General features: G+C 36.7%; 4 protein-coding genes and 1 pseudogene across 4 annotated transcripts; 1 reads left to right on the forward strand and 4 right to left on the reverse strand.

The window, feature by feature from the left end:
- Nucleotides 1-9,295: 9,295 nt before the first annotated feature.
- On the reverse strand, nucleotides 9,296-13,633 carry LOC107759016 (ras-related protein RABA5c). Its single transcript, XM_016576876.2, has 2 exons — nucleotides 13,162-13,633; nucleotides 9,296-9,816 (listed from the first exon to the last, which is right to left on the reverse strand). The coding sequence occupies exons 1-2, from the start codon at nucleotides 13,496-13,498 to the stop codon at nucleotides 9,497-9,499; spliced, it is 657 nt and encodes a 218-aa protein (XP_016432362.1). The 5' UTR covers nucleotides 13,499-13,633; the 3' UTR covers nucleotides 9,296-9,496.
- A 3,402-nt stretch (nucleotides 13,634-17,035) lies between these two features.
- On the reverse strand, nucleotides 17,036-19,489 carry LOC107759024 (pirin-like protein). Its single transcript, NM_001324629.1, has 6 exons — nucleotides 19,383-19,489; nucleotides 18,633-18,682; nucleotides 18,465-18,532; nucleotides 18,314-18,376; nucleotides 18,016-18,119; nucleotides 17,036-17,519 (listed from the first exon to the last, which is right to left on the reverse strand). Exons 1-6 carry the CDS (start codon nucleotides 19,487-19,489, stop codon nucleotides 17,036-17,038), a joined length of 876 nt encoding a protein of 291 aa, NP_001311558.1.
- Nucleotides 19,490-41,119: 21,630 nt separating this feature from the next.
- On the forward strand, nucleotides 41,120-44,273 carry LOC107824366 (metacaspase-4). Its single transcript, XM_075256902.1, has 2 exons — nucleotides 41,120-41,534; nucleotides 43,076-44,273. Exons 1-2 carry the CDS (start codon nucleotides 41,189-41,191, stop codon nucleotides 43,981-43,983), a joined length of 1,254 nt encoding a protein of 417 aa, XP_075113003.1. The 5' UTR covers nucleotides 41,120-41,188; the 3' UTR covers nucleotides 43,984-44,273.
- Nucleotides 44,274-44,944: 671 nt separating this feature from the next.
- Nucleotides 44,945-47,600, reverse strand: LOC107824376 (uncharacterized). Its single transcript, XM_016651123.2, has 2 exons — nucleotides 47,318-47,600; nucleotides 44,945-45,289 (listed from the first exon to the last, which is right to left on the reverse strand). Exons 1-2 carry the CDS (start codon nucleotides 47,516-47,518, stop codon nucleotides 45,107-45,109), a joined length of 384 nt encoding a protein of 127 aa, XP_016506609.1. The 5' UTR covers nucleotides 47,519-47,600; the 3' UTR covers nucleotides 44,945-45,106.
- An 8,617-nt stretch (nucleotides 47,601-56,217) lies between these two features.
- On the reverse strand, nucleotides 56,218-58,457 carry LOC107782097 (organic cation/carnitine transporter 3-like; annotated as a pseudogene).
- Between the last annotated feature and the right edge of the window lie 13,632 nt (nucleotides 58,458-72,089).

Genomic DNA, 72,089 nt, shown 5'->3' on the forward strand with positions numbered 1-72,089 from the left:
TTCTATGGGATACTTCCAGAAAATCCAAGGAGAAGGACTGAAATCCGTCGTCATGCACCTCGCTTCCTTTACTATAAGGATACTCTATACAGAAGGTCATTCGAGGGAGTACTCTTGCGATGCCTAGGAGAAGAAGAAGCTCTCCAAGCTTTGCAAGAGGCACATTCTGGGGTATGTGGGTCACACCAGTCCAGACCAAAGTTCCACTTCCATATAAAAAGGATGGGATATTATTGGCCAACGATGGTAAAAGATTGCTTGGACTACGCTCGAAGATGCAAGGCTTGTCAATTCCATGCAAATTTTATTCATCAACCTCCTGAAATGTTGCACCCGACTATTGCATCCTGGTCATTTGAAGTTTGGGGATTGGATGTTGTTGGCCACTACCAAAGTCCTCTGGTGGGAACCTATACATCTTGGCTGCAACTAACTACTTCTCAAAATGGGCTAAAGTTGTTGCTCTTAAGGAAGTAAAAAAGGAAAATGTTGCAAGTTTCATCCGAGTAAACATTATTTATCACTTTGGCATTCCTCGTTACATAATAACGGATAATGGAAAGTCATTCGATAATAGGTTGATGAACAGGATTTGTGATCTCTTTGGCTTCAAGCAACGTAACTCTTCGATGTACAATGCTGCCGCCAATGGTCTAGCTGAGGCATTCAACAAGACTCTATGCAACTTGTTAAAGAAAGTTGTCTCCAAGTCCAAACGAGATTGGAATGACCGTATGGAAGAAGCTCTATGGGCATATAGAACGACTCATCGCACGCCAACACAGGCGACTCCTTATTCACTCGTTTATGGAGTCGAAGCCGTCTTGCCACTTGAGCATCAAATACCTTCGTTACGACTGGCTATTCAAGAAGGGATCACTGATGAAGAAAATGCTCGACTTCAATTAGCAGAGTTGGAATCTCTTGATGAAAAGAGATTGGAAGCTCAACAGAGTCTTGAATGTTATCAAGCTCGATTGTCTCGCGCCTTCAATAAAAGAGTTCGTCCGAGATCCTTTCAAGTACGAGATCATGTCCTTGCCGTACAAAGACCTATAATTACTTCCCATAAACCTGTAGGGAAGTTCACTTCAAAATGGAATGGGCCATATGTCGTATAAGAAGCTTATTAAAGTGGGGCTTACAAGCTGGTTGATGCAGATGGTATGAGGATCGGCCCTATCAACGGCAAGTTTTTGAAGAAGTATTATCCAAGAAGTTGCAAGTCATAATGCTCCTCGACGTACGAGCCTAAACTGCAAGTCATGACGCTCCTCGACGTATGAGCCTAAACTACAAGTCATGATGCTCCTTGACGCATGAGCCTAAACTGCATGTTGCTACACTCCTGGCCCGCAAGAGTATAAACTGTGTACGGCCCAAAAAAAAAAGTCTGCTAGGTTGAAAATCTCAAAAGAAGCGGCCTAGGCAAAAGTTAGGACGTAAAAAAAAAAAAGAGTCCGCGAGGTTGAAAACTTCGAAAGAGGCGGTCTAGGCAAAAGTAAGGACATAAAAAAAATCACCCTGTCTGAACTACAGTATGACTTGATCCTCTTCACCGGGGTACGTAGGCAGCTTAGAGTTTCATTCTAAGTTCAGTCGCATAAGTTCAAAAGATACATATCGCCCCAATTGTTGTTCGAGTGAAGTATGGAGGAATGCAAAATCAAGCTGAAATGTCATTCTCCTGTTGAACTTTGATCTCATTTGATTTAAAGGGGCAACCCTCCTTGGTAAATTGATATCTTCAATGGGCCGATTTTAGAAGGATGTCAATTATTTACATTGAAGTCCAGGGATTCTTTATATCTTCAGGTTCACCAAACTTTCAAGTTTGTTGACCTCCAAGTCCGCCCTCTGCATAAAAAAAAGGGAAGAGAAGCGAGGCAACAAAAGGAAACACAAGTATAAGGAAATGATTGTTTGGCACAACGTTTCAAATTCAGTGAGATTTGAACCCCAAGATATTTGTGAGAATATGGCTCTTAAATTTTGATTTTTGGCAAGTAATACGTCTTCCGATCTCGAGGTTTCCATATCAAGATACAAAATATTTGGTGAAGTCGCGCAAATCTGAAATTGTCGGTATATCAGAATTTAGTGTTGACTTCGAAATATTATCTAAATGTATCCGTAAGGCATTAAATCTTGAATTTTAGATATGTTATATATTTGGAAGTTAAGTTTCTAGTAGATAAAACGGTTCATGATTTCGATGTTCCTACTTCAAGATATAAAACTTTTTGCGAAGTCGCGCAAATCTGAAATTTTCAATGTGGTGGAACCTAAAGTTGATTTCAAAATATTATTTGGGATGATTCTGAAGTTATTTGATTGAGAATTTTGGATATGTTCTAGATTTTGAAGTCTAATTTTCAAGGAATCAAACAGTTCGTAATTTTAATGTTTCTACACGAAATATAATTTTTTTTGTGAGACTGCGCAAATCTGGAATTGATAGCGAAGTGCAATATAAAGTTGGTTTCAAAATATTATTTGGGATGATTATGAAGTTGTTTGATTTAGAATTTTGGATATGCTCTAGATCTTGAAGTCTAGTTTTCTTGAAATCAAACGGTTTGCAATTTCAATATTTTTACACCTAGATATGAATTTTTTTGGTAAGACTATGCAAATCTGAAATTTTCAACGTGATGGGATCTAAAGTTGGTAAGACTGCACATTGAGAGTAATCTCTCCAGTAGTCGGGCCACTTTGAGAGTAATCTCTCCAAGAATTGGGCCACATTGAGAGTAATCTCTCCAAGAATCGGGCCATTTTGAGAGTCATCTCTCCAAGAATTGCGCCACATTGAGAGTAATCTCTCCAAGAATCGAGCCATTTTGAGAGTAATCTCTCCAAGAATTGGGCCACATTGAGAGTAAAAGAAAAGAGGGGTCATCAAAGTCCAAATCAAGAATATTAGAATGGGTACAAAGGTCTAAATGGATGAAATGCTCTCCAAGAATCGGGCCATTTTGAGAGTAATCTCTCCAAGAATTGGACCACATTGAGAGTAATCTCTCCGGTAGTCGGGCCACTTTGAGAGTAATCTCTCCAAGAATCGGGCCACATTGAGAGTAATCTCTCCAAGAATCGGGCCATTTTGAGAGTCATCTCTCCAAGAATTGGGCCACATTGAGAGTAATCTCTCCAAGAATCGGGTCATTTTGAGAGTAATCTCTCCAACAATTGGGCCACATTAAGAGTAATCTCTCCAAGAATTGGGCCATTTTGAGAGTAATCTCTCCGGTAGTCGGGCCATGAAAGTAATCCCTCCGATATTCGGGCAAGGATGAATACTCATCCCCTCACACCCCAAGATTGTTTTCTTCATGCGTGGATCATCTTATTGAAGAAGAACAAATCCTTCTCGTTTGACCTACAAAAGAAAAAGAACAACAAAACAAGAAAAACACAAAAAAGAAGAAGAAATTACCTTCGTATCAATACTTCCGAGTCCACAAAAATAGACTCAAGTGGCTTGCGAAAACTGCAAATTGATGCTCAACAAGTACGAGCACACGGGTTTATATAGATGGCAAAAGAGAACATTGGGAAGTCTGTTTCTCGATGTGGGAATGAGTACTAGGCAGACTTTGAAACGGATTCAAATAGGAATGATAAGCTTCAAAACAACAACAACAACAACAACAACCCAGTGTAATCCCACAAGTGGGGTCTGGGGAGGGTAATATGTACGCAGACCTTACCTCTACCCCGAGGGGCAGAGAGGCTGTTTTCAGGAGACCCTCGGCTCGAAAAGGCAACAAGGGACACTATATTAGTACTATCAATATACTCATAATAAAACAACATAAAATACCATAAAATCCATAACATAACATAAATACCATAAAAAATAAAGTAACAGCAATATAAGAGATATAGGAAATACGAGAAAGATGTAAGGTATTAATACACAGAAGATAAAGCCCATCATCAGTAGTTGATCAATGGCATTCTAAGACTAATTCCTAACTGGATAGTCTCACTCTAGTGCGCTGTAAAAAGACATCACAATTTCCCCTAACCTACAACCTTAATGCTCAATCTCCACAATTCCCTGTTTAGGGCCATGTCCCCAGTCGTTCACACCTTCTCACCGGTGCATCAGTGTTCCTCCTCTGAATGTGCCCGAACCATCTGAGTCTTGCTTCCCGCATCTTGTCCTCCATGGGGTCCACCCCCACCTTCTCTCGAATATCTTCATTTCTAATCTTATCCTTCCTTGTATGCCCGCACATCCACCTCAATATCCTCATCTCCGCAACTTTCATCCTCTGGATGTGTGAGATCTTCACTGGCCAACACTCAGTCCCATACAACATAGCAGGCCTAACCACTGCCCTATAAAATTTACCTTTCAGTAACAGTGGCACTTTCTTGTCACACAGGACTCCCATCGCTAACCTCCATTTCATCCACCCCACCCCTATACGGTGTGTGACATCCTTGTCGATCTCCCCGGACCCCTGAATAAATGACCCCAGGTACTTGAAACTACCCCTCTTAGGGATGACTTGAGAATCAAGCCTCACTTCCACTCCTGCTTCCGTCGGCTCTTCCCCAAATTTGCACTCAAGGTATTCCGTCTTCGTCCTGCTCAACCTGAAACCTTTGGACTCAAGGGTATGTCTCCAAACCTCTAACCTCTCGCCGACGTCGCGTCGTGTCTCGTCGATTAGGACTATGTCATCAGCAAATAGCATGCACCATGACACCTCCCCCTAAATATGATGCGTTATAGCATCCATCACCAGGGCAAATAGGAAAGGGCTGAATGCAGACCCTTGGTGCAACCCCATAATAACCGGAAAATAATCTGAATCGCCTCCTGCTATCCTAACCCGAGTCTTAGCTCCATCATACATGTCCTTAATCGCCCTAATGTAGGCAACCGGGACCCCTTTAGCCTCTAAGCATCTCCATAAGACCTCCCTAGGAACCCTGTCGTACGCTTTCTCTAGATCGATAAACACCATGTGGAGATCCTTCTTCTTATCCCTGTATTGTTCCACCACCCTCCTAATAAGGTGGATAGCTTCCGTGGTAGATCGCCCCGGCATGAACCCGAACTGGTTGTCTGAAATAGATACCATCCTTCGCACTCTCATTTCTACCACTCTCTCCCAGACTTTCATGGTATGACTTAGTAATTTAATACCCCTATAGTTGTTACAGATCTGGATATCGCCTTTGTTCTTATACAACGGGACCATTGTACTCCACCTCCACTCTTCGGGCATCCTATTAGTCTTGAATATAACATTAAGCAACTTAGTAAGCCATTCCAAGCCTGCTCTACCCACACACCTCCAAAGCTCTACCGGAATTTCATCTGGTCCGGTAGCTCTGCCCCTTCTCATCTTACGCATTGCCTCCATGACCTCATCGACCTCAATGATAAGCTTCAAATCTGTACAAAAAATATGGAATCTGTTTTTTTTTTTGAAAAGTGTCCAATTCCAGGGAATCTGTACGAGTTCAAGGGAAAGTGTCCAAGTCCTACATGTACTGTGATAAAGGAATTGAGTACTTTGATTTTTTGAAAAATACTAGGAAGTGCTATGAAGTCCAATTCCTACGTGTACTGCGATGAAGTGTCCAATAACAACTCTAAGACTATTTTGAATTCCAAGTGAAATATGTGTTACTGAATAGCCTTCTTCAACCTCTACAAATTATGCCTTCCTTGAAAGTGGCATATCGATTGCCATTGAAGTAATTTCTTACCATTACTTCAAATCTAGTCTTCAAAAGTTTAAAGACGTTGACAAGTCTTGAAGTAAGGGGCATTTGTAGGCATATAAAATTTATTAAAATTAAATCCGTAAAATAATCGGGATTATATTTTAAAATTCAAGATATATTAGTTCAAATAAATTTATTGGGCTAATATAATTGGATTAATTATAAGTCCAATATATATAGATTAAATAAATAAATCTTAATCCATTGGGCTATCCCATTTAATTGGACTAGAGCCCACTCCATTAAGCCCAAGATGTCATTTTCCTAGAGACCCAGTTTGGTGCCACGTGTCAAATGTCGTGGCGCGCCAAGTCAAACGGAAGAGCCAATAGGATCATGCCACGTGTCAAAATGACAAGGCATACCAAGTCACACTACAAGGCCAATGAAATCGCACCACGTGTGCAAGTGACATGTTCTGGCCAATCAAATACGGCCATGTCACATTGCAATTTTATTGGTCGGAAAGAGTTTGTTCTTATCATAACTCCTCCCTTCCACAACTATAAATAGGGGTCTTCATAACTTAGAAAAGACACCAGAAGTTATAACAAGAAGTAAGAGAGAGCTCGTAGATCAAACGTCGCAAATTTCTCTACAAGTTTCAAGCTTCAAGCAATCAAGTTCAAGTTCAAGAAATCAAGTTCAAGCTCAAGAACGAAGAACAAATCAAGTTCAAGCTCAAGAACGAAGAACAATTCAAGTATTCAAGATCAAGAACGAAGTCAAATCAAATACAAGGCGTTCAAGATCAAGGCTACTTGTTTGTGATAAAATTTGTGGCAACAATCACAGTGTTCACGACGGATAAATCAAATTACAATTCAAGATCAAGCTCAAAGGCCCTTGAATTTATACTAGAAAAGTAGAATCAAATGAATCATACAGATTGTAACACTCAAATATTCGAAATAAAATACTACGATTGTTGCGATATTTTCAGTCTTGATTTTATTTTCTCGACCCAATTTATTGTCTATACTACGCATTACTCACTTTTTTTATACAAACAAAAGCTTCGCTCACTAAATAAAAAATTAAGCAAGAAAAAGAGATGAGAAAGGAAAAAGAAAAAGAGGAAAATAAGAAACTATTTAATATTCCTTTCTATTTCTTGTGAAATTAGACTTGTATGTGAAGCCTATTTTCTATGTCCTTACAAGAAAATTTAGCTCAACTGAAACTCCCCTCAAAATGCTAATTTTGAAACAGCTCTAACAATATCTTCAAAAATTAAACAATCCAAATCCAACAAAATTAACCTTCAAAGACAACCAAACCAAAAAGTCATAAACAATAAAATTACAATATATATATAACACCAGAGACTAATATGCTAAGCACAATAGATATTTTAATTTTCAACAATTCAAGGAGAAAAAGGCCTTAAACACAAAGCACAATACTTCCAAGTTCCAACTAACACCAATGAGAATAGGAAAACGAAAATGTAGAAAGCACAAAAAAAAAAAAAGAGTAGAAGGCAAAAAGCTGGTGGCAGCTATTAAAAAAATAATATTTGAGATGCGTCTTCACAGCCTTCGGCTTTTTCTCCGCTAAAGTTTTATTACCGGAAGGTTTCTCCGACATTGACTTTCTCATACTTTTGCTGCCTTAAGGGCTTTAGAATTTATAGAGAGATTGGAAAAAATAATTTTAAGAAAATGGAAACATAGAGGGATTTGTGGAAAGAAATAAATAGAGTAATAATGAAAAAAATGAAAACGGAAGAAAAGTAAGGAAGAAAGAGGTATTTGAGGAAAAGGAATAAATGTAGTAATATGAGGATGAAGAAAACGGAAGAAAGAGAGATTAAATGAGTTTTGATGAATAGAAATAAATGGAGTAATAATGAGGATAAAAATATATATTTTTGACAATTTGTTTGATAGAAAATAAGAAAAAAGTTCAAAATTATGAGAAAAAAGATAAATTGTCATACTGATTAAAGAGGCATGCCACATCATCTTTTCTATTTCCAACTTTATATAGATATATAGATTATATTCAGTATCCAATGGTGACTCAGGGGAGTATGTAAATTAATAAATGAGTTTAATTACAAATAGGATTTGTATTGCTCGATTGCTCTTTATAAATCACAATTACCTATTCCGCTTTATAAATCACAATTACCTATTCCGCTTTATAAATCGCAATTTTCCTTCGGGTAGGGGTAAGGTCTGCGTACACACTATCCTTCCTAGACCCCACTAGTGGAATTTTAACGGGTTGTTGTTGTTGTACCAATTGCGCTTTATAAGTCGCAACCAGTTGCACCTTATAAATCGCATTTGCGGTGCTTTATAAATCGCATTTCTAAGTTGCGCTTTATAAATGGCATTTAGTCGTTTCTGACAATCGCATGAAGCTCTATTTGGTTATCTCTATATACAAAGGTTTTTGGGGAACTTAATTTTCTACGCTGCTTGGAATATGTAACTTTTATGGTCATTTAACTAGTGATTAATTTAATTATATTCAAATTTATGAATACCTTTTGTCAGTAGGTTGTACAAGGGTGTTTAAAGTCTAATTTGTATCAATAACAAGTAATATTTTATCTAATACACAATATAATTTTTCGACGTGAACCACCTTTGACCTCATATAACTTCGCTCCCTATTGGCAAGCCAGGTTGTTGGTCCTAATTAATTTCATAATCAAGCAAGTAAAATAGATCCCATTGAAGTATGATCCTTTTACTAGTACAATTAGACTTGTTTGTGGAGAAGGAATACCTTAAAAAGTAACTTAGGGATTATAAGATTGACAAGATTAGAGGTTGTGGTAAACTCACTGCTAGAATTATGCATACATATGTTAAAAATTAACAAAATTATACATATAATAAGATCAAATTCGTCTTAAATCATTTGATTTTAAATTTTAAATTTTTGCGCGCCAGAACAAAGCAAGACGAGTGAAACCTTATTGCGTATATCACAATTAACTTGACGGAATACATATAACTTTTTATCAGTATAGGTAATGAATAATTCGATCCTCCAAAGCTTAGATGTATAAAAAGAAATATAAAATTGTTATTAGCGATCCATGATAATAGAGTTTTGTATCTTTCTTTATTTCCTGAATATATTCTTCTTCTATGAGATGCAGAATATTAGCCTTTAGATGTCGATATAAAAAGAATGTCACTCGTGGGGCTTTATTTATTGGAAACAACCAAATAGATCTTATAAAAATGAAATAATTTCAAGCCTCTTGTCATGGAGTTTCAAATTCCACAAGTGAAACTCTATAACAATCTGCTGGAATTTTACTCGTGGGATTTGAAACTCCATAACAATGGCTATTTTACAATTATGGGGGGGTGGGGGGTGGGGTTGATATTTGTGAATTTTATGTCAATTAAAAATCAAAAAAGATGCCCAAAGTTCAAGAAATAATAATTTACTTAATAGCCTGAAAGAAAAAGGAAAAAAAATAAATAAAGCTGCTCAAGAAATGATTATACTACTGGCTAAAATAACAATCAAGAATGATAAATGCATAAATCAAACACAAAATACAGATATATTGAGGAAAGAAACTTTTTTTCATTTTAGCTACTATTTAGAATAAAATATAAATATCAAGTTCCTGACCATTACAAAAGTATTCCATCAATAAGAAATCAATAAACAGTATAAAACCAACCAAATAATTTAATGAACAATTCTTATAAGCTTAATAGCCCTGATTTTCTGGTTTGATTACCATTCTTGTAACCATTATCAATCACCTAGAACAACAAGAATAGCCTTGATTTTGTTTTGATCCATCGGTACCATTATCGACGAGGCTAACTCTGTTGACAGATAATTCAGCTTTATAAGAATCAGAATTCAAAACCTTTCTGCTAACACTATTATAGATCTCTCGAATCACCATATCGAAAGCCTTGTTTACATTCGTTGCATCGAGGGCAGATGTCTCCATGAAGAACATCCCTTCTGATTCTGCCAAGCTTTTGCCTTCTTCTACGCTCACAGCTCTTATGTTATCCAAATCGCATTTATTTCCCACGAGCATCCTTGCAACCGTGGTATCAGAATGAGCTGCATGTAATTAGTCGTTTTAGTTAAACAAGGATTTGAGATAGGCATAGATTGAGAGTGATAAAGGGAAGCCCGGTGCACTAAGCTCCCACTATGCGCAGGGTCGCAGTCTATTGTACGCAGCCTACCCCGCATTTCTGCAAGAGGCTGTTTCCACCGCGCGATCAGGTGACCTCCTGGTCACATGGCAGCAACTTTATCAGTTACGCCAAGGCTCCCCTTCAGAGATTAAGCGTGATAAACATTGAAAATCTGAAAACTACATCGAACACTTCCGTTACATGTAATGTGCATATAAATAAACTGTCGGAACCAAAGAGAGGTAATCGTGGTAATCCCTACAGTAGAAAGTATCATTTCAAGCAAAAATGTGAAATAGACTCGTGAACGCAATATTTAAGCGTATATGCACATATAAATGGTCAGTGGAACTTAGTGTTACCACTACTTTCCATATTTCCTCAAAAGTATGTACCTGAAAATTCTTAAGTTGTTATTAGCTATGTCGTTGTCGCTTTCACATGAGGAAGAAAAATGTTACACCTCATTAACACAGAATCCCCTCTTTGCTTCATAGGCATTTTTTAGGCTAAAGATATGACTCTGACTGCTTGGAGAATGTTTAGTTGACCCGATTGTCACGGCTATTGTGACTACTGACTTTGATTTTTACGACATAATCCTCTGATCATTTCAGCCCATGATTAAATGAAGCTTGTAGAGCACAAACGCTATGCTGCAAACGCTAACATTCTATCTATCACATTGCCCTGGCACTGGATTCTATCTATCATTACTATACGACACATTCACATAGTAATTCAGAATAATGGAAGTGAAATGATACTTTGTGATGAGAGAGAGAGAGGGGGAGGGGGGGGGGGGGGGTGTTTGGAAAAGGACTAAATTAGAAGAGTTGATGAAAGAAGGATCATACATAGTTTGTTGGATATCTGGTTATGCTTAGATGTTAACTGATCTCGAATATTTTAACTACATGCACACAAAAGAAAAGATGCAACTACATTCTGCACAATCCCACACCTTGCGCATTGTCATGCCAAGCTAAGCAATTTACTTAGTTCTCCCCTGAGTCAATACTCCTCTGCTTTATGGTCATTAAGTTCTAAACATTTCAATTTTGCGAACAGTGAGCACAAATTCATTCATTTTCAAGTTTCAAATGATATTTTGCAAGACAAGAACAGATTGCGCAAGTATCACATAGCAGCTTACGGCCCAAAATGACGTGTGTACACTCACGTCCAGCCAAAAGTTTATTAGCTAAGGGCTTAACGGAGAGCTTACCTAAGTCATAGATTTTCATCATTTTACATCAAAAGAATCTCTGAGGTTTCGATCAGTCCCGGAGATTCCTTAGTACCATGATGTCATACATCGATAAGCCAGACTGTTGTTCCTAATTAATTTCACAATCAAGCGAATGTTCCTAATTAATTTAACAATCAAGCGAATAAAATAGATTCCATAAAAGTATGATCTTTTTACTAGTTTACTTTAGATTTGTTTACGGAGAAAGCAAAGCATGACTTGAGTTCCCATTCCTAATATACATCCAATTGACAATCTGTCTATTTTGTTCTTATCCTAGGTTCCCAAACTGCATCTAGACAAAATTGATGATGACAGTTACATTGGCATATCTACCGCTTTCTTCGCCATTGCTTTACGTAACAATGACACATATTCAGGGCCTTACTAACTAACATCACCACTCATTTCTATGCCTGTTAAGTAATATTTCACTAAAAATTTTGAACTAGACTTACAAACTGTAAAATCTTTTTTTTCCCACTCAAAGAGAAAACAAATACGAAAAACACCAACAGAATAAGAAGAAAGGTAAAGGACAATTTACGATAAAAACATAGAGATTTAACACATCCATTATTCCATCATCCTAAACAGTGAAACAACAACAACAACAACAACAACAACAACAACAACAAACCCAGTGGAATCCCACAAAGGGGGTCTGAAGGAAGGCTATTTCCAATAGACCCTCGGCATCCTAAACAGTGAAAGTAGCCAGGAATTTTCAGATCGACAAGAGATCTTACATATACTAATTATCAAGAAACAGGAAGGTAGAAGTCAAATCGAAGAATTACCAATCTATCATAACACACATCAAATCTCAAAGAACTAACTTTATAGCCAATCCACAAATAAACCTCAACATATCTTAAAAAGGTGCGAACTTTCTATGCACACAAAAAGATAGGTATAACTTTGATGAAATTCAAACATATACCAAAATCAAGTTAAAAAAAGAAAAAAGAAATCTAACAACAGAGACATATGAAGTACACTAATCAGATCTCAACCCCACTTGTAAATTTATCCAATACCTAATTATCAAGAAACAGGAATGTAGAAGTCAAATCTAAAAATGGCCATTCTATCAGAACAACCATTAATTCTCAAGAACTGAACTTTATAGCCAATCTACCAAAAAGATGAGAACTTTTTATGCTCAAACAAAAGATATGCACAAAACTTTGATGGGAATTCGATATAAAACAAAACAACAATAACAACAAGAAGCCCAGTGAAATCCCACATGTGAGGTCTGGGGAGGGTAGTGTGTATGCAATCCTTACCCCTACCTTGAGAAAGGTGAGAGGCTATTTTCGGTAAGCCCTTTGCTCAGAAAGGATACAAAAGTATAGCGGATAAAAAGGCTGAGGAAAGGTAAAAGCATGAAATAACAATACGCAGCAATACCAGCAAAGCAGTCAGAAAACCATAGCGCAAGAATCAACAGGTAATAACAGAAATATGAGAACAAGAAATGCAAGACTAGCACTAAACAACGCACTAAAACAAAACCAAGTTAAAAAAAATGGAAATTTCAGCAAAACAGACAGACTTTTGAATCTATCAAATTTAAATCCTGGATCCACCTATGGGCTATGGATCTCATTCCACTTTTATCCAAGGCCTAATTATCACACCATCAAATCTCAAAATCCAAACTTTATAGCCAATCCACCAAAAAGATGAAAACTTAGATTGTTACACAAATAGCCGATCAGATTCAATGTTTACTTTTTCTAGCCGATATACATAGATTATACATTATTTATACACAATTATATATATGTTATACACGAATTATACGTATATTACATATCTATCGGCTATTTTTTGTTTAAGAGATCAGGTGGGCGGCTATTTTTAGTTTAACAGATTATGTGGGCAGCTATTTGGGTTAATTCTTCAACTTTCTATGCACAAACACAAGAATGCATCAAACTTTAAAATTCAACACAAACAAAAACCAACTTAAAAGAATGGAAATTTCAGCAAAAAGATACATACTTTTGAGCTCATCAAGCCAACGAGGGATGCTATCAAAAGTGGTACGTCTAGTAATATCATAAACAACAAGAGCACCAAAAGCACCACGATAATAAGCAGAAGTAACAGCTCTAAATCTTTCTTGACCAGCAGTATCCCAAATCTGAGCTTTTACTTCTTTACCATCAATTTCAAGAGTTTGAGTCTGAAACTCAACACCAATTGTTGCTTTTGAATGCAAGTTGAATTCATTTCTTGCATAACGTGTCAACAAATTTGATTTTCCAACTGCTGAATCACCAATTATTACAATCTTGAAAAGATATTCCTCACCACTTTCATCATCTGATGAATCCATTTTGAAGTTTTGAAAAGTGTAAGAGTCTTTGGGGGAAGAGAGAGAAAGTGGAAATGGTGATCTAGAGAGAGAGAAGAGAGAGAGAGAGAGAGAGTTGGGGTTTTGTGTAAGAAGTAATGGGCAGAGCTGGCAAAGATTGGTACAGAGAATGTGTAAGAAAGTGGTCTTTGCTGGATTTTATTTTTAGTTTTTGGTTGTTTTTTCCTTTTTTTGAATGATTAATAAGTGGGGGTCCTTTTTGGGTAAATAAAGAGGTTTATTATAACTAAGATCTTTTTAAAAAAGAATAAGCCGTTGGAGTACAATAATTTAAGGGTAAAAATTTATCCGGGTATAGCATAATTATTAGCAACAAGTAGACAGATTATTTGGATATTATCACTTTTAGCCCGAGATTATTCTTCAGCTTCTTAATCCAAAAAAGTAAACTCAACATCAGAGAAAGTAAAATTGTCTCATGTTTACACAATTTGAAGAAATAGACTAATCAACAAATCACTATAATGATAAGCGATGTTAATTTTTATATTTATTCTTATAATTTTCACTTTTCTTATACATATTTAGTAAATAAATTTCGATGAAGCGGTGTCCTATGACATTGCATACAATACTCGATACTACAAATTCAAGGAATATATAACACATGTCTTCATATGTTATATAACACATGTCTTCATATCGAGTATTGTATGCAATGTCATAGGACACCGCTTCATCGAATTTTATTTACTAAATATGTATAAGAAAAGTGAAAACTGTAAGAATAAATATAAAAATTAACATCGCTTATCATTATAGTGATTTGTTGATTAGTCTATTTCTTCAAATTGTGACACCGCATATGCCAATAATTTTACCATAGTTAAAACTCTGTCTATTTTTTGGTTTGGACAGTCAACTTTAAAAAAAGATACTTACACGTTTGATAATTAACATAAAGATTATGAGTTACCATTTGTATTTTTTTCCAAATAGTAATGTAGACCGAGGCGGATGCACCGCAAGAATTATGAGTTCAATTGAACCCATAATTTTTGAAGCGGAGTAAAAATTTATGTGTAAAAATTTATTAAAATTGCAAAAATAATAAATTTGAACCCATAACTTTAAATATATAATTGGCTCAATATTAAAAATCTTAAAAAGTGAACCCATATAATTTAAATACTGGATCCACCTATTTGGTGAAAGAAGTGTTATGGCTAAGCTGGCAAAGATAGGTACAGAGCATATGCAAAGAAGTGGTTTTGCTGGATCTTATTATTTTTCCTTTTCTTGAATGATATCATAAATGGGAGAATTTTTGGTAAATGAAAGAGGTTTATTATAAATATCATTCTTCTTTGAAGAATAATGTGCTTTTATTATCTTAAACTGGATATAATTTTTGCTTGATTAATGATAAATTGAATTCAATTACATAATTCTAAATTAGATACTTCCTTTGTCCCAAAGTATAAAATGACTGATCCGAATTATGAAAAATAGCACGGTATAGCCAGTTTTCGGACTGGTCATTTAAAAATAGCCAGTATTTACGAAGTCAATGAAAAATAGCCACTATTTTGCTGCAACAGAGACCGATCCAGCATAATATACTGGAGTTCGGTGCACCTGTGTATGAACTCCAACATATTATGATGGACCTGTATACTTTGTTGACTCCAATATAATATACTGGAGACTGGAGCACCGATGCTCCAAACTCCAGTATATTATACTAGACAATTATACTTGCTGGAACTACAGTATATTATGCTGGAGTTCTAGTGTACTTATGCTGGAACTCCATCATATTATGCTGGAGTTCCAGCATACTTATCCTAGAACTCTAGCATAATATGTTGGAGTTCAAGCATACTTATGGTGGAACTCCAGTATAATATACTGGCGTATTTTCCAGGTTTTGAACAGTGTTTTCGCTCATATTTATCTTTACATGAAAAGTGGCTAAATTTCAATTACTTTTGAAACTGGACTATTTTTGAACGACCAATTGTAAATCTGATTATTTTTTAATTTCTCCCCGATTAATGTGTCTAATTCTTATGCAAATTTGAATATAAATTCTTTTTTTAAAATTGAGGAAACTCTAAGCTAGTATGAATCGCACAAAATTAGTTCTTGAGTCAATTTTAAAAAAATACCCAAAAGAAAACTGTATATAGTTTGTAAAAGAATATTTTTCTTGGGATTTGTGCGACGTCATTTAAACTTTGCATCGGGTAAATTATAATTGGACTGTTAATTTTATGGTGATTTTGTCTCAATATGTCAAATGCTACTGAAACTAACCCAATCTCTTTTACTCCTCTAGCGCGAATAAGTAGTAATAAGGTGAAAAAAATTCTTTTCTTTTTTAAAAATCTTTCTCCTTGTATATGGAGATGAAAGGTGGATTAAAAGAGAAAACAAGAGTGGAATTTGAACCTTTCACTTATGTGATGGAAAGTGGATTACCAAGCTAATACCATATCCATTGTAAAAGAAATTAATTGCAATTATAATACCACATGTACTCAATAATTGAGAATGATTGTGAAAACTACATGCACTTTCATTGACATCCACTCACTATAAATACAATAATAATATAACGAGTGTATTTTCACGAGTGGAATTTGGTAAGAGTAGAGTGTACGTAGCTTTTGTTAAGTGTTTTGTTGATTTTCTTACCATATTTGGTTCTCCTATCTCTTAAAGGAAAGGGGAACATATTTATCATAATTGGATTTTTTTATTTGTAGAAGAAAATTATAAATCTCCCATATTTGGCTAGTCTTTTTTCTTGAAAGAAAAGGTTTTAGACTTCTATAAATTGAGGATTCTTCTTTCTCATTCAGCAACATCCACAATGTAGTCATAAGGATTTGAGAGTCTTGTTTAGGGGGAGAACTTTACGGGACTAGTGTTAGTGTGACACTTATGTTTGCCTCTTTGTGAGGTTGTTCTCTCGATATTTTGTACTCTCTTTTATATAGTGGATTGCTCGTCTCCATCCATGGATATAGGTCAATTGACCAAACCACATTAAATGTTTGTGTGTTTTTTGGTATATTTCTCGTTTGTTATCTGATTTATTGTTGTTCAAGATTTGCTTTGCTAGGTTGCGCGTGACACCTGACTTTTTGATCCTAATATCTTTACCCCTACTTTGAAGCAAGTAACGAGTTTGTTTCTGGTAGACCCTCAGCTCATGGCACCATAATCAAAAGCAGTAAGGAAATATAGCAGTGAAATCACTCACTATAAATATGATAATAAATTGTCATTACATTTCCTATCCATGATCCAAACAAAAGGTAATTTATCATTCAAGAACTGAACATACTTTCCACTATGGCTACAAGAATTACTATCAATACAATCTTGAACAAATGAAGGAAATGAAAAATAAACTTCAATGAAAACACATCATATTTCAAAAGCAAAAAAAACTACAAAGAAGCTGAAATTCATAACATTTATCAGAAAATTATTGAATATTGCAGTTTGGAAGCTTATTTTTGAACTATAAGATGCAGCTCTGTATACTTATTTAGAATTCCAGTGCCTTGCCCTTTCAAAACCATTCTTCCCAAGTTGATAATCTTGATAAGCCTGCATTATCTCACTCTTAGTGTTCATAACAAAAGGACCATACTGCGCGACTGGCTCGTTAATTGGCTGTCCTCCTATCAAAACAAACCTCAATGGCTTAGAAGATTTGTTCCACACACTTAGACCTTCTCCAGGGCCTAAAACTAAGCAGTGGTGAGCCGGTGTAGGCGTTGAATCCGAAGAGCCAAAGACGCCGTCTCCTTCCATTATGTAGACGAAGGAATTCCAGGACTCGGGGATTGGTTGATGATGTTCAGAAGCTGGTTTTAGGGTGAAATCAAGGTACATTGTTGGCGTTCGCGTGAACACTTGGGATTTTACACCCATTGCTTCCCCTGCTATGATTGTGACGAAAACGCCATCTTTTTCTGCCTTTGGTATGTTCTCATGTAGCAGTTCTTGATACCTTGGCTCAATCCTGCACATAGACAAAAGGGTCATTCTTTTCATTTCAGAAAAGTAGACATAATCATCAACCAAATGTACATTTCACTATGTATTTTGAGATTTCTTAAGTTACTATTCCATTATTTTTGTTTATAAGGATGAGTTGTTGTGTCTAGGACCACAGTATAACCAAAGTTCTGCAACAATTTTACGAATCTTGATCAAATTGCATAAAGGATAGCTCGATGCACTAAGCTCCCGCTATGCGCGAGATTCCGAGAAGGCCAGACCACACAGGAGTCTATTATACGCAGCCTTACCCTGCATTTTTGCTAGAGGCTGTTTCCATGGCTCAAACCCGTGACCTCCCGGTCATATGGCAGCAACTTTACCAGTTACGCCAAGGCTCCCCTTTTTTGATCAAATTGCATGTTATAGGCATATGTTAAAATGAAAAAGATTATTCTGAAACTTAATATTGTTTAAGCCAAAGTCAAGATTGAATTAATGTAAGATTACTAACTTACATTTTGTCCTTGGATGCCAGATTTATCCATAGTTGCAATCCCTTATGAGTACCTGGACCTGCAGGCATTTCTGAGTGTACTATACCTCTACCTGCTGTCATCCACTGCATTGAACCAAAATGGAAAATTATTTAAAAAAAAAAATAATCTTTCTACCTTAACGCGATCACTTTTCCTTTTTTTTTTTTTTTTTTTTTTGAGTTTAGTTGGTTCTATGCACTGATAGTGTAAATTTTTTTTAAGCACAATCAGGTCATGTATAAGGTAATTATAGGTAAATCTCGAGAATAAACATTACCTGCACATCGCCCGTCCTGATTGTACCCTTGTGGCCAGCAAAATCTTGATGAGTAAAAGCTCCCTAATACAAAAAAAAAAAAAACAAACAAAATTAGCACTGAAATATTACTATAAAATGTTTGGAATTGAGCAACAAAACTGAAGTTTACCTGTAACATGTAAGTCACAGTCTCAAAACCTCTATGTGGATGATCAGGAAATCCAGCAGGTGGTGAAACTGCAAGAAATCAGAGTGTATGGTTTTCCTTATTAATAAAATCAAATTCATTTCATAAAGTAATAAAATAACTATAATAAACAAATCATTGGTGATTTACCATTAAACTCATCTAACATGAGGAAAGGATCAAGATTCTGCAATTCAGGCCTGAAATACAAAATTTTCAAACAATTATAAAAAAAACAGCATTCAAATAGATTAAGAACATCTCTAGTTCTATTGGTAATTAAATCTCGAACTTTCCAAAAATATTGTCGCACCCGTGTCGGATCCTCTAAAAAGGTACTACTTTTGGAGGATCCGACAGACACCCATTAAAGAGTCCGAGCAACATAGATTAAATCATATACCTGAATTTTAATATACTTCATACACTAACTCCTAATGGAAAACAAGTTATCAAGAGTTTAAAACATCTTTATTTTTTTGTTTTAAAAAAAAAGAAAAACACACACACACACACTGAAAATATATGAATTTTGGAAAGATGGAAACACAAGTAGGAAAATATTCATTTTCACCCCTTTCCCCAAAAGCCCAAAAGGAAAATTTAAAAAAAAAAGAAACACCCCCCCCCCTCTCCCGCGCACTTTTGTTTACGGAGTGCACCACGTGATGTGTGAGCTAGGTATAAGTCATGATACGATCCATGTCATCTTAAAGTGGAGAAGTACATAGGAGCGAACTCATTATTAGAAATGGCTCTCGGAAAGCTGCTGTCATGTAATAAGGAGGTCACGGTTTGTAGAACCGCATAGACTTTCGTAGTCCGGCCCTTCCCGGACCCGACATAATTTCTCAGTTATAAAAAAGAATTAAGAAAAAGGAAACAAATTTCCAAAAATACCTTCCAATACTTCTCCTAACAACAGCACCATCACCTTCGTTCTGAGCTCTGGCCAAGATTTTCTTGACAACCAATCTTGGTCTACTGAAAACAGAGGATTTAGACATGATTTTTGAGGATTTTGATGTTGTTTGAATTGAATAGATTTTGTGTAAATTTATGTTGTGTTATGTTTCTTTTGAATCTCCTCTGCTATTTATAGGTGACTTATTAAGGAATCGTGTGCATTGATGACGAATTATATACATCTGATTTGGTGTGTAAAATAGAAGTTTCAAGTGGGGTCATATTACTTATTTTTGGGATTTTTGTAATTTTGATGATTTCACGCTTACGTCATTATGACGATTGCTTCTCATTTTAATTTTTATTTGGTTAAAAAATAAAAACTGAATTAAAGTCTCTACAAAGTTCTTTGTTTACCGAGGGGTGCTTATCGAGCGAATAGTTACGCTTAACAGTTTAGCGTATCGGATTATAAATGTAATAATTCGCTAGTCATCCAATAAGATAACAGGCGAATTGGTATTGGATTAACAATTATCGGACGGTTATCGAACGATTTATCGGCTAAACCAAATAGAAAGTTTTTGAACAATCATTCAATCAAATACCAAACGGTTTCAGAACAATACAAAATTTTTAATACCATCTAAGATCTAACAGTATTTTTGAATTGAAGAGTCTTCTTCCAAGTTCCAATCTAGTTCATATTCAAGACTACTCATGCACGTATGAATCAATCAAACTTTTAGTAACATTCGTTCTACACAATAAATCCAGATTGAAAAACTAAAAATCCAGAAAATCAGAATTTAATTTGTTAGATGCATGCAAAAAAGGACATAAAATCAAACAATCCAGCTATTGCCGATAATCAATGGACAATTCAACAAATTACTTTCAATAGTACTTTATTACATAGGGATAAATATATAAATATAAAAATTCTTTACGGGTTAACAGTTTACCCGATAAGAAAATTGAGTAATCCGCTCCCAAACCGTTAAGCCGTTAATTATAAAATTTCAATCTGTTCACCATTCATTACCCCGATAATCTGATACCATAAGCCAATAAGTCATCGGTTCCGTTTGATTTGGTTAACGGTTTCGGTTAGATTTTGAACCGTCTTAGTTTACCACAAAAAAAAAAAAAAAAAACTTTAGACGTAAAACAATTTTTGATCTTCATTTTTTTGCTACACTATAATTTTTTTTGGTATCAAGAGAAACTTTTTATATACAACAAAAATATCGTGCAAAATAAGTTTTTGGCAAAAAATACTGTTAGAATAATTTGCCAACACCTAATTTTACTCTTAATCTCATGAACTAATTTTTGAAGCGAAATTAGTTACTGTATTTAATTATTAAATAGTAAAGATCTAGCAACTTCAAAAATCAACGAGAAAAAGCGTTTGGTAGTTGTCTGCCTGTAAGTTTATTTATTTTGCCGCCTTGATATGTTGACCGTTCACACGGTCTTTGGATGATCAAAATTTTCATTTAAATACTTTCGTTTTTGCTTAATATTTTTTTTATTCGATATTTTATTTTACAAATATGTCATTTTCCTTCTTCAAAGACTATTTCCTTTAAAGCTTAGTGATTCCACTTCCCTGAAACCTGCCGGGAATAATACTGCTGGGGAATTATCTTTCTCCTTTTAACAATGGTGGGGATGATATTGATTCAAAGGTCATTGCTTTTACAACTTTGGGTTATCTTGCTTCTTCCAAGATTGCTCTTCTTTTAAAACTTGTATCTCCCTTCTTGTATACTGCTGGAGATTTTATTTTCTTCAAAACTTGTGTTATCTTCTCTCTTTCCCAAATGGCTATCTGATTTCAAGAAAATTTTCGTAATGAGAGAAAATTTTCTGCCCCAGTTTAATAATCTTCTTTGTGACCATGTCTTCCTGTGGTCAATAATATTTCCTTTTCCTGCTTTAAATCAAAGAAAAATTTGTTAGATTAAAACAGGGCGAGTGGTCGAGCCACTTCTGCTGGGGATGGTTTTTCCCTTTTCTTTTTCCTTGCTTTGCTATAAAACTTGCTGAGGATGATACTATTTACTGGGGATGATATTCCTGCTGGGGATGGTTTTTCTTTTCTCTTCCTTCCCCGCTCTGTGTTGTCCGACCATTGCAGAACTTGGTCGAGAATCTGTCAGAGTTGTTCCTGTATCTCGCAAATCTGCTGGGGATCCCCATAACCTTTTAACTGTTACTTTTCCGTTTTTCTCCAACTTCCCCTGGAAATTTGGTCCTCTTGGGATCTAGACTCATTCATCATTTAGTCTTGCGACCAACTTCTTTTTGCTTTGTCGCCTTATCTTTGGCCTGTCCTATTCGCATTTTGCTTTGCACCATTTTGGCAACTGGTAGTAAGCTCTGAAGATCCTTTTCAAAAACAAACCGCTGGGGAGGTAAAGTCTTTAAACCAAGAAATGAAAAAGTGATGATTTCAAAAAAAATAGAAAAAGAAGAAGTCTTTCTGAACAAATGCTGGGGAAAAAGAAAGAAAATAACTTATCTGAATGATATAACCGATCCCAACGATCATGTCGTGCATTCCGGATTAATCAACCCAATCTATTTGTATCAATCAATCTTTCGGACTGCCTCATCCTGCCGGGGATAAACAAACACTCAACTTTTTGCCAAATGCGGACCCTTTCCGCCAATCTTGCCTTGTCGCCTCATAGTGCCCTTCGAGGGGTTTTCACTAATAAGACTCTCTCGTTTCTCTCAACTGACGAACAAATCAAAGAGATTGAGCAGAACCTCATTGAACATTCATGTGCTGAATCCCACAAGGATTTCATGAAGAAAGGGAAACACCCGTTATGGAAAAACGAAGAGTTTTTTTATCAAGCTCCCTTTCAAGAAGAATGAAAATATCAATCCAACAAAAGCCAGCCATTCAGGAATGAATCCAGTCCATCTTCAGCTTGCAAAGAAAGAATGTGAAGAAATTTTTGAATTTGATCTGATAGAGACATCAGATTCACAATGGGCATGCGAAGCATTTTATGTCAACAAAAGAGCTGAACAGACAAGAGGAAAACTCAGGTTAGTCATCAACTACCAGCCACTTAACCATTTCCTCCAGGAGAAGGTGTTAGGCATTCCCGAGTTTCGTGGTTCTAACACGGTCGCTCAACTGTTATATTCGGCTTGATTATCTGATATAATACATGTTGAACATATGTGCGAATTTTAGCTTTTAACCGCTTTTATCATTATTATTATTATTTTTATTTTTATTTTTTTATCGAGAATTGCAACCTCGTGAAAATATATCTCGAACCACGTCACAATCAATGTACCCGTGGTAGTCGACACACTTCGACTCCGTTGAGATTTGGATTTGGGTCACATAAATGTGCACCCTAGTATAGGAAATAACATTATTAAATACGCGTCTAAAGACTAACGCGTTATTATTATTTTGGGTAGGGCCGTGAATTTTGCTAAACGGCCCGTCCCAGAATCTAAGTATTTTAAAATAAATAATTATTGAGGGCCCCGCAATTTTTGTATTTATTTTTTGGCGAAGGCCTCCTTTATTTTATGGATATCCTAAAATGACTACGTTTCCATTAAATTCGTCTCTAAAATAAAAGAGAAAAAATCCTAATTAATTACATACTTAAAAAAACATAACATATTAAATGCTAGGTTAAGACAAATGTTAACGAAAAAGAATATTACTAAAATTGAAATTATAAATACAATACGGAATCGTCAAATAATATATTCAAAAGAAACTAATTATCCCATAACTAGATTAAACTCGCATTGTTAGATGACTTGAACCGTTGGAATTAATTATTTACAACTATTGGAAATTAGAATCAATCTTAATTACTAATGCGTATTCGAAAATTTATTAAATTTAAACATTAACCCGTCTTGTTTGAACTCAAATCATGCCATAATGCCTAATTCGCGAAATTAATTTAAATTCATGCTTTAACTAAATTTAGCTACATGTTCACGATTAACTTAATGTTGACAATATTAAAATCTTCATAATTAGTGAACTTAATCAGTTTTGCCAAGCCGATTCACTGAAGACCAACTTGTGTTATTTTTCTCTTATTCCAATTATTAAACAGTTTGACAGTAATGATCATGCTTAAATATATACTACCTAATAATCAAGTTAAAGCAAAGTATTATTTAATATATCACTACAAGATGCCTAGTTATGCAAAGCGACAGGAATTTACAGAATAATAATACATGAAATAGCCTAAATACAATTAGTAAAAGAAACAAAGAAAAAGCTAAATTAGAACTTCAAAGTTCCATTCTTCATATGTATTCACGCTTTCACATTTCAGCTTACAATATGCCAAAGTTACAGTTATGTACCTGGTATTGCCAATACAAGAAGAAGAAGAAGGTCAGCAAAGTAGTATGTAACACAGCAGCAGCAACAATAACCAGCAACAACCAACAAACGGAACACCCAGTGACAGATTTGAAAACCAAAAATAAAATCCAGCAATAACCAGTGAAGTAGTAGCAAATAACCAACCAAACTCAAGGAACAAACCACATGAAAATCCAGAAACACCAACAATAATCAACGGGCAAAAACAAGGTGAACCCTTTTTTTTAATTGTGAAAGACCAGTTAATGTTTAACCCTTAATTCTCTCTTAATGTTCAGAAAATTCTTTCTTTTAAACTCTCTTCAAATTCGAATCCTCAAAAATCTTTCAATATTTCCGAATTCTTCTCCTAATTTTCAGCTAATTCCCCTTTTTTAATTATGTCCAAGTCTGCTCTATTTATGCCTCATAACAGACCCCTTAATCAATTAAACAAATAATAAAATCATCCATTTTCTCTTACCAAACCCACTACCACATAAAAAATGCAATTATTATTTTATTTAATCAACTTTTCTTGAGCCTCGTAATCCTACTATGTCTTGTTCCCCATTATTGATTAAACAAATGCATTATTCCCCACTACCAGATGTCTTGTCCCCCACTATATTATTTTAATACCTTATTTTAATATTATTAGCTTAGTGGACAGAGCACTCAAAATAAATAATTGTTCAGATTTTCAATTCCAAAAATACCCCTCTGAAATTACTGAAATTACCATTCTACCTCTGAAAATACTGCAATTTACCATTCTACCCCCATCAGTTATAACCAATTCACCTAATCAATTCTAAACAAAATACAACATCTATAACCAATTCCTAATCAAATTCAATCAACAAATTCAAACTAAATGATGAACAACAAAGAAACAACTGGAATTATTTTGACTGAACAATATTTTTTAACAACAAACCTACTTTCAGATTCAACAACAATAACAAACAAGTATATTCAAATCATTGAGCTCAAATTCAAATTAAACTTAAACAAAACAAATAAACAGATTCAAATCACTAAACTCAATAATCAATTGATCTTCAAATTAAATCCAACAACATTACAACAAAGATGAATGATTCAAACTAAATCAAAAAATTAAAAACCAAAACATAAACTCACATTAAATCACTGGATTAAAAACGAACTTCAAACAAAAAATGAACACGAATTAAATCTAAATTAAACAACAAAGATGAATGATTCAAGTGATTAAACTAACACCCTTCTATATTAAAACTAAACAAAAACAAATGAATGAAAACAAACCGAAGAAATAATCAAGAAATGAAAAACAACGAACAAGAAAGGAATCAAACATATACTGATTTCAAATCTGAGAATATCGAACAAAATACGGACATAAATGAAACTTAAACCAACTAACCGGAAATGAACAACGACGAACTCGAACCAAGACTGCCAACGACCTAATGGATCTCGACTTCAATGAAAACCCACCTTCTCTTTAACCTTGACGACCTCAGACTGGACCTTGACGAGGCAGTCATGGTGAAGAAAAAGAAGACGAAGAAGAAGCAACAGCAACAGCAGCAGCGCTGCTTGTCGCGGACGGGGAAGTTGATGGTTTTTCCGGTGACTTGGGGTGAGCTCGACGAAGGCAGCAACAATGGTGGCTTGAGTGGTGTTCATGGACGATCTGGGACGAAGAAGAAGGAGCAGCAACGCAGCAGCCATGCTGCTCGTTAATGGCGGACGGGGAAGGGCAGCAGCAATGATGGTTTGGACGTGACGACGATGGTGGTTTTAGGGTCGTCGAGCAGCAGCAGCGTTTGGTGACTCACGTTGTTGGACGAAGAAGAAGAAGAAGTAGCAACGCAGCGGGATGACAAAGTAGAAGAAGGCACAAAAGCCATGGGAGGTCGACAGAGCTCGACGAAGAGGGGTGTTGTTCGTCGATGAAGACGAAGCTTGGGCAGCAGCTGGTCGTGAGGAGGATATGACGAGGAAGAAGAAGGCGCGGCAGCCATGAGAGCTTGGGTTTGGGAAGGAGAAGAAGAAAAAGAGAGGGGGGGGGGGGGGCGGGTAGCTTTAGGTTTTTTTTTCAAATGTCCAAATGGAAGAAAGGGTGGGGGGTGTTTGCTTGGGATTATGGGCGGACCGGGTCGGGTCGACCCGGTAGGAGTTCATTTGGTTTGGGCCTGGTTGATTTAAATTAAAAGGTGGCCCAATTCGATTTTCTTCCTCTTTTATTGCTTCTTTTTTTTCTTCTTTTATTTTTTCTTAAACTGAAACTAAATTCTAAAAATCCTAAATTATAATATAGAACTAAATTAATTTATAAAAGCACAAATTAACTCTCACTAACAATTAACACACAATTAAATAGCAATTACGATAAAATCACACAATTTGGACATTAAATGCTAAAAATGCAACGTACATTATTTTATGATTTTTTTTGTATACAAACTTAATTACTTCTAATTGTAGAATTAAATCCTAAATGCAAATGCGACATATTTTTGTATATTTTTTTATTATTAATTTCACAAATAAACATGCACAGACAAATACAAATAATTATCCAAAAATGCCACAAAATTCTCAAAATTGCACACAAAAGGAAAATTGTTTTATTTTGAATTTTTTTGGGGAGTAATTCTCACATAGGGCAAAAAATCACGGGGTTACAGCTGCCCCTCTTTGTCCGAAAACACGAAGAGTTTTCGTGCAAAGATAAAGTGAGCGATTTTTTGCCCATCCGAGTACTCCGTGTGAAGCATTTTTTTAAAAAAAAATTTAACCGAACCTTTGCTTCAAAGGTTTCCTACATATCCCTGGCTAAAAGGGAATCAGGTTAATGTAGTTCGGGAAGTTTTGGTAGCCGGGACTACCATGGGATTGCATTTTTGTTGTTACTGCTGCTGCATGCTGTTGCTACTGCTTACCGATCTACTTGTTACATTGTGCTCAAAAGAAAACTAAAGGCTAGACTGAACTAGGAATTACAAAATCTTATCTATCTTCCACGCGCTCTGGTTGCTTTGCTTTCTTGTCGGCTTGTGTTTCCTTTGGTGCCTTTCTTTCAAAAACTGCTGGGGATGACACTGGCCTTTTGCTTTTCTGAACACAAGTTTTATTATTCCGCTCTGTCTGCTGGGGACACTACTTCCTACATTAAAGCTTGCTATGCTGGGTATTTTTGTTGTAATCCTCCTTATTACTGACTTCTGACTTGATCTTGAAATGTATTCCTCTGTTCTGCAGGCGGGTTCCTGACTCCAACTTGACTTTTGAAAGATGACCTAACCTCCATTCTACCGGCGGGGTCCTGACTTCTTCAACTTAAAAATATAACAACCTCCGTTCTATAGGCGGGCTCCTGACTTCTTCAACTTAAAATATAACAACCTCCATTCTACAGGCGGGCTCCTGACTTCTCCATCTTAAAATAAACAACCTCCGTTCTATAGGCGGGCTCCTGACTTCTCCAACTTAACATTTAACAACCTCCATTCTACAGGCGGGCTCCTGACTTCAACCACTTAAAAATATAACAACCTTTGTTCTACAGGCGGGCTCCTGACTTCAACAACTTAAAAATATAACAACCTCCGTTCTACAGGCGGGCTCCTGACTTCTCCATCTTAAAATAAATAACCTTCGTTCTACAGACGGGCTCCTGACTTCTTCAACTTAAAAATATAACAACCTTCGTTCTACAGGCGGGCTCCTGACTTCTCCATCTTAAAATAAACAACCTCCGTTCTACAGGCGGGCTCCTGACTTCTCCAACTTAACATTTAACAACCTCCATTCTACAGGCGGGCTCCTGACTTCAACCACTTAAAAATATAACAACCTCTGTTCTACAGGCGGGCTCCTGACTTCTCCATCTTAAAATAAACAACCTCCGTTCTACAAGCGGGCTCCTGACTTCAACAACTTCTTCAAGATAATTCAGCCTCCATTCTCCAGGCGGGCTCCTGACTTCCATAGCAACTTTGAAAATAAATCAGCCTCCATTCTTCAGGCGGGCCCCTGACTTCGTCAGCAATTTTGAAAATAAATCAGCCTCCATTCTCCAGGCGGGCTCATGACTTCATCAACAATTTTGAAAATAAATCAGCCTCCATTCTCCAGGCGGGCTCTTGACTTCAACAATAACTTAAAAATAATTCGGCCTCCATTCTCCAGGCGGGCTCCTGACTTCAATAACAGCTTAAATGTAACACCTCCATTCTCCAGGCGGGCTCCTGACTTCTTCAACTGCTTCCTTCCAAACTGGTGTTTTATTCCTCTGAAAACTGTTGGGAATAACACCATACATATATTTACATATATACGCGTATATAATTCCATCTGGTCATGGGTCAATGCACATGAATGCAATGCATGAAAAGTACTCGAAGCTTCATAAGACCATTTTGCCTTTGAGTAATATCATAAAGTAAACTCTTTTAAACTTTCATATTTTTCTGAGACCCATGAATAGATGATAAAATATTATGACACACAAAAATTTAAGAACATAGATATCTCTAATACTTCTATGTATAGAGTCATTCATGGAATTTGTGCATTTTACACGTTTATCGTATGGATCATGCCAAAAGAAAGAAGGGATATCCTTAACATATCTGGAGTAGGAAAAAATCCGTATGATATCTTGAAAAATGTTGCACCATACTCCTTAGACGTTGCTAATGTTCTAATAATTCTCGTTGTCATTGTTTGGTTGCAATAAGTTCTGTCGAAAACTTGTAGGAATTGCTTGAAGAATTCATGTTGCTAATATGGAAAGCTCACGTTATTTGAAATGAAGCTCACATTATTTGAAAGGAAGCTCACGTTATGGAGTTCCAAATAAGTTCTCTGATGTTATAGAATATGAAGCTTAGGGCTTTAAAATTAGTTCTTCAGGTAGGCCCCAATTAATCATCCAAATGTGCCATGTTGCACTTTAATTCAAGAGTCACCCTTATAGATCTTGTTGGCTGCCACGTTTGGTGGTATTGAATCTTATCCAAATTTTATCCACTCATTTACCTAATTACATGGTTAATTTTCCACCAAAAATTCACAATTATCCAAATATTCATATAATTAAGAATTATCTCCAATTACTTAAAATGATACTCACTTTTACTACACTTTACACACCTTACTACCATGGCCATGTGGTACCTTATATGGTACTAGTCCATAAATACCGGGTATTTTAGCTCGGGCCATATTTTATCAAAAAATGCCAAACTTCGATGAAACTCATTTTTTTTTCGATTTGCTTACCCTCTCACCTTCACGAATTTACTTATCCTTTGTTTAAATACCGTGATACTTATAATCCCAAAATAAATTTCATTTTCAAACTTATGTCAATTAACTTACGATGAAACTTCAACGTACGAAAATGCGGGACGTAACATCTCATTTCCGATCTTATATCAATTTACTTGTGGCGTACTTTCACGTACGAAACATGGGGTGTAACATCATTCCCCCTTTTTGAACATTCGTCCTCGAATGTTGACTAATACACTTATTATTTTCATAACTTATGTCTTTTGAATACTTTAGTACTCGCCTTGCCATCTAAGTAACTGTTATGTGAATAATTCCAAAGTCTAGGGTATTCCCCCCTTTAGTCTTTTTGCTCATATCATGACCTGTGGTCGAAATCTTCCTAATCTTGCAACTTCTGTTACCTCCTGTCATGCAGCCTGTATGACCCTGGCTTTGTAGGTGCACTTATGCGATTCTTCTTTCCCTTTTCCTTTTATTTTTTAGTCAATCTATAGGCCTTACTTTGTATATACAAGGCTTAATAGGATGCCTCTCTAGGCCTCTATAGGTATACATAAGTCCTTTGCTCGATACTTTGTAGAACTTGTGAATATGGCTATATCTTATTTCATAGATCTGGTTACCCATTCACATGACTTTACTGCATTTACATGGGTTATACTATACCATAATTTTTGCTTCAATCTACCTTTACTGAGGTATGCTTACCAAGTTCCCAGTTACTTTTGTTGCCTACCCTTTAGGTATAAATCTCAGTCCTTTAATGCCTTCATTACCGTTCGTCTTAAGAATCATGGCCTAATCTCATGTCTTACTTTGTGACTTTTGTCCATCCATAATTGATTCACTTCAATATTGATCTACAATATACCACTGATAACTTGAAACTTCTTACGTAATACTTTGCCGCTAGGGCTTACGTTGCATTGAGGAATATTTGAAGTGATTCCCATAATCGTATTTCATAGTGTCTCAATGTGATTCACCTTATGGGGGTATCCTAATTTTGTGCCGCTAGCGAAATCTTTTCTCCTTCTTTTTTTTTCAAATCAAATTCAAATAAAGGCCCAAACGTCATCCTTTATCTGTCACAATTATACCATCATTTTATTACCAGGTCAGCATTTCATTCCTTCTAAATTCTATTAATCTTAGACTCATTTGTGTTCATTCAGGCTATACTGAACTTTCAATAACTTAGAGAAACCATTATCTCTCTTGTTTCCATGGACTTAATCCCGAAGACTAGTCCATTCTCATCACCTTTTCACTTGACTTTCCTCATCCTTACTCATGTTTAGTTAAAACTTTATCGCTCTACTATACTTTAGACTGGGACCTATACATATCAATTTATTCTATCCGCGGCCTTTCTTCAACTTGCTTGCACCATAGATTTTCTTATGTTGTTCTGGAACATCAAGCGAGACATCACATCGTCTCTAACTATCCTTTACTCTCATAATCAGGCTTTTCGATACCTAGACCATAGGCTGGAAGATATGCTACTGACGTTGTTGCTATCCTTCCTGAATATTGAATCCTCGTACTTATAGACTTTTATCCGAAGTATGGATTATTTACGATCTTCTGCCTTTGAGTATCTCGTACGTTGTTCACCATTACCTTACTTACCTTAGGATTTTGCATCGTATCTTCTATCTCTTTCATGACCTTCCCTCCACATAGGTATAATTCACGTTCATAACTTGAAGCTCTATTATAATACTCACACCTCCGCTACATACATTATCCGATGGGAACTTCGTACTGACTTCTTATGAGGCTGGTACTTCTTCTAACTGGCTTCCTTGTAGAGCCATTATAGATTATGGTTGTTGTGTTATTTCTCTTAAACATCTAATATTAAAAGTGATTCTGTTATGTTCTCAAGCACAAATTCTATAATTTTTCTAGGTACAATAACCAGACTCCGGATTTACTTGGGTGATGTAATTCTTTAGTTTCCTCTTCCTTCAGATCAACTCATGGTATCAGTTATTACCTTAGCTTTCATGGGCGTTATGGAATATCCATGGTGCAATCTTCTAACAATTCAATCCTTTGTCTATGCCTTGGGCTCAATTCTTTATTTTAACTTATATCGGAGTCTTCTATGGCTGTATGATTATCAACAAATATGCTGCCTGGATAATGCTCCAAATTCTTGAGTGTATCCATAACGTAGTAACTCAGGATTATTGATCGAATAATTCCTTTCATTCCATCTCAGGTTTCTTTTAGCGTGTGCAATTACTTTTCCTGGCCTTTCTGCCCCTTGTTGCGTCCATACTTAGCTTATCTTAGTGCCCACACTTGCCAAAGTTTTCATACAACTCATATGATTTTGAATATTACTTTTAATTCTTACTTCCCGTTTATTAGCCACGGTAGGTGCCACTTTCCTGTGGAATGCTTACAATGTTGTTGCGAAATTGTTGTTATACGACTATTTCCTCTTTAGGTCGTTGTGCTTAGATTGAAGCCTTCTTTCTTATTTCCTCAGCTAGTCTTTCGTTGTAGTACTTAGGGAGAACCCTTGACTCTCGTAAAGTTGTGAGCTTATTATGGACCTTTTTGATGTCCTTACTTGCCTATAATCATCCGTAGTTTCTTACTTTCATACCCTTATGCTTGTATGGTTGCTTCTGAACTGATATTTTGACTGCCTTCCTATTGGCACTTTCTTTTATCCCCATAACACTCATACGATATCTTTAACTACCCCGACTCTTGTTTGAATATATATCTCAAGTATTATAATGATATTCTTCGATGCTGAACTCTCCATGTTGGGTTCTACTATGTTTATCTTACATGATCTGATGACTCGTCTGTAACCTCCTGTTTATCCATAACCGGGATCTTCCTAACCAATTACTAACTACTCGTTCACCCATTCTCATATCAATATTCCTTGTAATCTTTCTTGGGTTATTTCCTTTGTCTTACCTTACGTCTTGCACTGACTCCTTATTTATTAATAACAGCTCGGACATGAACCTTTACTTCCTCTCCTTGACATCATGCTTGCACAATATTCTTGAATCGTAGCGTATCTATAAGATTTGGATAAGCGCCATCTCATTCCTCTTTCATTTATCGCATTCTTTCTTCCATTCCATAGTCACTAGAACCACTTAATTCTGACTTAATGCCACATCAATCCATATTCCCCCCTTTAGGGGTGTACCAAAAGCTGAAGCCATGAGGATCTACCTATAGATGTTTTACCTCTTCATCTTTGGAGTCTTTTCTCAACATCAATGATCCTTACTCGCCTCGCGGCAATCCTTCTGTACCAAGGATGACAAATTCCCTTACGCGCGAGGGTGTCAGTTAGTGTAATTGGAACATACAGTCTTTTAAGCTTAACTATGCTCACATTGCTTGCTTTAGGGAAGCATTTTCCTGAATAACCATCCTCTCAATTTGTCATGGATCTTCTTCTATTGTCCATTATATTATTGCTGGAACGCAATCTAAAATTCTCATGATGTTGACTATTATCAAATCACTCAGTTCTTAATTCATATTTAGTTTATCTTGTTTGCCAGTCCATACTGATTTCTATTACTCTGGGGATTAACTCTCCCCTCTAGTAGTCGCATTGAAGTTACGAACTTATTTCTCGAAATGAGGATATAACCTTATGGCCTATACTCTTTTGTTGTTTTAAGGCCCATCACCTTTCATTTGACTATAGGTTCTGTAACACTCTACCATTTTCATCCATGTATCACACCTTATTCATAATGCTTCCTTATCTCTCTTCTCATTATTCTGCTAATATTTCTGCATATCCCTTTGCTTGTGAAAACTTCAATACGACATTCTTTCGCTTTTAGCTTTCCCTTGCCCTATCCAGTGGCTCTTCAAGTTGCTTAACGTTCTCGCTTTACTAGGGACACGAGCCACACTAAGGTAATATCTATCCCTTCAAGGCTTATAGTGCATGTATTTATAGTACTCATATCTGGCTGCACTATTTTAGAGTGCACCATCTAGATGTCTCATAATGAGATCTATTAGCATATTTACAATATCCTTCGGCAATGTTAACTAATGCAAACAATTCATCAACCATTTTGGGTTACTCTAAACCCAGCTGGATCGTGATGTTATGTCCTTCTCTTAAACCATATTTGTTAGTTCCCGTAAAGCATAACTTAGATCGGTGTGGCCAATTGTACATACCTCAATTACTGTTGAATGTAACTCAAAATGCTTATATCTCTCTTCCTTAATGGTAAATAAGGATGATCTTCATTAGCTGGGTACCTCGTACCCTCTTTCACCTTGCTTCCTTTACTTGTTGAAACTTATAGATATCTTATGAATCTCTTATTGTATTTCACCATGAAGGTGGTTAGATATTCTTGCCCTAAGGCTTCTTATCAGGAAGCTTACACCTTTCAATATACCCATGATCTGCTAAAAATCTCACATTTACTTGTTGTAGGCATTACACAAAAATCCAATTCCTCTGACTCAACTTTTCCACAACTATCTCTCTTTCCAATCCTTCTTTCCGGATGTATGTATCATTTTATTACGAATAAAAAAAATGCGGAATTTGAGTTCTTATAAATGAGCTCTATCACATGATCTAGAGTAAGAAGAAAGAGTGATAGTCCTAAATGTCATGTAGCCTCTTGTTTAGAAGTGTGGTGCACGGCACACCCATAAACAAGACTCTACTAGACACGACTTGTAGACTCCCTAGGACATAACTGCTCTGATACCACTTTTGTCACGGCCCAAACCGATGGGCCGCGATGGGCACCCGGTACCTTACTCAACCGAGTACCAACGTAACGTATCTTTCTTATTACATTATCATATACACATGACATACGGGCCTAATAGGCCAACATGATTATTTATAAACTCAAGATATCGGCCGACAAGACTGTATAATCTTTCACGTACACGACATATGTCTAAAAGCCTCTAAGAATACATAAATGTCATAAAGGTCGGCACAGAGTCCCGCCATACCAAACAATACACGTCTAAATCATACTAACCAAACGATCAACTTCGAAGTAAATGGAGTGCACCAACATCTTCTGCTGAGCTGATAGCCTACTTGGAGGGCTCTCGACCTGTCTATCGGGACCTGCGGTAGCGTCCCCAGGCAAAAGGGACATCAGTACGAATAATGTACTGAGTATGCAAAGCACATAAATAAATACATAAGAGACATGGAATAAATATAGAGTACATGACTCAATCTGTAAGTCTGAATAACTTTGTAAATCATGAATTACTTTTAGCGTCATGCATATGCGTATGAATGCCATGTCATGCATAGGTACATGTTTCATAACATCATCAGCCTCTGAGGGCATCCCATCATATCATATCGGCCACTGTGGGCAAAATCATCATCGTATACCAGCTGATCAGGTGGTGGTGCATATATAATGCCATAACCTTTCCCATATCCTATATACACATATATACATACATATATATGCGTATATAATGCCGTTTTAATACATACATATATATGCGTATATAACGCCATTTGAATACATACCCATATATGCGTATATAACGCCGTTTGAATCATATTTCAGCCACTGTGGGCAACATCATCATCATATACCAGCTGATCAGGTGGTGGTGCGTATATAACGCCATAACCTTTTCCCATATCCCATATACATATATTTACATATATACGCGTATATAACGCCATCTGGTCATGAGTCAATGCACATGAATGCAATGCATAAAAAGTACTCAGAGCTTCATAAGACCATTTTGCCTTTGAGTAATATTATAAAGTAAACTCTTTTAAACTTTCATATTTTTCTGAGACCCATGAACAGATGATAAAATATTATGACACACGGAAATTTAAGAGCATAGATATCTCTAATACTTCTATGTATAGAGTCATTCATGGAATTTGTGCATTTGTACGTTTAGTTCGTATCATATGGATCATACCAAAAGAAAGAAGAGATATCCTTAACATATCTAGAGTAGAGGAAAAATCCGTATGATATCTTGAAAAATGTTGCACCATACTCCTTAGACATTGCTAATGTTCTAATAATTCTCGTTGTCATTGTTTGGTTGCAATAAGTTCTGTCGAAACTTGTAGGAATTGCTTAAAGAATTCATGTTGCTAATATGGAAATCTCACGTTATTTGAAATAAAGCTCACATTATTTGAAAGGAAGCTCACGTTATAGAGTTCCAAATAAGTTCTCTGATGTTATAGAATATGAAGCTTAGGACTTTAAAATTTAGTTCTTCATAAATGGTAGGCCCCAATTAATCATCCAAATGTGCCATGTTGCACTTTAATTCAAGAGCCACCCTTATAGATCTTGTTGGCTGCCACGTTTGGTGGTATTGAATCTTATCCAAATTTTATCCACTCATTTTCCTAATTACATGGTTAATTTTCCACCAAAAATTCACAATTACCCAAATATTCACATAATTAAGAATTATCTCCAATTACTTAAAATGACATTCACTTTTAATACACTTTACACACCTTACTATCATGGCCATGTGGTACCTTATATGGTACTAGTCCATAAATACCGTGTATTTTAGCTCGGGCCATATTTTATCAAAAAATACCAAACGTCGACGAAACTCATTTTTTTCTATTTGCTTACCCTCTCATCCTCACGAATTTACTTATCCTTTATTTAAATACCGTGATACTTATAATCCCAAAATAAATTTCATTTCCGAACTTATGTCAATTAACTTACGATGAAACTTCAACGTACGAATGCGGGATGTAACATCTCATTTCCGATCTTATATCAATTTACTTGTGGCGTACTTTCACGTACGAAAATATGGGGTGTAACAGATGTGTTACTAGAGCATTTGGGTATTGTTTAAGCCAATCATAATTAGTCATAATACGGTCAATACGTTCAAGTATATTACTAGTATTATGTCTACCATTTGTCCATGTATAACGACTTTATTTGTGACCTAAATCAATCAAATGGCAATAGTTTATACAGTCTAAAAATTTATTCGATCTGGAATTATAAATTGATATGCCACCAAACTTATCAGCCGCCTCTGGAATTTCATTGAAGTCACCCCCAATTACCCAAGGTCCCTTATAGCTATCATACACGCACATTAAATTTTGCCATAAATATTGTCTGTTTGCTAAACTATTACTTGCGTAGATGACGGTAAACATAAATTTAAAAGGATAAGGAAACACCTGAACATGGCAATTTCTTGAGCTGTGGAGGCAGCATGTTCCACATGCAACACATCTGACAACCATAAGATAACAATTCCTCTAGACTGGCCAATAGCTGCAACTTCAATCAGGCCTGTGAAATTAAAGTCTTCCTTGACAGCTTGGTGGTTTTGACTGTGAGTTTCCAGTAGTACAACCAGAGATAGCCTATTATAATCTAGTAAGGATCGAAAATTTCTTCTAAAATCATCTGAATGAACACCCCTGCAATTCCAGATAATAAAGTTCATGTGATTGTCAGTAGGTTCAAACAAGTGGCTGTTACTTTGACTCGTTTGAGTGCTTGTCTGTCCTGGTCGAAGAATAAAAGTGGGCATTAGAAGCATTGCATACTTCCCCACTGCTGGATTTGTAGTTGGCCTTAGACAAAATGATGTTGTTAGGAGATTTGGAGGACACCTTATGTATATATTTCTTTCGTACTCCTCCTTCTGGACAAAGACCCTTATTCCATTGAGAAGTGCATGAACTGGATGTGTTTCTCTATTGTAAACGATTGCTGTATCTAGTTCCGCTTGAAAGTTTTGGTCTTGTTCTACTAGATTGGGACTGTGTGGTAGTGAGTGGTTGGGTAATGAAACTAGGGTTGGAGGTGGTGGAGGATCCTAGTAAGGTTGGATCCATGGAGAGGCAGTATTAGGGTGTGGATAAAAAGGCATTTGAAGAAGGTGTGGATGAAGATGAAGGGGGTCGCAATATGGTGTGGAGAGAGGAGGTTGATGGTATGGCCCCAGATAAGGAGCCTGTGTCATTGACCAATGGTACCTTGCGTAAATCTCCATCCCTAATTGCATGCATTCCATCACTATCTGAGCTAGGTCCCGCAGATGGTTTATAAGGATTGTCACCTCTTGATGGTTGACTTCCATCGTGAAAGTGTGAGCATGAGTTTGTAAACCTGTCTCGAGCCAAGATGTGAGCTGTATTGGTGTATGAGGAGTCTGTGCAGTGTAGACAATGGTGTTTGGTTCCATTATCAAATATGGTAGAGGAAGGGAGTGAGGTGTGTAGTTGTATAGCAGACGTTGAATGGACTGGTTATTTGTGGATTGTTGTCTCCGTAAGTAATTTAGATTTGGGGAAAACATCATGTGAATGTTGGAACTTGCGGAGTGAGGTAATTGAATTGTTTGGTGGAATTTGAGTAGTTGTGTCCGGATTTGAAAGAACTATAGGAGCTTGTGTATCAATGGAGGAGATGGTCGGTTTGAATGGTTGATGTGGTGGTAGTATGTTTGTTTGGTCTGAAGAGGTGGGCAAACTATCATTGCCTAGTTGCATGGGAATTATCAAATTAGGGTTAGGAAAAGATGATGAGGGTGAAGCGGATGTGGTATAGTTTGGTAGGTCTTGTATTAGGGTTTGCATGTGTGTTGATGAAGGGGTGTTTGGATAGTGTGTGTGCATGTGTAGTGAGCTGACGTGGCCAGTTGCATAGCTTTGTATAGGTTTTGAATGAAGACCAAGTTGTGATTGGGCTTATTGAATAAGCACTTGAGTGTATTTTGAAGAGGTTAATTTTGTATCTTTTGCTTGTTGAGGCAGTAGACCAGGCTGATCCAAATCAGTAGTAATTAAGGTATCAAATTGATTAGTGGTTAAAGTGGGTGTTATAGTCTCTTTAGTGGTTGTTAGGGTACTAGGTATAGAATTAGGGTTATTAATTGTTAATTGCGTAAAAAGAAGAAGATAAGGAGTAATGGATGAAAACTTACCTGCAAAACTCTTAGGGTTGGCAGTGTTATAATTGAATTTCGTATAATTTTTTTTCTTTAGAAATTGCACTATTTTCCATTCTTCCATTGATGGATTGGGGGGGGGGGGATTAGGAATGGCTGATGTGGTGAGAGGAGTAGTAACAATATGAGGTTCATCTAAAACCTGGTAGGTGCATATATACTCTCTGATTATGCCTCATCCGACCACATGTAACACATAGCAAATTTAATCCTTCATAAAGGATGTTTTGCTTATAATTGCCAATGTAAACATGGCTTCTTAAAGGTTGATCCATCGGTATTTCAACACATAGCCTGGCATATCGACCCCTTGTTGTTGAAGAGGTACAATTATCCACTGTTAGTAATTTTTTAATTTTATTACCCACTTTCTGAATGAAATGAAAATCATAAAATTCAGTAGGTAATTCTAGTAGTCGTAGCCATATAGCAGAATAATTTATTTTCATCTCCGATGCCATAAACTTTGGTTCCCATTGTCGAACTGAGAGAAAATGATTTAAAATGAACCAAGGGCCATTATGTAAGGCACAATTTTTATTTTCTTCCTTTTGAAACTTTAGAAGGAAGAAATCTGAACCCAAATCTATGAGAGGTAGATTTTCTGTGGGTTGCCATAAGGTATAGATTTTTTGGCGAAGTAGTTGATGTTCTACCTTGCGACCATAGACCTTAACAATTACTGCATTTTGCCAAGGTTTATAAATTCTACTTTTTTCTTCCATTGAAAGTGGAATAAAATTAGAGGCATCTATTGGTGCCTCCAATTCATCATCAATCAGCAGGGAAAGGTTTTGAGGTTCATATGCAGTATGAGGTGAATAATTGTCATTATTAGAGGTTAGAGTATGTAAATATGATTTATGAGTAGAAACAATAGTAGAGGTATTGAGGTCGGGTGTGTCAATAATCATGTTTCTTGTTGGATTGTTATTGGAAGTTATGGTTGCGTCTGTGTTTATAGGGATATCTGGGGGTTTTGAAGGTTTAAGATTTGAAGAAGCAGGTTGTTGTTGGGAGTAAATGAGAGTACTTTTCAATTAATTAAGTGGGCTACCATCACACAACCTATTGAGAAAGGAGGGTTAGGGATACAAAATCTCACTTTAAAAAATCAGGCTTTGCATGCCAGTCTTGCATGGAGGCTATTTCAAAATCCTCATCATCTATGGGCACAAGTTTTATTACATACTTACTTAAGACCATCTACATTGCATATAACAAAAAGCTTAACAACTTGGCGTAATATAATGCAAGGATAGTCCTACTGTAAATTAGGGTTCAAATGGAATATAGCCACAAGAACACATGTCAAATTCTGGACGGATCCCTGGATTAGCCAGAATTATTTAATTCGTAACTATATATATGGACTACTTCCAAAAAATGAGAAAAATAAAACAGTTTCAACCTACTATTACAGTCATAATTGGCATTTAAACCTACTACCATTCAATTTACCAACTCATTTACACACACTTATTAATAACATCTACATACCGATTCAACCTTCAACATATGACCAAATATACTGGGGTCTCACACCAAATGGCATATTTTCAGTTAAATCAATGTACAATTCTTTTACAACTAGCATAAATGCTACAACAAATACTCCACCAGATAGCTACAGCTGGATTTGGAAACTACATATTCCACCAAAGATATCACATTTCATATGGTTAGTTTGTCATGCCAGGCTTCCAACAACAACATATCTCAACAAGTTAGGTATCCTTAATTCTGCTATTTGTGCTCAGTATCATATATCCCCTGAAACATTAAAACATATATTTTTCGAATGTACAACTGCTAGACATCTCTGGACTAAGCTCAAAATATCTACAGTAAATACAAACTCCCTGCAATGCCATGATACTACTCTCAACTGTTTTAAGGTTTTCATACATCAGCAATTACAACATACACGACATAATATTCCAAATACCACTCTTATCCCGTTTGCTTTATGGGAACTATGGCTTACACGGAATAAAACTACTATGGATCATAAACAATATTGCTTAAATATTCCCTCCATCTTCACAAAGGCGACAGAATTTTATTATTTTACAAATCACAAAGGAAAGAATACTGCTTTAATACCATTATATGTAAAATGGCACCCCCCAAATATTCATACTTATAAGCTTAACATAGATGGATCTTGCTCAATTAACCAATCCAAGTATGGTATTGGAGGTCTTTTTCATAATGCAAAAGGAAATTGGATCATAGGTTTTGCAGGAATATCAGTACTTAGGACAGCTATTCAAACTGAACTTCTAGCTTTGCTCAAGGGACTGACAATTGCTGTCCAAAAGAACCTCAAACCACTCGTCATTGAAACAGGTGCATAGGCCATCCTAGGTATGTTCAACTCCAACACCATGCAATACACTAATATAATTAATGATTGCAGGTTATTACTCCTACAGCTGGATATCTCACCTCTCCTAAGTATCTACAGAGAGAAAAATAGCGTTGCAGATAGTCTAGCCAACTATGGAGCCATGCATGCAAAGGAACCCTGTCTACTGTTTGGAAGTCCACCACTTTTTGTGACCTCAATATATCAACAAGATCAACAAGGACTGCTACGAAGAAGGATGATCAAGACTACTTCTAGCTTATGTAATAGTAATAGTCTAACTACTACTGTACCTAGTACTTATGCTGATAGTTTGGATACTTCTACTTTTGCTATAGTTAATGGTTCCTCTACAGGAGCCTCAAGTACTATTTCTAGTATTGTAAATTCGAATGCCTTTAATGCATCTCCTTAACTGCTCTATAAGAGCTTGATATTATATATATATATATATATATATATATATATATATATATATATATATATATATCAATTAATATCAACCAAAAAAAAGTCAAATTTCAACTTTATTCGACAAAGAATCACAATCTCAATTAAATCCCAACTAAATCATCCACATAATGGTTTCCTTATGGTGGGTCCCACTTCAACATGTCATGCCAACCCTTTCAATTATGTGGGGCCCATCAACCTTTGACCTCAAATAACTCAATCGAACATTATTCAACAAAACCAAAACCTCAAAATTCCTCAAACCCAATTTTTTTTTTTTTTAGAACTTGCAAATTTCCAATGGCAAAAAAAGCAGTATTAATCGGAATTAACTACCCAGGAACAAAAGCAGAACTCAAAGGCTGCATAAACGATGTTAAGCGAATGTACAGTTGTTTAATCAACCGTTTCGGATTTTCTGAGGAAGATATTACTGTACTAATTGATACTGATGATTCTTACACACAACCAACTGGTCGGAATATACGTAAAGCTTTGTCGGATCTAGTAGGATCTGCTGAAGAAGGTGATTCCTTGTTTGTTCATTATAGTGGACATGGGACTAGACTTCCAGCTGAAACTGGTGAAGAAGATGATACTGGTTATGATGAGTGTATTGTTCCTTGTGATATGAATCTTATTACAGGTACTTTGCTTACTATTTTTTGGATTTGAATCATGGGTTTGCTCCGAATTTTGATTTTTTTGTGTTTGTATAATTTGTGGAAATTGAAAGCTTGATTGGGGTTTGAGATGTTGTGGGGGGGGGGGGGGATCTTGAGAGGGGGAGATTTGGTTTTGTTACTTTGTACTAAAATTTGCTGATGTGTGTCAGTGTGTGAGCAGAAGAGGATCAACCCTTAAAGTTCTTAGCAGTGTGTAGTTCTGAAATTATGGGTTCGTAATTTAATATTTGTTAAAATTTTGTGATTTTTCGCACACACACACACAGGAGTTTGAGATCTTGAAATGGGTGGATTTGATCTGTTTCTGATGACAATTCAGGTGGATCTGAGTTTCAGGGAAATTTGAGAAATTGGGAAATGGAACTTTATAAATGAGAAAAATTGGGGCTCAGGTGTTATTGAAATTGTTGAATGGGGATGAGAAAAAGTAGGCAAAAAAAGGGAATAAAGTTGGTGTTTAGAGGGATTAGTAGTTTAATAAATTTAGATTCAGTAGCTTTACCATTGACTTGAAGAGAAAAATAGTAACTTTTTCCCACAAATTTACTGAATATCCAGGGAACTTCCCCACTAGTTTGTCTGTTTATGATTTGTGGAGTAGGAATATTGGAATTAAGATATGCAAATGGTTCAATTGATCTGATATTGCCAACAATTCAGGTGGATCTGGATTTGAGGAAAAAATTCAAACTTGAGAAGGTGAATACTAGAAATAGAATTTTGGGTCCGGGAGAGGGACCCAAAACCATATGCTTCTCGGGAGGGGGAAGGTTGCGCCTAATATCACCCCAATCGCTGCTGATGTGGCTATTTAGCTACTTATTTCCTTGGACAGCTCCTGCTAAGATGGGAAGTTGCTCGATAAAGCTACAAGTAGCGAAATAGAACGTAAAGAAAAGCTCCTGTGATGATTGGTTGAGATTAGCAAGGAAGATCAGCAAAAATTTTTAAGGCTCAAGTGGATGAGCTTTCTTTGTTTTAAAAATCTTTTTCTCCTTTCATTAGTGTGCTTAATTTTCTGTTCTTTTTTTCTCCCCCAACTAAGATCCCTAGCTATGTTACTTGCTGTTGTTGAAAAGAATGCCTTACTCCTTATTCCTTAACAAGTTGGAAAAAAGTTTCCGCTTTTAGGGATTATGAAGATAAGAAGGATTTGAGGTCTAATCTTATAGAAATTCGTTTAGAGTCCCATTCTTTGTTTTTTCCATCACATTACAGATTTCCATCCTTATTTTCCTTTTTAGGAATATTTGAAAAGCTATCCATGTTTTCTTTGCCAAGCCTAGTTCCTTATAGGATGTCTTATCGTTATTGCTTGATATCAATTTTGGTAGATTTTTTTTTACTTTCTACTTTAGAGCCTTCTGATATGGTGTTGGAAAATGTAGTTAGTTTCGTTGGCAGACACATAAGAAACAATAGACATTATTGTGGTTAATATTATTGGAAAAATAACACGCTATTGATCAACTGTTGGATTGGGTGTTTCATCCGTGATCAGATGATGATTTTAGAGAGCTTGTGGACAAAGTTCCTGAAGGTTGCCGGATCACAATTGTATCCGACTCATGCCACAGCGGCGGCCTCATTGACAAAGCTAAAGAGCAGATAGGGGAGAGCCATAAGCAAGGCGACGACGAAAATGAAGGCCATGGATCTGGTTTTGGATTCAAGAAGTTCTTACGTCGAAGTGTTGAAGACGCATTTGAATCCCGGGGTATCCACATTCCACGCCGCCATGACCGACGCGGGGAAGAAGAGGAGAGTTTTGCCGAGAGTAGCGTGATTGAGACGGAAGATGGGGATCAAGTCCATGTGAAGAACAAATCCTTGCCTCTTTCCACCCTCATCGAAATACTTAAGCAGAAAACAGGCAAAGATGACATTGATGTCGGGAAACTTAGGCCAACGCTCTTTGATGTATTTGGAGAAGATGCAAGTCCTAAGGTGAAGAAATTCATGAAGGTCATTTTCAACAAACTACAGCACGGTAACGGGGAGGGTGAAAGTGGCGGTTTCTTGGGTATGGTTGGTAACTTGGCTCAAGAGTTTCTGAAACAAAAGCTTGATGAAAATGATGAGAGCTATGCAAAACCTGCGATGGAAACACACGTCGAAGGCAAGCAAGAGGTTTATGCTGGTTCAGGAAGTAGAGGTCTTCCGGACAGTGGCATTCTCGTCAGTGGGTGCCAAACGGACCAAACATCTGCCGATGCTACCCCTGCAGGCGGAGACTCTTATGGTGCTCTAAGCAACGCGATTCAGGAAATCCTGGCCGAATCAGATGGTCCAATCACCAATGAGGAAGTTGTTAGCAAGGCCAGAAAGAAGCTGCAGAAACAAGGCTACACACAACGCCCAGGCCTTTACTGCAGTGATCATCACGTTGACGCTCCTTTTGTGTGCTAATTCTGGTGTTAATCAGTGTTATAAAACAATATATCCCCTTTGTATCTGTGTGGTTTATTTGTGCTAATGCTGCAGTAACTCTTCAAGTTTGGTCTTATGAGGTATTATAGAACGGTCTCTATCATTTGGATGTGTGGTTATTTGGCTCTGTTTTTTTTTTTTTTTTTAAAATTTGGCCAGAAATAAGGTGGAAAAGATCCGCGGTTTGTCTGTATTGTTGGGAAACTAACTCTGGGAGATTATTTTGTATTACTGAATGTGGTATAATTTAAACATATCTGAATTACTTATCCACAGAGTCAAAACTATTGATTCTACAACTGCAACTGATAGAAGCAAACCCAGAAATTTGCTGAAGGTCTATGGTGCTCGCGATTTATAGCATCCATTGTTGAATTAAGAATGAAAGGATCAGAAGATAACTCAAATTAAATCATCATTTGACAGTAACTTTTGCAAGTTTATTCTTGAGCTTCAAGTAGATTACTTATCTTGCCTTTATAGGGTAGGGGTAAAGCTACATACACGTTACCCTCCCCAGATCCTACGTATGAGATTAAGCCGGGTTGATTTGTTGTTGTTGTTGTTGTTTGATTTTCGAAAAGCCAGTTGCCACACTAATTTTTACAAGTATAAAATCATCAATTCACTATTAATCTTTCCCTTATGGTAGCATGGACCCCACTTTCGAAAATGTCCAAGTAGTTTCAAAAGCTACAAACTTTTGATTCAAATAAAAGATACATTTTTATAAATTGAAAAAATTAGATGAAGTTGAAGTTGAATTGCGTTTGGGTAGTTATAGATTGTTGGGGAAAAGTTCATTTTGATAGTGAAATTGAAGATGGAAAAATATACTCTTGAAATGCATTTCCATACCACAATCTGAAAAATTATTTCCAAATTCAAATTTTGTTCTCAATGTTATATGCTAGAACTAATATGATTCAAACACTTGTATTTAAATCACACGTTTAATTAATCGACAAAGGATTTTCTTCAAATTCTTGTACAAGTTTCAAAAAGCTATAGCAATAACTCCAGCTGTGTCCAGTCTGAAGCTTTATCCACTGGGAAAGGTAGAACTACCAAAGTAAAGCAACAAAACCAGCTAAGCAGTGACCTACTTTTGTTCCTTCTTTGCTTCAGCATCACTTGGCTTTGGGACTGGTTGAATTCTCTGGTAAGGTTTTCTTGTCAATGTTTCGCCCCTTAAAGCTGCAACATATCTGTCATTTGTGTTCTCCTTTCTCTGCAGTTCACCAAGGTACTCTGCCAACCTCTCTTTATTAACTTGACCCATCATCTGTTAGAAAAATCAAACAATATATCAAGCAATTCTCCAGTCATAAGCAGAATTACTCAAAATTAAGTAAGCCAACGAGACCAAACGAAACCATGTGAGCGGAAAGAGACAATTATCTTCTGTAAAGGTCAAGTCAAATAGTCTATTTCCTATGGACTATTGGAGCAAGGAAAAGACTGAGCAAGATAGAGAAGTAAACATTAAAGCTATTTGTAATTTCTAAACATCCTGCATTTGTAAGAATAATATTTAACAGTAACATCCTTTTCTCTTTGGTTCGCATAGATGCGCAGGTGGCCGATAAGGTGTAAACCAAAATAATGCACAACTGTTAGCAACTCGGGCTTTATTTTCAACAAAGACGAGACATATATGGGCACAAGAGTGCTGCAATTCATCTCAATGTCTACAGACTTTAACTAGAGCATATCATTCCAACAAATTAGAGAAAGAAAAAGGGTGCTGTAATATGGAAAAAAATCAGCATTTGATAAATTTTCGCGATAGCTGTCACCTAAAAGTCATCAAAGACAGAAAAGGTACAGTCAAATAAATAGAATAATTGGGTTTTAACAGTGTTGTTAAAGGCTCACTTCAGACACATTTACCGTCAAGTTAGGCTATCTAATTATTGAATGAGTTGATAGTAAATTTTCTTGCATGCGCCATATATATATTTTGTGAATTTTTCCTCATTTACTAAATCCATGCTTAATTCCACTTTTCATTCAAACCCCTAGTAGATCTTGACCCACTGAAGTTTTTGCTTTTGAAAATGATTGTGATAATGTTTTTTATAGGTAAGATGAAGTTTTAGTTGTAACTGCACCAAGTAGGAGCAAAACATGTACACAGGAAGATTCAGATCATCCCTTAATCACAGGGAGTCTATGAAGTCCACCAAAAACTTTCATCACAAGCAAAAGCCACACATTACACCAAAGTCCAAACGTTTAAATTCTACAAACATCTACAATAAAGCAAATATTAGCTGCTTGCTTAAAGAACTTAGTTATTCCTTTCTTTCCAATTTCCAATATCGATAAAATACAAGATGGTATTGTTCTCCACATCTCCATTTTCCTTCTCAATTCTCTGCCCTTGCGAACATTCTGGTGCTGCTCTCTTACTGACCCTGGCATGGTCCATGGCAGTCCGAATATGTTTAGGGAACAGACAGCACACCTTCCAAATATAGATGCAGCCAAATAGTAGGTGGTAGGAGGATTCTAGATTCTCAAATGCAAAACACACCTATTGGGCAAAATAAATTTCCGTCTCTATAAGTTATCCCGTGTGAGGTAGGCCTCATGTATAGCCCAGTGAAAACATTTTGCCAACCCCTTTTGATCTACACAAGGTTTAGTAGTAGGATTTAACAGAAAACGCATATTTTTATTAAGAGTCCATCTTAAACAAGTTCCCTACATGTTTCAATTCCTCCATTTTGCGTATCAATCTAGCAACCCCGTAAAATTTCCAATCATTATAGGCTCTTAAACACCCCATTTCACTACCACAACCCGATTTTTCTGCTGCACCAGCGGAGAATTTTGTTCACCTTATAAGTTGATCCAAGTTCTTCTTTAACCTTCTAAGTGCAACCCGATGGGTAAAATCTGATAATGTTAGGGCTCAATGAAATTTATGCTTTTCATGCCCAATTCTCAAACCTGATAAACTAAAACTCCCTTGCCCAATTCATTCAACATTATTTCGTTTGGAACATTTAAAAATGCTTTATAGCTAATAAGAATTTTTTGTATGACGGCGGTGTCCGGGCCAGCTTGGCGCACCTCAACTATTCCACCCGGTACCTTGTTACCTGCTAGTATCATAATGGCAGAAGGTACAAATACATATGAAGCACACATCAGATATTAACACTATCAATAGCCGAAGAGGAAGAATATTTCCGTACAAAAATAACTGTAGAAGGTACAACACATATGAAGCACAAAACTGATCTAGTATTATTCAACACTATTATTTTATTATTATTAATAGGCGAAAAAGAGGAAGACATACAAGGGTATCAGGGCGAGCGTTTTGACGGAGCTTAGCTTCAAGTTCAGGACTACGAGAATTAGTCGCCGACATAACGCAGAAACCAATAATCCCCGGAACGACGCCGCAAACGGTGGCGAATCCAATGAAAAACGGTTTCGAATCCCTCGTTTGCCTCACTAGCCACCTCCATGTCCCACTCTTCTCCCACAGAATCGACATCAATGATTTTCTGATTTCTCGCACCCGCTTTCGCTCTCTAAATTAAGCTGCTTTCTTCTATTTTCTAGAACATTGATTGGGAAAATGGGGAACTGAAACAAAGATTTTAAATTATGCTTTTCACCCCCAAAAGTTTGGTTTAAAGGCAATTACTAACTCTAAAGTCGTTCAAAATTACGAGCTAGAGATTCGAACTTTTGATAAAAAACAAAAAAGGTCCATATATTTGGAATTTCATTTAAAAAGATCCCTAATAAAGTATGGCGTAGAAGATATAATATGGTCTTTCAAGTTATTAAATGTGGTGCAATGTGATTAACTCAATGGAATCACTCACATACTGTTATTTGACCTGCGCCTATTAAGTCGAGATATTTCGAAATGATTGTTGATACGAATAAAGTGGGGCATTTATATCTATACCCGTTTTTTTATGTCACGTTTTAACTTGTGTCTGCTTTGCAAAAGCGTACCCGCTTTTTCGCATAACTTCAGCATACGGGGCTGAAGTAGCAAAGACAATCACGCAAAACTTCAGCATTCTAGTAGCCGCGACCTGAAGTTCAGCTCTAGAGCTGAAGTTTTTGTTTTGTAACTGTAGCTGGAGTTTTTGTTTGTAAGCTTCAGCTCTAGAGCTGGAGTTTTTGTTTGTAAGCTTCAGCTAGCTGGAGTTTTTGTGTTGTAACTAGGAGAGCTGGAGTTTTTGTATTGTAAGTGGGAAACTTCAGCTCTAGAGCTGAAGTCTGAGGCAATCACTACTGTTTTTGGTGTTTCGCGGTTGATCAACTAGAAAGAAAAGAGAACTAAATAACTTCAGCTCTAGAGCTGAAGTTTTTGTTTTGTAACTGTCGAACTTCAGCTCTAGAGCTGAAGTTATTTAGTGTAAGATAGTTTGTTATTGGCAAGTTGGAAGTGAGATTCTTCCCACAACGGAAGAAAGAAGTTCCGTGCCTGTCATGTGAAACACTCCCGGGACTGACCTTACTCGTACCGTGCCTGTTAGCCTCGGAACTGATCATTATGAAATAGCACATAACAGGCACGAGATTGTCTCAACAGGCACGAGACTGACTCAACAGGCACGAGATTGTCTCAACAGGCACGAGACTGACTCAACAGGCACGAGATTAACTCAACAGGCACGAGATCCTAGAGTTAATTATTTATTTGAATTTTAAATTCAAAATTCAAATAAATAGTCGTGTCTGTTTGTGAAACAAGACATCTTTTCTGAAAGGGTCTATTGGTTGCCTATAAATACACAAGAATTCCAACGAAGTGGAGATAGAAAATCACAAGTGTTATTGCAGGCTTTGTTGTATCCTGAAGAGAATCGTTTTGTATTTTCCCTAAATTAATATACAGGCGATAACTCTTTAAGGACAGTCGATTTTCACGCCTCAAAGCCAATTTTATTTATTATTTTCTAACAATCTTAAAGAGTTATTCTGCTATGGAGAAATTGATGTATGTTGTTGAGAATCCGAAGGAGTTCATCAAACTTGATCGCTTTGATGGAACGAACTTTACCCGTTGGAGAGACAAGATGATATTCTTGTTGTCCGCTCTCAATATCTACTATGTTCTTGATTCTGCCTTGCCTCCAGTGCCTGACCCCACAACAGAAGATTCTGACGTAGTCAAGGAAGAAAGGAAGAAACGAGAACATGATGAACTGTTGTGTCGCGGCCATATTCTGAATACTTTGACAGATCGTCTCTATGATCTTTACTGCAATCTGAAGTCGCCAAGAGAGATTTGGACTGCTCTACAAACTGCATACCAGAATGAAAAACGAGGTATTGACAAATTCCTGGCTCTGCAGTACTTTGAATTTAAAATATTTGATACTAGGCCTATAATGGATCAAATTCATGAACTGCAAATCTTAGTATCAAAACTAAGTGATCTTGAAGTTAAAATTCCTGATGCACTTCAAATAGGTGCTATTCTTTCGAAATTGCCTTCCTCGTGGAATGACTATAGAAAGAAAATCGTACATTCTATGGATAAAATGACTGTGGAACAATTTCGTACTCACATTCAAATTGAAAGTGAGATCGTGCACGTGATGCTATTAGTCAGCCTTCAAGTTCCGCAGTCAATTTTGTCAGTCAGAATGATTCAGGAAGTGGGAACAAACATCTGAAAGTTTCCAAAAAGTCTTCTTTTAAAAAGATAAAGAACTTTAGTTGTCATCATTATGGAAAGAAAGGCCATATGATTCGGGACTGCAGATATAGAAAGGCAGGAATAAATTTCAATGCAGGCAAAACCGAAAAGTCTGGAAAGATTAAAAAATCTGGAAATTCTGAAAAGGCAAACGTAGTGGAAAATTCTGCCCAAGGACTGGTTGCCATGGTTTCCGCAATGCAAATTGGTATGGTCACAGAGTTGAATGTGGTTATCGCTGCTACAAATACTCAAGACTGGTGGCTAGATTCGGGTGCTACTATTCATGTCTTTTATGACAAGAAGATGTTCAAGACATATGCAGAAGTGCAGGATTCTGAACAAGGCTTGATGGGAAACCATGTTGCGGCAGATGTTGCTGGAAAAGGAAGTATTGAGATTAACTTCACATCTGGCCAGAAGTTGACATTACTGAATGTGTATCATGTTCCTGATATGAAGAAAAACTTAATGTCTGCTGCTTTGCTGTCAAAGAAAGGCTTCAAGATAGTTATTGAGTCTGATCATGTAATAGTGTCTAAGAATGTTGTTTTTGTTGGAAAAGGCTATAACTGTAACGGCATGTTCAAATTGAGTATTAATGAAATAAATTATGTTTCTGCTTACATCGTTGAGTCTGATTCTTGTTTATGGCATGTTAGACTAGGACATTTAAATTTTGGCTCCTTGAATTATATGTCCAAAAATGGTTATATCTCATGTAAAACTCAACATATAAAATGTGAAATTTGCATACAAGCAAAGATGACAAAGAAACCATTTCGTAAAGTTGAAAGATCCACAAAACTATTAGATTTAATACATTCAGACTTGTGTGAATTAAATGGAGAATTAACTAGAGGAGGCAAAAGATATTTTATTACTTTAATAGACGACTTCTCTAGATTTACATATGTTTACCTACTTAGAACTAAGGACGAAGCTTTTCAAAAGTTTAAAGAATACAAGTCTGTTGTGGAAAATCAAAGGAGTAGGAAAATTAAAATTATTCGAAGTGATAGAGGCAGAGAATATTTTCCTAACGAATTTAATAAGTTCTGTGAAGAGCATGACCTAATACATCAAATGAGTGCCCCTTATACTCCTCAACAAAATGGGTTAGCGGAAAGGAAAAATAGAACTTTGGTGGATATGGTTAATGCTATGTTACTTAATGCACATTTGCCACATAATTTATGGGGTGAAGCACTACTAACTGCATGTTATATTTTAAATAGAGTGCCTTCAAAAAATATGCATATTTCGCCTTATGAGCTTTGGAATGGTAGAAAACCAAATTTAAATTATTTTAAAGTGTGGGGGTGTATATCTTATTATAGAGTACCTGACCATCAAAGGACAAAATTGGGTCCTAGATGAATTAAAAGTGTTTTTGTAGGATATGCACAACACTCCAAAGCTTATAGACTGCTAGATCTAGAATCTAATGTCATTATAGAATCTATACATGTTGAATTTATTGAAAATAGATTTATAAATGACAATGTTGATGAAATGACTGAAATAAATGGAAAACGTATTGATGCTAATAAATTATCGCTTTCTGAAATTATTAAAACTAAGGAAAGAAGTGATGATATGCAGATAGAACCAAGGAAAAGCCAAAGAATAAGAAAAGAAAAACATCTTGGTTCTGATTTTATTTCTTCACAATCTATAGTATTTCTTGTTGAAGGAGATAGGACAAACGTTTGTAATCAAATTCCAATTGTATTAAATGTTGAAGAAGACCCAAAGACGTTTCAAGAAGCAATGTCTTCTAGAGACGCTGCTTTTTGGAAAGAGGCCATTAATGATGAAATAGACTCAATTATATCCAACAACACTTGGGTTTTGGTTGATCTTCCTCTTGGATCAAAACCTATAGGTTGTAAGTGGGTCTTTAGGAGAAAGTACAATACAGATGGTTCTGTCCAAACCTTCAAAGCAAGATTAGTTGCAAAAGGTTTCACTCAAAAGGAAGGCATAGACTATTTTGATACATATGCTCCTGTTGCAAGAATAACATCCATTAGAGTCCTTTTATCCTTGGCCTCTATCTATGATCTTTACGTACATCAAATGGATGTTAAAACAACCTTTTTAAATGGAAACCTGAGTGAAGAAATATATATGCAACAACCTGAAGGTTTTGTTCTTCCGGGAAACGAGAAGAAAGTTTATAAATTGATAAAGTCTCTTTATGGTCTTAAACAAGCGCCTAAACAGTGGCATGAAAGATTTGATAGTGTAATACTATCAACCGGATTCATACATAATAATGTAGACAAGTGCATTTACTCTAAATTTACAAAAGAATATGGAGTAATAATTTGTTTATATGTCACTGACATGCTGATTTTTGGTACGAATCTACAAGGAATTACCGAGACCAAGAAGTACCTAACCTCAGTTTTTAAAATGAAAGATTTAAATGAAGTTGATACTATTTTGGGAATCAAGGTCAAAAGAGATAACAAGCAAGTGACTTTGTCACAAGCACATTATATAGATAAAATCCTTACTAAATTCAGTCATTTAGTAATAAAGGGGTATAATACTCCTTATGATTCTAGTGTTAAGCTAACTGTAAATACTGGAAGAGCAGTAGCACAGTTGGAGTATGCAAGTGCGATAGGTAGTATGATGTATGCAATGCATTGCACTAGACCCGACATTGCATTTGCTGTTTGTAAACTTTCAAGGTTTACCAGTAATCCGGGTAATGATCATTGGAAAACAATAAGTAGAGTACTTGGATATTTAAAATATACAAAGCACTTAGGCATTTGCTATAATGGTTTTCCTAATGTATTAGAGGGATATTCTGATGCAAGTTGGATTACAAGTGTTAATGATAATAAATCCACATCAGGATGGATATTTACTCTAGGCGGTGGAGCCATTAGTTGGGCATCCAAGAAACAAACATGTATTTCCCATTCTACTATGGAATCTGAATTTATTGCATTAGCAGCTGCTGGAAAAGAAGCAGAATGGCTGAGGAATATGTTACTTGATATAAAGTTGTGGCCACAACCTATGCCAGCCATTTCCATATTCTGTGATAGTGAGACTACAATGTGTGTTGCTCACAATAAAATATATAATGGGAAATCGAGACATATAAGCTTGAGACATGCTTATATAAGAGAATTAATTACAAATGGAGCTATAGCTATAATATATGTGAGATCAAATAAAAATTTGGCTGATCCACTTACGAAGCTATTAGGTAGAGATATAGTACAACAAACTTGTGGAGGGATGGGACTGAGACCCTTAATTTAAATACAAGGAATGAGAACCCCACTTTGAGTTAGTATACACTCTAACAATATAAGTTCAATGGGTAATAACAAGTTACTTGTATTGTTTAAACATTGATCTCCTCTTTAGGAGCCCTAATTCTATTGTACTACTTACTGTTATATGAAGAGTTAAGGAGTTGTTAAATGCTTGTTATAACAGGGGCATAAAGACAAACTCCAAAGTGCATACTGTTACATGAAGAGGTTGATTAATCTTAATGGAATTATTAATGTCTGGAGTAACAGGGACATATTAACTAATTCCACCTATATGAATATTGAAGTGGTGCCGTTTCTAGCAAGATTTAAATGGTTGATCTTGTAAATATTTATGAATTCAGGATGAGCACATGGCCGTAAACGTGCTAAAGTGAATACTGGATTTTCTAAGCTACTAGATAATGCTGTGTGTGTGGTATTTTCGGTTTTGGTACAAGGAGTTGTGGTTCAAATCTTAAGATACCAATAACTTCGTCAAAACTTTAATATACTTACACTAAATGAAAGTTCAAATCTGTAAAAGATACTTTCAATTATTCACAAGTGTTATGAAGCGAAATAACAAACTAGTGGGGGATTGTAAGATAGTTTGTTATTGGCAAGTTGGAAGTGGGATTCTTCCCACAACGGAAGAAAGAAGTTCCGTGCCTGTCATGTGAAACACTCCCGGGACTGACCTTACTCGTACCGTGCCTGTTAGCCTCGGAACTGATCATTATGAAATAGCACATAACAGGCATGAGATTGTCTCAACATGCACGAGATTGTCTCAACATGCACGAGACTGACTCAACAGACACGAGATTGTCTCAACAGGCACGAGACTGACTCAACAGGCACGAGATTGTCTTAACATGCACGAGACTGACTCAACAGGCACGAGATTAACTCAACAGGCACGAGATCCTAGAGTTAATTATTTATTTGAATTTTAAATTCAAAATTCAAATAAATAGTCGTGTCTGTTTGTGAAACAAGACATCTTTTCTGAAAGGGTCTATTGGTTGCCTATAAATACACAAGAATTCCAACGAAGTGGAGATAGAAAATCACAAGTGTTATTGCAGGCTTTGTTGTATCCTGAGGAGAATCGTTTTGTATTTTCCCTAAATTAATATACAGGCAATAACTCTTTAAGGATAGTCGATTTTCACGTCTCAAAGCCAATTTTGTTTATTATTTTCTAACATTTAGTTCTCTTTTCTTTCTAGTGCTTGTGTGTTCCAGTTCTTTTCTTTGTTCTTTAGTTTCTGCTTTTTTTCTTTCATTTTGTAATTTTAAACTCCAGTTATTTTTTGCTTACTAAATTATTAATACTCTTGAATTCAAATTTTATTTTAAACAAGTTCCCTTCTAAACCTACCTGATACAGATAATGAACTATCAATATGCAAGCATATTCAGCATAAATTCTTATTATGAGTAGAACAACAACTTCAAAGGTATTATATTACAGAATACATATGTACATTTAAAGCAAACATAAACTGTTTCAATGTGTGCTGAGCACCAAAAATAAATACGTACTACATAAAAGGTAAAAGTTAGAAGGAGGAGGAGAAAAATGGCTAAGGTTATTTAAAAAGTGGGTACAAATTAAAAGTTTTTTAAAAAAATGAGTATATATTAAATGGGGGCGACCAAATAAGGCGCCCGTACAATTTTTACGAATAAAGTCGGGATTTTATAAACCTGTGAAACTATTTTAATATTGAACCTTAAACATACTTCTATAAGCCTTTCGAATCTAATCAAATCTTTAGAAAAAAGATTTTTATTATCTCATACTAGCATACTTCAGCCCTTTCACGAAATTTTCAACCATGGAAGTAATGAAAAAAAAGGTTATGTAGTTAGGACCATCTGTTTTATTCATTCGAATTTTACTTCTATAGAGATGAGAGGTTAAAAATGAAAGTGTTCGCAACACATATCGAAAGGGTACTAATTAAGCCGACCATTAATGACTAGTTAAAATAAAAGTGATCTGATCCCCTATTTAATCAGACCGCTATGAGAAAGATAAAAAGCAAACACACACATATATATAAAATCAATTGATACAAGTCTTATATGGTGTTTTAATACTTTTATTCATGGAGTGCTCATAAGCATATATTGTCGTTGACTTCTTTTTCTTTACCCTTTTTGAAACTTTGAATACCTTCATTGTCATTGGCAAGAAATTATTTTTAAAAAGGTAATCTTTTTCTTAAACTAGGATCATATGAATATTCACTATTTTAGTGGTTCAACCTTAGCTGTTGTAATCAAGCCTGTCTTTATCTTGTCATAATTAAGTTTCTTATTAGAACTTCTCTATTTTTAGCACTTTAATTTATATCGTAATAACTTCACCTTTAGAGGGGTGAGAAGGGTGTGGCAAGTAAGAGAAACTTATTGTCTTAAACAAACAATGTTAAGATACAAATAATTCGCAAATTTCTTTTTCTTTATTAATTCGTAATCATATGAAATAAATTCATATTTGCAAGAACTTGAAATTGTCACCTTCAATTATACAACACCCTATGCTACATATTGCATTTAGAATAGCAAATCCTCAAAGTGACATTTTCCTACTTAATTTTCCAATTAGAAAAAATGTAACCAAAGAAGCTGGCAAATCGGAAAACGCGTTTAATGTGTTGGTTAAGTAGATATTATCAAAAGCTAAATTTTTAACATCTTGATAGCTAACCGAGCATAAAGTTTAAGAAAGAAAGAGTTTCAGAACTTGTAGTCTTAGTTCTTAAATATGTCATGATATTTTTGTGACCATAAAATTATATCATTAATGATAAAATTAAATAAGAAGTTTAAGTTAGATTATTTCTAAGTATAAAAAGACCACATCATTCTTTTTAGAATAGACAAAAAGAAAAGTGTGTCATGGTGAAGACATAATAATCAAGTAATAAAAGCTTGGTCTCTCTAAAAGCTTTGAGCTTTAGATGAGATGGACGTAAGATAAAATAAAAAAATCAACATGATATTAAAGCAGACATAGATCTTAAATTCGAGTGAGATCGCCACCCATTATTAAAGAGAGTTTTCAAATGTTAATTTAGCAATAAAAAAGAATCAAGTTCGCACGTGAGGGAGACATAATGAGTGATTTTGCCACATATTCGAGATAGAATGAGCTTTTGCAGTCAGATATGAATACTTGTCAAAAAAATAAAAATAAAAGGAAAAACAGTTATTTAATAATGCTTAGGAAAAACGAGATAGTTCGCACGCGCTAAAATATGAAATCAATTCAACCCCTATTTGCACTTCTTTGAATTTTTCACGCTCAAATATAACACAACCTATGCTACAAATTCCACTTAACATAGCAAATCCTAGTAATGAACCTTTCCTACTAAGTTTCCCAATAAGGAAAAGAATCAAAATGGAAGATGGCAATTCAGATAATGCATTCAATGTAATGCTTAAGTAGAGATTGAAATTTAAACTTCCAACACCTAATGGCATACCATAGTAAGTCATACCAATACCAAATCCAACACATATCACTGTTACTAGTCGACGAAAAGACCAATTTCTTTCCACCAACATCCTGATAGCTGAATATAGATCGACTGTGTTGTTGTCGAGTACTTCTTGATTTTCAAATTCAATGAACGATCCGAAGAAACTCAAGGTTAAACTGCTTCTTGTTGTTGGAGGTGCAATGCTTTTCAAAGTTTGGACAAATCCCTCTTTGTTGCCTCTGATATAAAGCCATCTAGGAGATTCAGGCACTATAAAATAAACTAAAAATGAGTATAAAATTGTAGGCAAACAAGTCCAAAGGTAAAGAATTCTCCATGTAGAACCTCCGTTTATAAATGCCAAAGTTGGTAATGAAATAAATCCCATAGTGAAACAGAGAAAACCAATGATTCCAACTTGGCCTCGCCATTGTCTTCCCACGAGCTCTGTGGACAAGACAAGTGCGCAAGTGCCAATTGTAGCTCTTCCAAATCCAGAAAGAAACCTCAAGAATGAATACATCCAAATATTGGTGGAAAAAGCAGTGATTGATCCAGTAATGGACATGAGAAGACATGACAAAACCAACATGTTTTTTCGTCCAAGTGACGAGTCAGCTAAGGTGGAGAGAAGGAAACCTCCTGTAAGCAAAGACGGACCTAAGAGTTAGGAACAGCGGCGAAGCCAGAAAATTCAATAAAAGTGTTCAAATTTTGAATGAGCTATGCAAGGGTATTCAAAGTTTATTTTTTTTTAATCAATAACAAGTAATATTTTACCCTATATATACTATAATTTTTCGTCGAAAAGTGTAAGTCGACCACTCTTAGACATACATAGCTTCGCCCCTAGTTAGGAGTGAGTACACCATAATATATATGCAGAAATTCTTGAAGAGTAGTATACATATTACTCCATCTGTTTCATTTTATGTGAATATACTTGACTGAACATAGTATTTAAGAAAGAAAGTAGTTTGGAACTTATAGTTTAAATATATCATAATATTTATGTGGCTATAATATCATGTCACTAAGAGTAAATGGAAGCTCAAAGTTAAATTATTTCTAAACATAAAAATATACTCCTTCTCTTCCCAATTTATGCGGCAACATTACTAGTATTTGGTTCAAAAAGTTCTTTTTTGACCATTTTTTCTTATATATTTTGAATTATTAACTATTATGACTTATAAAACTCTACTTTTTATGAAGTTTTAAAATATATCAAATATCATTTCCAATTTACTTTTTACAAAATTTATATTCAAATTCATACCAAAATTAAGTATTTTAATTCTTGTACTCCGAACCTTGCTACATAAAGTGAAATAGATGTAGTATCATTCTTCTAAGACAAAATTCTTGTATAATAAAATGGAATAGATGGAGTATAGTCAAATTAAATTTCCGAAAAGTCCAATACTTCGAATTTATTAAATTTAAATCAAGGATCCATCTCATATCTATAACCGAAAAAGTAAAGTGGTTGAATAAAGTGAGATAGATGGAGTAAATTTTTGATTCATATATTGAAAGAACTCAGGATCTCGAATCCATCAAATTTAAATCATGAATTCGTCTCGTACCTATAAGACATCCCAGGAAGAAGGAAGAAGCAGGAAGGCCGGCGATGACCGAGCCACGACATTGTAAAGATCACTCTGAAACAACTGAAATATGTGCTGGTAAATCCCATGCCCATGCATCCTTTTCAAGATTACAAAAATTGTTGTCAATGGAAGAAGAAGAAGAATTGCAAGAAATACAATGCCAAGATGGTTGTGCATCAGTAAAAACACTAATAAATGTTTGTTGAGCATCAAAAAACCAAGCAAGAGAGACAAATATGGCTTGCAAAAATTGAGTCCAACCAAATTCACCTATGCAATTTTCTATTGTTTCATCAAGAGATGATCCTGATTTTCTCTTCAATTTTTTGTCATTACTTAGGAATGGTTCTGTTTTTTCAGCCATTTGATGAATGTATAATACATAGAATGTCTATATGTAATTATATATACAATTTTTTTTATTTGCAGTCCTACTACGAACTGAGTAGGAAATGACTAGGAGCTGATGTAACTCCGACAAAGGAAGAGATCAAACATTGAAGCGAGTTGGACTGGTTTGTTTATGTTTTTTTTTTTTTTTTTTGGGTTATGGCCAGTGTTTTAAAAGGCGTTTCTGGGGCGAGCCCTGGGGCGAGGCGTACCAAAAACGCCCCGGGGTGGGGTGGGGGTGGGGGAAGTTCCGTAAGGCGTACACCCAGAAGTTCGAGGCATACGCCCGGACGAGTTTTTTGGTTGAGGCGAGTTTTTTGAGACATCTTTCTAAAAAAGAATTAAAAACATTAAATTTAAAAGTAAACTTTTTAATATTGCTAAAAGCCCGAAATTAGAAGTCTTTCCCAATTCTTTCCGCTAGTCTACCTCTACCAAGAGCAAGGATTTATCATTTTTTTTTTGCAACATAAAACTTTATTCTTCTCCGTAAGTCAAATTCAACAGGTTTGTTCCTTCCTCCATGTAAAAATTTTATTATTTTGAACTCATTACTTTCCTCTCTTTTTATATTTCACTGTTAGTTTGTAAATATGTATGCAATTAGTTTTTTAAGTTCAGTGCTTCTCTTGCTCTCTTTCAAAATGTTATATGGGATTATATGTATGCGTGCTTTTATATGTATTGATTAGATTTATATATAATTTCACTTATTTATTCGGGATTTATAATTTCATTAGATAATATTGGATTTCCCTTATAAATAATTATTTGGGATTTATATGTAATTTCACTTATATAATTTCATTTTATTTGGGACTTCTATATATATATATATATATATATATATATATATATATATATATATATATATATATATATATATATATATATATATATATATATATATATATATATATATATATATATATATATATATATATATATATATATATATATATATATATATATATAATTTTACCTATTTAATAATATTTTTTATAATTATATTATTTTATAAAATATTAAATACCCATGGGGCTTACGCCCCGTGCCTCGGGGCTTACGCCCCGTGCCTCGGGGCTTACGCCCCGTGCCTCGGGGCTTACGCCCCGTGCCTCGGGGCTTACGCCCCGCTGAGGCATATGCAAAACGCCTTGCCTTACGCCCGCGCCTTTTAAAACACTGGTTATGGCTACACAAAAATTACTTTTTTTTTGGAATCAGTATTAAGCATGAAAATTTCAAATTTCACTTGTAATTGAATTTAAGAATTTTTCGAAAAATTTTAAAAAGTTTTTTTTTTTCAAAATTTTCACTGCAAATCAATTATAAAAATTCAAAAACAGTTCCAAATTGTATTCATATTAAAACGCAACGTTAATTTTTAAAAACCATTTTCATTTGAAAGTTTTTTTTTTTTACCTTTTTCCGGAATTTCTCAATTCTTATGTACAAAACGCCACTTATATTTCTACACTCGTTGGTTAAAATTAATTATCGAATCGAATCCTAAAATTTTGGTTTTGGCTTTCCAATTTCAGTAATTTGGTTAAGTTTTGGATTTAAGAACATTGGTATATAATTCAGTTTTTGGTTCGACTGTTCAATTTTCACAAAATATTACCGAATAAATTAAACACAAATAACCAATATACACACATGGTCAAGCATCTAGGAAGCCAAAAATACTTTAAAAAAAAAAACAAAATAAGCAATATTTTGGCAGCTTAGCCAAAGGGGTTTCTTAATATTTTTGAAATATTTCAATGATCATGTAGGCATATGAATTTTATTAAAATTAAATTCATAAAATAATTTGGATTTTATTGGTCCAAATAAATATTATGGGCTAATATAATGGAAAGATTATATATATAAATTCAATATATATAGATTATATAAGTCCAATATATATGGGTTAAATAAAGGGAATTTTTCATAAAGCACCATCTTTTTGGTCTAATTAGCCATTTATAGATACTCTTTGCTATATTACGTGTTATAGATACCTTTTATATTTTTATACAATGTATTTCATGTATTTAAGTTGTTGTATTCATTAATACAACAAAAAATATAGGCGTAAAATCTGGAATTCTAGCTAAGTTTGACATGTATTTAGCTGTATTCAAGCGACATTAACATTAAATACAGTAACGTATCTGCGCTAAAAACGGAAGGAAATAAAATCACATGATATTCTCCTAATTTAACTCAACGAACTAAAACGATCCCTCATTAATCTGTATTTGAAAGATACATAATAAAGATTATAGCTGAATAAAGAGAAATGCATATGAATAATACATTTGAATACAACAAAATACACCTTAATTCATTTGAATAAAACACTTGAATACAACAAAAATACAACTGAATACAGCTGAATAAACTCTTGAATGCAACAAAATACAACTAACTTCTGCTGAATAAAATAGTTGAATATAACTAACTACAACTGAATACAGTTGTATAAAACGCTTGAATACAACTAACTACTGCTGAATAAAATAGTTAAATACAACTGATTAAACCTGAATACAAGTGAATACAGCTGAAGAATACATTCGAATACAACTGAATACAAATAGGCGATTTGGGCGATCTAGAGAGAGAAACAGGCATATGGCTTCGCCGGCCGGCGGCCAGTCATTAATTCTGGCTGGTCAGCCCTGTAACACATCTACAAAAACCCTTTGTTGGGTTTAGGTTTTCAAGGGATGCATAAAGCATTGGAAGGCTTTCTCAAAATGGAACCCGTCGGACAGTGGCCTATCCTCTTTTCCCTTTCTGCTTCTGCAGCTATGACATCTACAGTAAGTCGTAGATTTACAAACAAACTTCTTAAAAATCCTTCTTTTTTTTCTTCTCCACTTTCATTCCTCAGCCTTGTTATGACTTATTTAAGGTTTTCTGATGATAACGTTGGTGACACGGAGCAGAAAATTGAGAATTTGGGTGAGAGAAGAGTTAAGAAACTAGGGTTTGTGGGAGAAGAGAGTCTGGTTGTATGCAAACAGAGAGAGAATGTATTGGGGTTTGCAGATACGCGATAATTATGTGAGAGAAAATACGAAAAGGGAGAGAGAAAAATAATATTTAGCATATATGGTGCCTTAATTGTAGGATGTAACTATATTTAGATTTTTTGCTATAAAGGATAAAAGGTATTTATAGGATGTAATATTTTAAAATGGTATTTATTTAAAATAAATAGGGTACTAAGGTTTTCTATAGGGTGTAAAAATTCCTTAAATAAATAAGTCTTAATCCATTAGGCTACCCATTTTATTGGGCTACGAGTGATGAGCCCACTTTGTTAAGCCCAAGATGCCATCTTCCTAGAGGCCCAGTTTGGTACCACGTGTCAAATGACGTGGCACACCAAGTCAAACTAAAGAGCCAATATGTTCGTGCCACGTGTCAAAATGACAAGGCATGCAAAGCCAAATTAAAGGCCAATGAAATCGCGCCACGTGTGCAAGTGACATGTTCTGGCCAATCAAATGCGGCCTTGTCACACTTCAATTTGATTGCTCGAAAAGAGTTTGTTCTTACCATAAATTTTCCCTCCCAAACTATAAATAGAGGTCTTCATAACCCAGAAAAGACACCAGAATTTATAACAAGAAGCAAGAAAGAGCTCGTGGATCAAACGCTGCGAATTCCTCCACAAATTTCAAGCTTCAAGGAATTAAGTTCAAGCTCAAGAACGAAGAACAAATCAAGTTCAAGCTCAAGAACGAAGAACAAATCAAGGTCAAGTTCAAGCAATCAAGCTCAAGCTCAAGAACAAGATCATCGTTCGTGGCAACAACTACATATCTAAGATCAAGCTCAAAGGCCTTTGAATTTATATTGAAAAAGTAGAATTAGAGGAATCATAGAGATTGTAACACTCATATTATTTGAAATCAAATACTCTGATTGTCACAATATTTTTCGGTATTGATTTTATTTTCTTGACTCAAATCTATTGTCTACATATGATATTGTTTGACCAAAAAGTGTTGAGCTTTTTGTTAAACCAATTAATGATGAAATGGAAGGCAAATCTTAACCAAAGATAATTAACTCTAGATCAAAGCATGTTGAATACAAGAATCGAATATAGCCGAGTTTATATATCTCTTCTTAAGATTATTGAAAGATATCAAACATAAATGGCAAGCTTACATCTTTGATATATTATTCTGCAATGTAAGATTAAGGAAGGAAAGAAAGGAACGCCATTGATAACTATGAGATCTATCTTTATTGACTCAGCAATGACGATTACAAGGATTTGCAACCAAAATCTAGGCTTTTGCTTTGCTGTTGGAGGTCTCCTCCTGTTCTTCTATCCCACTCTCTCCTCTGAGAGTCAGTCCCCTTTTCTTGTCATCTTACCTTCTATATATTACAAATGTTCCCCTTTGTCCAACGGTCCTTAGCCAAAATACCCTCTCTTGATTATACTTTTCATTGTTCCCCTCAAGCATTACGACATATGTTTTGCCGTACAAGCTTTCTGATAGCTCGATCTAGGCAGTGGCCGAGATACTCATCGTTATTATGCCTTGTGGATAAGACCACGACTCAGTCGACCCTTTACCATTCCTTTTAGCGCTAATCCACGTGTGGTCAGATTTTGACCCATACAATTAGTCCCTCCGCCCGTTGGGGTTGCCTCTTGGCAAGCTCGGTGGGCGGAATCTGTTGATTCAAATATTGGGAGAAATATGAACGCCTTATACTATGAGCGAGATCCTCATGGTGAGGTAGCAACGTGACACTTCAAGAGTTGCATCGGACCGTTACGTCAGTTTAGAATTGGATAATCACGTCAAATCGGGATGTCATAAATGCTTCCCATGCATCATTATGAAGCACGTTTCCCAGGCATCGTGTCGTTTCTCGTGCCCTTTCCATTTTCTAACTGGCGGCTCTTGGTTTTCCCGCTCAGGGCATTTATATCCTTATGAATAGAGGGGGAGCCTCTCATTTGAATGTGGTGCATTATTTAAGAAAGAGCTTTGCAAACTTTCTCCCCCTTCTCTAGTCTCTCATACTTCTGCTTCTGCTAGAATTCACTGTGACTATTGTCTTTTTTCCTTCATCATTTTCGTTTCTTTCGATCAAAGAAAACAAATGGATAATGCTTTCTCCTATTCTAATAAAGCTGTTGGTGCTCCGGTACCGGAAGATGACATATCCCTACTCGAAGAGGGAGTGGATGTAGTGGAAGATGAGGGGTTTCCCAGCGGTGGATGAGGTGGTTTCCCGCCCAGAAAAGACGAGGACTAATTTTAACAGCCCTGTCGGAGATGAACCGATGCCTGTTCCTTCCACTATGGATGTTGAGGCAATTATAGCACTCAAAGCCAAGTGGGGAATCCTCGATCACATCAAAATGGCGTCGGTGGGTCAGGACATAGTGCATTTACACTGCCCGGGCTACTACACGTTTTATGCGTATCCCATTGTTATTGGGTACACGCTTCCCCTTCCTTTCCTTATGGTGGATTTCTGCCACTTCTATGAAGTGTGCCCGGCTCAACTCTCTCTGTATGCGTACAAGCTCTTCCTCATGCTCATCAAGTATGCGAAGTTGGCTGACCGAGGAATTTCTCTGGGGCACATGATCCACCTCTTCGCCCCCTATTTTCTTCGGGGTACGATGATTTATATACGTCATCGAGGAACCAAGAGTTTGGTGGTGAAGATGAACGATAAGGCCAATCGTGCTTTTGGGAGAGCTACTTCTATGTTTAAACAGAGCACATTGTGTCGAACCCAACAGGGTTTCCTGAGATGTGGAATTTCGCTCATAAGTTTTCCTGTTTACTTTATGCAATTTTTTTAAGACGGTAGTCGGCCATCTTCCTTTAATGACTTCACTGAGGATTTGTTTTTGCTTTGGTAGCCAAGGGACTAACTTCCCCGCTAGTTGCCGATATGCGCGAGTGGGTGAGCATATTTCTCCCCCACACGATGGGGATTCGTGAGTGGGCGCCTTTCCATGAGAAGTTTGGGCGCAAGCCTCTTACTGGAGAGTTGTCTCGTTGTGGTTTTGCTTTGTTCTCCACTTCATAATTTCTTTAACCTTGTCGTTATATGAATAAATCCCTCCTTATTGACAGGCCGGAGAGGAGTGAGAAGGACGAGGGCTCCTCTGCTCGCATTCCATCAACCGATGCCCTCCGTCCGGCCCACACCAAGACTTATTGCAGGTGAGGGCATGGAGAGCCTGGTTGATCATCAGACCGCGCCCGCGGTCGAAGCGATACGCTTGGAGGTTGTTTCTCAACCGAAGACTCCGGTCCCCGCAATCCATTCAACGGGCGAATCTTCTCGCATCGGTAATGGAAAGGCCCCGTCGAAGAGAGGAAAGGTAGTGTTGGAAGGGGCTTCTATAGCCGAAACGCCATAGAGGGGCGACCTTGTTTCGACTGTACCTGAAACCAGCGGTGGGGCTAGCTAGGAGATGGAGGCGACGCCCATTGCGAGTGTTCAAGAGGCTAATGTAGCAGAGGGATAGAGTCACGAGGCCACCGTAGTTGTCCCGAGCAGACCATCGTCATCCCGGTAGAATCACGCCCCTTCTTCGGCCGATGAGAAGGGGAAAGACGTCATGGTTGAGGATTATGAATCCAAATCCGACATTGACCCCGAGGACATGAGGATGTTTGAGGAGGGCTTCACAGGGACTGAGGTAAGGGCAGAAGGCCCCTCCCGCATACTCGAAATTCTATAGGATTTTAACCTGTTGCAGGACACGGTGGATTTGGTGCTACAATTTGATCTTCTTTACTCTGCCACTGAAAGCGGATCACTTCGGGAGGTCAGCGATTCAGAGTTGTCACACGGTATGACCGCGATAGGCCTAAGGGTGAGTTCCTTTTGTTTCCTTTATTTTATGCTCTTTGTCTTTACTGACTCTTTCTCCCTTATCTTTTTTTTTATTAGACTTACATGCTGGAGATTGAGAGAGCTCATAAGGGTGAGATGTGGGCCGAGATTTTTCTGAAAAAGACCAAGAAATATCGGCGATATCATAACAGGTGCATGAGATGCACAAGTAGCTTAAAACAGCCGCTAACACCCAGTCCACTAGGGAGGAGTTGGAGAAAAGAGATAAGGACCTGATGCAGTCTATCCGTAAATGTAGTGAGTTTGAGGAGCTACTTCACGCCAATGACGAGGAACTCAAGGTGGGCAACGAGATTTCAACGAAGTGTGAGGACCTTCAAGCGAAGGTGTTATATTTATGAGCTGAGCTTGAGAAAAATGTTGCTAAAGTTGACGTTCTCAGTGCAGAATGGGTGGAGAAGGTGGCCGAGCTGGAAAAGAAAGTGGTCCAATTAGAGAGAGCCGAGGATGCTCGAGTGTCGGCTTTGGCGAGGGCAGCAATGCTAGAAGATACTATATGTGTCCTCAAGTCCGAGAAGGAATCTGAGAGGGCGACGACCACGATGAGGGAGGCGCGGCTCGAGGAGCGTATTGGTGAAATTGACTAGGAAGCATCGAGCCTAGGAGATAGGGTCGCGACTCTTGAGGCTGGGAAGGCGCAACTGCTGGCTCAGGCTGAATCTGCCTCTACCACTATCCCCCGCCGCTTGTACGAGCTATGGTTCCATGCCGAGACCCAATGAGATATATACAAGGGTTTGTGGGACGCGGAGAATGATCCTAAGGCTGCCTTTGAAGATGCTCGGGCGAAGGCACACAAGGCTCGTACTGCCTGCTGTTACGACCCTGTGACATCGAAGGCTGGTGATGACGTTGATATTGAGGATGGGCTTCTTCTTCTTCTGATGATGCTGGGGAGAACGGTGGTGGAGATGGTGCCGAGTGAAACTTTGTTGCAGCTCTTGTACTAAGTTTTTTTTTGTTCTTTCTGTTATTTGTTTTCATTCGTTTTTAGGGCCCGTTTTGGCCTTTTTGTAAGGCTGTTTCGCACGTACATTTGAATAAAATAGTTGCTTCTCCTGTGTTTGTGTATTTTTTGATTTTCTTTCTCCCTCTCTCCTGTTTTTTTTTCTTTCTTGGGGAGAAGATCTTCGGATTTCTCCGTGATGAGTCCCTGATCTTTAGATTGGGAATTGGAATGATGGCGGATCTAGTTTGCTTGATCCGAATGAGGTAGGACCTCGTTGCGTGAATTCGAATGAAGTCACTTTGGATCTATAAGTTCGGGCGAGGTTGACTTCTGACTTGCCAACTTGGGCGGAATAAACCTTAATTCATATACTCAAACGAGGTCGAATTTAGACTTGCCAGTTTGGGCGAGGTCAGTTTTGACATGTATACTCGAGTGGGATCAAATTTAGACTTACCCATTTGGGTGAAGTCAATTTTTCCATATATATTCGAGCGAGGTCGAACTTGGCGTTACCGACTTAGGCAAAGTCAATTTTTGACTTATATATTCGAACGAGGTCGAAATCGGAGTTGCCGACTTGGACGAAGTCAATTTTGAATCATATATTCGAACGAGGTCGAACCCAGAGTTTCCATCTTGGACGAAGTTAATTTTGACTCATATATTCGAATGAGGTCGAACTCGGAATTGCCGACTTGGGCGAAGTCAATTTTGACTCATATATTTAAATGAGGTCGAACTCAAAGTTGCCGACTTGGGCGAAGTCAAAATTATTTTTGGCGAGTTCGACGATTGCGGGGGGCAAGCTCGTGTAAGATCGAACTTTGGCTCGTTATGAGTTCGATAGGGTCAAACTTTGATTTGTTGATTCGGGTGGACGAATTTTTACTTCCACTAGGCGATAGTCGATGACCGTAAGGGTGTGAGTTTGATCTAGATCGAGTCGTATCCCATCTGGCAATGGTCGATGGCCGTAAGGGTGTTAATTCGAGCGAGGTCGAATCGTAACCTATTTGGCGATGGCCGATGGCCATAAGGGTGTTAACCCGAGCGAGGTCAAAATGTAACCCATTTGACGATGTGCGGGTTTGGAGGGATGATGAGATTTTTCCGTTGTATTACTTTTATTGGAGATCATTACTCGTTACCACATTGTTTGTGCTTGCATCCGGGTGAGTCCAGGTTTGCTTAATTTGCTTTCATTGGAGAGTACCGGGCATCGTTGCATAGTTTGCATGTGTCAGTGGAGTCCCGGTTTATCTTGTCCCTTCATTATTCGACCTGGGGTGGCTGTTGGCGAGATAGGCGACGTATCGTTCCGGTTACTGGGCACAGCGCTTTCGAGCCCATGCTTTGCCGGTTGGAGAGACTGTATGTTTTATGGACTCGTTTCTCAGTCCCCAGTTCCGGGGATTATTTCTTAATAATGTCGGCATGTTCTGAGCCATTTCTGTTATTTGTAATACGGTACGACATAGAAGGCTTTGCTCGGTCATTGCTTGCGAGATGGTATGGTACGGGACATTTTCATGGCGTGTTTGGTGGCGTTCATTCCTTGTTTGCGTACCTGTGAGAATGCTCGTGTTCCTGTTCTAAGACAAAAGAGAGTATGATAAGTTAAATCCAAATGAAATTTCCCGTTACCTTGACCTGGAAAGTTTGCGAATGGGGGAAAGGCACTGTAGGGTCACTTGCTTCGCCTCGTGCTTGAACGACGGTTCCAGATTTGGCGGCCGTGTTTGACTTCGTCGTTAGTCGCACCTAGGCTTATCGTGGGCTGGACTTACTTTGCCCGTTAGGATCTCGAGTCCGAGTCCCAATCCGATATGTGCAAACAACAAGGGAAACATGTTATTCTAGTTCATAAATTACACATTGCGTGTGGGTACAAAAATAAGGTAGGATACGCTCGTTATTTTAGAGAATCTTTCAGTAGGCTATTGTCCCTTCCTAAGGGGTGGGAGTATAGGTCGGTATATATAGTAAATACTTTAAATAGGATTGTGGTCATGCTAAGTGCTTCGTGACTGTGATCCTACTTTGAACATGTACATAACGTGCCAAACCCTTCGCTACAGATAAGGTGTGAGTTTTGCATAGATGTCGGACATGATTTTGATTTCATGTGGAGATATGACCCAGATTGGTTTGGTTATATCAAAAACTTATCTACCATTTTTTTGAGTTGGTGTTCACACCGAGATGGTGAGGCTATGACAGCCGGGAAGTGATACTTTGGCTAGTTTTAGATCTAAAGGAAACTAAAGTTTTTACTAAGAAATTCCCACAGACGGTGCCAAATTGTTTGACCAAAAAGTGTTGAGCTTTTTGTTAAACCAATAATGATAAAATGGAGGGCAAATCTTAACCAAAGATAATTAACTTTAGATCAAAGCATGTTAAATACAGGAATCGAATATAGTCGAGTTTATATAACTCTTCTTAAGATTATTGAAAGATATCAAACATAAATGACAAGCTTACATCTTTGATATATTGTTCCATAATGTAAGAGCAAGGAAGCAAAGGAAGGAACGCTATTGATAACTATGAGATCTACCTTTATTGACTCAGCAATGACGATTACAAGGATTTGCAACCAAAATCTAGGCTTTTGCTTTGCTGTTGGAGGTCTCCTCCTGTTCTTCTATCCCACTCTCTCCTCTGAGAGTCAGTCCCCTTTTCTTGTCATCTTACCTTCTATATATTACAAATGTTCCCCTTTGTCCAACGGTCCTTAGCCAAAATACCCTCTCTTGATTATACTTTTCATTGTTCCCCTCAAGCATTACGACATATGTTTTGCCGTACAAGCTTTCTGATAGCTCGATCTAGGCAGTGGCCGAGATACTCATCGTTATTACGCCTTGTGGGTACGGCCATGGCTCAGTCGACCATTTACCATCCTTTAATTGCTAATCCACGTGTGATTAGATTTTGACCCATACAAATATGATTTAACAACCTCATGTATAAGGGGGTTGTCCGTGTTGGAGAGGTGAGGGTAGTTTTGTTGATACATTATCTTGAGAATTTCTTTTTATTTTTCTTAATTTCAAAGGGATTTGGCCTCAAGCTCGGGGGAAAAATATGTATCCTGCCTTTGGTCCTTGTAAACAGCTTGATGCACTATTTCCCTTCAAGTCTTTTAGGGAAATATGGGAAAAGAAAAGGAAGAAAAATTTATGGATCGACCTGTTATCTTCACCTCATAAGAACTATGAGATTACCCTAAAGACTAAATCATGTTTCATTCAAATAAATAATCGTCCAAAATCTAAATTAGAGAAATATGGCTATATCCCCTACCAATTAAATTTCCTAGAGCGTTATCGACATATGAATGTGGCTTACCTGGTCAAGCTTCTAGAATTAACTTATTTCAGAAGTACTTTTGGAAGAAATAATTTGTGTTTGGTTAATAAATTTTTAAAACGTTTTTAAGTAGCGATTAATTTGATCAAGCTTTTAAAAAGTGCTTCTAAGTGTATTTTTCTCAAAGTGCTTTTCAAAAAGTGCTTTTGGGGAGAAACTACTTTTTTCTGCTTCTCCAAAACTGCTTCTACTTCTACTCAAACACCCTTTCTTTTTCTTTCTAAAAGTTTGGCCAAACACTTTAACTTTGAATTTTTTTTTTAAAAAAGTATTTTTTGCTTTTGAGAAGCTTGGCCAAACAGGCTATTAATCAGATTACTATCTTGACTTGTACCTACGCAGAACTTAACTTTTGATGTATTTGCTTTCACTTACTATTTATTCAGCCAAACACTTGTTCCATATTCTATTTATTTTTCTCATTTTGTATGTTTTTTCGGACAAGCCCAAAACTTTCTTCTTAGTAACTCTTTCATAAACTACGTTGTATCATTGTATGGAGGTCTTTACCTAATAATGTAGATATATACATGTGATTATCAAAGTGTTCAAGCGAAAGATGCCTCACCACCTCCTTCGATCTAAGCTAAACGACCTATGGAAGCCACCCGAACAGTTAATCTTGATTGATCTAGGGTGGGACTTCTACATAGTTAAATTTAGTTTAGAAGAAAGCATGGTTAAGGCTCTACACCTAGGACTTTAGTTCATTTCTGGAAACTTCCTATCCGTACGTATATGGGAACCAAAGTTTGTTCCTCAAGAAGCCACTCTTACTTCTACTATCATTTGGATCTGGTTACCTCAATTACCAACAAAGTTCTATGGACAGGATATCTTGGAGAAAGTTGGGTGGAAGCCGGGCAAACTCCTCAAGATAGACCAATGTACATCCTCTACCCTAAGGGGAAGATATGCCCGTATTTGTATCCAAGTTCCGCTGGAAATCCCAGTAGAAACATCAGTAATAATAGGAGACCACAAGCAGGCTGTGATCTATGAAGGAGAGGGGACTCTATGCATCATTTGTGGCAGAATAGGACACACTGCACAAATTTGCAACTATAGGGCACCACCACTCACAACAACCCACGAACCACAAGATGATCATCAAAGGAAAACAGTCATTTCGGAGGAAAGTAAATGGAAAACTATCACCTTCCCAAGAATACGTAAGCAGGTACAAGCAAAAACAATAAACAAAAATGAAGGTAAAATGAACAAACCACAACATGCTTCATAGACGGAAGAGATACATGTAAATATGTTCGATGCCAATTCAGGTAAATTTCTCCAAACTCAAAATCTTCGTTATAATTCAAAAAAAATATTCACCACCCAAAAAATCCAAAAAAGGCCAAATGGCCCAAACAAAAACTTCACTAACACACAAGATCTGCTCAAACACGGTTAGAAACCAAGTCCACGGAAGCTGCCCAATACAATTGCCAAACGAAAAGTGGGGCCAACAATTGACGACCCCACTAACCTCAGTCATGAGCCCAGCTTTCAAGGGGCCTCTACCCCAACTCCCAAGACCACAATCACCACGACTCATGAAACACCCAATGGGGCCGATCCCTTTTCCCCAAACGGGCACTCCACCAAGGGCACCACTGACAGCCCAATCCCCCACCTAAACACCCAAACCAACGCTTTCCCTACCAAATCTCCTGAAATGACCTGTAATGGAGAAATACCAACAGTTACCAACAACAATCGAGTTCCCTATCTGGTACCCCCCATTTCCAGATGAAAAGACTACAACCGTCCCTCCATTAGATCCCCAATTAATGAACACCCCAGCCCTAGTTTCGATGCCCAGAAACCCTTCCACTGTCCAAGATGTGACACCAAAGGGTTTACTGATGGGACGATAGTCCCTTAAATTCACCCCCTTTGTTACCCAAAGTAGTAAGACAAAAAAAACAAAAATGGCAAAAGAAACACTACCGACCATCATCACCATCGTACCACCACCACCGGACCAATAACCGGCCTCCTAGTTGGAGGTTGCCTTACAAGGGCAGGGACTCTCCTACGATTTCACCCTGGCCAATCAGAGGGTGACACTGATAGTGCGAGGGTGACGGTGGAAGCACTGAACAAGGAACTGGCAGCCTTTGGACCTCTCCTATGGAAATCGATGGTCAACAACGATAACAACTCCCCGTTAATGGACCCTCAAACCCTCAACAACCATATTCTATAGAGCTTCCAATCCTTACCATTCTTCCCAAATCTGATGAAAGAGGACCCAGCATCAGAGCCGGTCTTCATCACGATCGATCAGCCAATCCAAAACAACCCATTATCTTCTGCTCCAAAAGGGAAAAGCAACTCACCACCCCTTCAGAATATCCA

This window comes from Nicotiana tabacum, chromosome 7 (genome assembly GCF_000715075.1).
Source record: "Nicotiana tabacum cultivar K326 chromosome 7, ASM71507v2, whole genome shotgun sequence".
Classification (NCBI taxonomy): Eukaryota; Viridiplantae; Streptophyta; class Magnoliopsida; order Solanales; family Solanaceae; genus Nicotiana; species Nicotiana tabacum.

Excerpts from the sequence above, each read along its gene's own strand:
- LOC107759016 (XM_016576876.2), bottom strand. The coding sequence starts at position 13,498 with ATGGATTCATCAGATGATGAAAGTGGTGAGGAATATCTTTTCAAGATT. Across the intron at positions 9,817-13,161 it reads TTGGCTTGATGAGCTCAAAA|CTCATTCTGATACCACGGTT; the intron begins GTATGTATCTTT and ends AATTACATGCAG.
- LOC107759024 (NM_001324629.1), bottom strand. The coding sequence starts at position 19,489 with ATGTCTAAATCCTCTGTTTTCAGTAGACCAAGATTGGTTGTCAAGAAA. Across the intron at positions 18,683-19,382 it reads GTTAGGAGAAGTATTGGAAG|GCCTGAATTGCAGAATCTTG; the intron begins GTATTTTTGGAA and ends TTTGTATTTCAG. Across the intron at positions 18,533-18,632 it reads CATGTTAGATGAGTTTAATG|TTTCACCACCTGCTGGATTT; the intron begins GTAAATCACCAA and ends GATTTCTTGCAG.
- LOC107824366 (XM_075256902.1), top strand. The coding sequence starts at position 41,189 with ATGGCAAAAAAAGCAGTATTAATCGGAATTAACTACCCAGGAACAAAA. Across the intron at positions 41,535-43,075 it reads TGATATGAATCTTATTACAG|ATGATGATTTTAGAGAGCTT; the intron begins GTACTTTGCTTA and ends ATCCGTGATCAG.
- LOC107824376 (XM_016651123.2), bottom strand. The coding sequence starts at position 47,518 with ATGTCGATTCTGTGGGAGAAGAGTGGGACATGGAGGTGGCTAGTGAGG. Across the intron at positions 45,290-47,317 it reads ACGCTCGCCCTGATACCCTT|ATGATGGGTCAAGTTAATAA; the intron begins GTATGTCTTCCT and ends TTTTTCTAACAG.